This window comes from Folsomia candida, unplaced genomic scaffold (genome assembly GCF_002217175.1).
Source record: "Folsomia candida strain VU population unplaced genomic scaffold, ASM221717v1 Fcan01_Sc006, whole genome shotgun sequence".
NCBI classification, from domain to species: Eukaryota; Metazoa; Arthropoda; class Collembola; order Entomobryomorpha; family Isotomidae; genus Folsomia; species Folsomia candida.
Window position 1 is genome coordinate 576,501 of NW_019091198.1, and position 70,048 is coordinate 646,548.

General features: G+C 38.4%; 7 protein-coding genes across 14 annotated transcripts; 4 read left to right on the top strand and 3 right to left on the bottom strand.

Annotated features, from left to right (window-relative positions):
- Window positions 1-868: 868 nt before the first annotated feature.
- LOC110851202 lies at window positions 869-20,645 on the top strand. 2 transcript variants are annotated; one of them, XM_022098881.2, is made up of 9 exons: window positions 871-1,778; window positions 11,174-11,388; window positions 11,872-12,137; window positions 12,384-12,636; window positions 12,727-13,038; window positions 13,710-14,447; window positions 14,572-15,286; window positions 17,317-17,598; window positions 19,346-20,645. In XM_022098881.2, the coding sequence occupies exons 1-9, from the start codon at window positions 1,502-1,504 to the stop codon at window positions 20,311-20,313; spliced, it is 4,026 nt and encodes a 1,341-aa protein (XP_021954573.1). In that variant the 5' UTR covers window positions 871-1,501; the 3' UTR covers window positions 20,314-20,645. The 2 variants fall into 2 exon arrangements, with proteins under 2 accessions (XP_035708705.1, XP_021954573.1); XM_035852812.1 differs by lacking the exon at window positions 17,317-17,598 and having other exon boundaries at window positions 869-1,778.
- On the bottom strand, window positions 15,300-17,328 carry LOC118436021. The gene is made up of 4 exons (XM_035852813.1): window positions 16,601-17,328; window positions 16,116-16,467; window positions 15,800-16,044; window positions 15,300-15,730 (listed from the first exon to the last, which is right to left on the bottom strand). Exons 1-4 carry the CDS (start codon window positions 16,940-16,942, stop codon window positions 15,485-15,487), a joined length of 1,185 nt encoding a protein of 394 aa, XP_035708706.1. The 5' UTR covers window positions 16,943-17,328; the 3' UTR covers window positions 15,300-15,484.
- A 1,135-nt stretch (window positions 20,646-21,780) lies between the features above and the next one.
- LOC110851371 (ileal sodium/bile acid cotransporter) lies at window positions 21,781-28,150 on the top strand. Of its 6 annotated transcripts, none has more exons than XM_022099117.2 (8): window positions 21,781-22,233; window positions 25,440-25,631; window positions 25,713-26,162; window positions 26,240-26,411; window positions 26,491-26,753; window positions 26,811-26,942; window positions 27,040-27,289; window positions 27,798-28,150. In XM_022099117.2, exons 2-8 carry the CDS (start codon window positions 25,455-25,457, stop codon window positions 27,869-27,871), a joined length of 1,518 nt encoding a protein of 505 aa, XP_021954809.1. In that variant the 5' UTR covers window positions 21,781-22,233; window positions 25,440-25,454; the 3' UTR covers window positions 27,872-28,150. The 6 variants fall into 6 exon arrangements, with proteins under 6 accessions (XP_021954809.1, XP_035708854.1, XP_035708853.1 ...); XM_035852961.1 differs by having other exon boundaries at window positions 25,443-25,631; XM_035852960.1 differs by lacking the exon at window positions 21,781-22,233 and adding an exon at window positions 23,295-23,834.
- Window positions 28,151-28,337: 187 nt separating this feature from the next.
- Window positions 28,338-33,288, bottom strand: LOC110850872 (RNA helicase Mov10l1-like). The gene is made up of 11 exons (XM_035852958.1): window positions 33,146-33,288; window positions 32,651-33,068; window positions 32,195-32,530; window positions 31,412-32,093; window positions 31,119-31,311; window positions 30,717-31,015; window positions 30,311-30,590; window positions 30,169-30,235; window positions 29,740-30,085; window positions 29,133-29,645; window positions 28,338-29,033 (listed from the first exon to the last, which is right to left on the bottom strand). Exons 3-11 carry the CDS (start codon window positions 32,218-32,220, stop codon window positions 28,569-28,571), a joined length of 2,871 nt encoding a protein of 956 aa, XP_035708851.1. The 5' UTR covers window positions 32,221-32,530; window positions 32,651-33,068; window positions 33,146-33,288; the 3' UTR covers window positions 28,338-28,568.
- Window positions 33,289-34,239: 951 nt separating this feature from the next.
- Window positions 34,240-36,424, top strand: LOC110850992 (glycerol-3-phosphate phosphatase). 2 transcript variants are annotated; one of them, XM_022098613.2, is made up of 9 exons: window positions 34,240-34,441; window positions 34,604-34,743; window positions 34,840-34,859; window positions 34,986-35,126; window positions 35,203-35,340; window positions 35,419-35,584; window positions 35,654-35,707; window positions 35,795-35,936; window positions 36,012-36,424. In XM_022098613.2, the coding sequence occupies exons 1-9, from the start codon at window positions 34,287-34,289 to the stop codon at window positions 36,226-36,228; spliced, it is 1,173 nt and encodes a 390-aa protein (XP_021954305.1). In that variant the 5' UTR covers window positions 34,240-34,286; the 3' UTR covers window positions 36,229-36,424. The 2 variants fall into 2 exon arrangements, with proteins under 2 accessions (XP_021954305.1, XP_021954306.1); XM_022098614.2 differs by having other exon boundaries at window positions 34,306-34,524.
- A 7-nt stretch (window positions 36,425-36,431) lies between these two features.
- On the bottom strand, window positions 36,432-39,319 carry LOC110850994 (WD repeat domain phosphoinositide-interacting protein 4). Its single transcript, XM_022098615.2, has 9 exons — window positions 38,856-39,319; window positions 38,705-38,779; window positions 38,538-38,641; window positions 38,194-38,454; window positions 38,056-38,126; window positions 37,819-37,937; window positions 37,603-37,723; window positions 37,397-37,515; window positions 36,432-37,306 (listed from the first exon to the last, which is right to left on the bottom strand). Exons 1-9 carry the CDS (start codon window positions 38,911-38,913, stop codon window positions 37,197-37,199), a joined length of 1,038 nt encoding a protein of 345 aa, XP_021954307.1. The 5' UTR covers window positions 38,914-39,319; the 3' UTR covers window positions 36,432-37,196.
- A 580-nt stretch (window positions 39,320-39,899) lies between these two features.
- On the top strand, window positions 39,900-44,216 carry LOC110850873 (probable insulin-like peptide 7). Its single transcript, XM_022098469.2, has 5 exons — window positions 39,900-40,374; window positions 40,819-40,960; window positions 42,794-42,991; window positions 43,077-43,161; window positions 43,335-44,216. The coding sequence occupies exons 2-5, from the start codon at window positions 40,821-40,823 to the stop codon at window positions 43,374-43,376; spliced, it is 465 nt and encodes a 154-aa protein (XP_021954161.1). The 5' UTR covers window positions 39,900-40,374; window positions 40,819-40,820; the 3' UTR covers window positions 43,377-44,216.
- Window positions 44,217-70,048: the final 25,832 nt, after the last annotated feature.

The window sequence follows — 70,048 nt, forward strand, 5'->3', positions numbered from 1 at the left end:
CTTGACATATCGGGTGAAGGACTCGGAAAAAGGGCAACGAAACAGATCCTGGTTGGGTGGGATGACTACATGTTTTGTTCCCATTTCTACGCTCCGAGAACAAGTAAGCTCTTGTGCAATTTGCAAACGTCGGACTCGTAATCATGTCATGAATAACGCTCATTTTGTAAATCCCTGGAAGTCTCTCACCGTTTGAAATTGTGTCATGAAGAAAGAAAATTGGGCGGTTTTAAAACCTCTTAATTTTCAGGAGTAGTAGTAAAACACGCGCAATGATCCCAATTGGAGAAAATGGTTTATTTTACAGAGAACGGACTGACATGAGCGAGGGAAAACGGCATCGCACACAGTATTTTACAAGATGCGACGAAATTGTTCCCATGTCTTTCCGCTTCCCTCTTCTGGGGGGAGAAGAGGGTCATAGAACGACCATCAGCTAGAAGAAGAACCAGCCACTCCTGCCTGACGTGCTGTTGTTGGTTTCCAATGAGTCGTCGTCCTTCGTTCAAACATAGGGACGTTAAACCGTATAAGCCATACATAAATGAGTAAAAGAGTACTTGGTTTTGCCTGCATTAAAGGAATTGTATTTTGAAAAGGCACCACCATTACGTGCATCCACTACCCCATATTACCACTGCCACCACTATATTCCCATCACACTTAAAACTCACCCTCCTCATCATAGGGATGCAATCCCCTAAAAGCACAGAATTGTAGCATAAAAGCCTCCGTAGCACAGAACAACTCTCTTCTCTATCTATTTGATATTTAACGACGTTCTTCTGTTACGTTGGTTTGGTTCGATGATGTTAAGCATGGTGGTAAGTGGTGGTGGTGGAGAAAAACACCCTAAATAAGCCGATCCATCCACGATACCATGATGTTGGGAAGACAGTTCGTTACGAGAATTGAGAAGGGAAGGACGAGATAATATTGCTTCTTCCGTCCCTCTCAACGAAATTCTGTGTAGATACCTCGTCCTCAGTTTCCTGTATTTGCGAGCACATCCTGAAATTATTGAATATTACCTGTCGCTACTTTTACTCATACTGGTCAGTAAATTTGTGGAGTGGATTTCTACTTTCGAGCAAATTTTCTGGGAAATTTAGTACTCTTCTGTGTTCAAGAATGGGAAATACTTGATAGCGTGGATTGAAGGACTTGCTGTGCGGTATCGAAGCGCAAGAGGAGTGAAAAGCCTTTCTTCTCCTTTTCTGTTGTGGGAAACACCACAATGTGGACGATGAAGTAAGGAAAGTCTCTACCAATTACCGCATCGCTTCATCTCGCACGTTTAATCAAGCGTTGAATTCATTTGCTGTGGGTTTCATAGCGGATGCAAAAGGGAAAAAAAGGAGTAAAATGTGTTGATTTTCCACCAAACTTGAACCATATTCCAATCTCATCTTGGTGGTTTGAATAAGTAGAGCAAGTTGGATTTTTGCGTGGTAGAGAATATTTTCGAGATTGATGAACAATATCGAAATCGTGATTCGTAATGCCGTTGGTTCATCGAATTATCGCTCCTGTCAACGTGAGCGATGGCAAATTGGAACTCAAGGGGAAGTATGAATGCGAATTCGTTGCGGTCAACAATTCCACGTTGGTGAATGTTTTGCGACAACTGGCCGCATTGGTGGAGCATGCGAGCGACATATTTTCGGAAACGGCAACCCTCACGGATCAGGTTGGGAGGAGGATTCGATCCGTGAAACTGAGGTTGGATGAATTGGAGGCAAAAACGGAACTCTTTGACCCAAAATTGGTCCCTGTTCGTAAGTAGAAAAAAACATTTTATTTTACACTGAAATAAATGGATTGGGCAAATAATGTGCACTCGTAAGATGATTAGTGCATATGTGTTCATACTCACACAATTGAGAAATATGACGATTATCCTGGCAAATCCGTGGTAAATGAATAGTTAAGAGAAAATCGGTTAATCGAATTAGCTGGGTTAAGAGGGGTTATTTCTTGCTCTGCATACGCATTAGATTTTTATGCACAGCACTTTAGCTTAGTTTTTCGTAGGGGGCATGTTAAACCAAGATTATACTAAGTAATTGTATTGTAGAAGACTTATGTATGTCGAGCAGAGTAGAAAACGCGTCTTCTCAGCCTTATTTCCAAACTAAGAAAGAATTAAAGCCATTAAATTTGACAAGAAGGCAAAAACAAGCAAAAACTCAAGTATGCAAGCATGGAGAGAAGTAGCAATTTTGTCCGTAAATAAACTCTGTACATACTCCTGTTAATGGCTCGTCGTCTGATATGAGGAAACAATGCAGTCGAGTTTTTTTGAACATGTTGTTGAGACAGCTCACAAGAAGTCGAGGACTCCTGAGTTGAATTGTTCCTTAATAAATTGTTCATTTCTCGATTTTTTCCCATTTTCTGAAATGGTTGCAATGGGGTGTGCAAGTAATCTCATTGGCACACACTCGGTGCATAGGTACATACGTATGTAGGTACATCAAGGTCCGTGTATGTAGTTGAAGAGGAAATTTTTCAGGAGTTGATTTCCACTTCTTCATGGCTGTCAGTATAATTGGATTTTGCCACATTATAATATCACATGTCTTCGTCTGAAAGGTAAGAGTAGTATCAAGCAGTCGTAAAGTAAAGCGACTTCTACGACGATACGACGACTGATTGGTGTAGTCGGCAAAAGTTGAAAATGCACGCGACAAATTTAACTCACAATTTCTTGTTTATGTACGAAATTTCATTAAATTACAAACTCATGCACGTGGATAATTGGCCACAATTCAAAAACTGGCTTCTTCCAAGAAAAACGTTTTTAGGAAAGACGAGATAAAAGCATTTTGACTGAATTGCATTTGACTCATCATCATCACATCATGCTTCCTTGCGCATCTGGGCAGAACCTCATTCAGACCAGACTGTTTTAAGTCTTTTCAGACTGCGAATTTAGTTTTGCGTCTCAATTTGAATATTTTTTTTTGCTTCGGTGAAACACGACATCAAGTTGACTAGTTTGCAATACAAACTCTCAAACTCATTCCTTTCATAAATTTGATTCAATTACCAATTTGCAATAGACTTGTTCATTAATCATTCCGCATAAGTTAATGGATAACCAAGCAAATAGAGACAAATTTAGCCAGCGGGTCTATATCAGCAAATTTCCTATCATGCTGGCTGCTGCTGCTGGTCAAAATCTCGACTCAAGTAGTCAAGCAGTGGTTTAATCTAATCCTCTCACTCTTGACTTGACTTTTGTAAAGAGCTTTTCAGACAATGATGATAACGTGTAACGCGAATAATGTGTAATAACCGTGCAAAGTAAGTTCTTTCTGTTGGATGGGAGCAAAAATGTAAAAAGGATGCAGAAGGGGGTTCCGTCTAGCCAAGTAGGTGAAGAATTGTTAAGCTGGTAGTTCGTGTATGAAAAATTTTACTAGGTTTAGGTTTAGGTAGACAGAGCATTTTGGTTTTCCATATGGATACCTTTCGCCTTGCACTACCCCGTGAACCTGATAATTATAGTCTATCAGCATGAACTAAAGGTAGGTATTTTTGCACAGTAATGATCTGCCCATATCCTAAAACTATCCTAAAACCCTGCAATTTTAGCCCTAATACTGTAACACTACACAGTTACCTATACTTTTTTTTATTGCACTCCTCCTCTGCGTGAGCTATTCCCATTTTGTTTCTGCAGATAGAAAATAATAATGTGTGCAAATTCTGTCGCGATTCTTAAGTACAGAGTTTATTTTGTTACGCATTTTAAACTTTTATTCTCTAACAGTTACCTCACCTTCACAAAGTTAATCTGTTGTGCTAGGTGGGGGTGGAACAGATCTGGCTGACAGATTGCAGGTGGTATTATAAAGCGGCCGTTGATTGTTTTACTCGCAAAGTCAATGATTTACCCAAGGGCGTAGCAACAAAACCGTCTGCGAGAGGCTGCACGCTACAAATAAATATTTTGGATTTTGAGAAACATTAGAGCTGGATTGTTCACCTATTTTTTGCAGTAAGGTCATCATAGCACATAAGACGACGTTACATCGAGAATTTATATGTATAATAACGAGCAAGTTAGTGAAGCCAAAATTGAGCATGTGTAATTCTATCTTCTTTTGTATATAGAAAATGATTGGCTCCTGCCCTGGGAAAAATTAGCCTTTTAAGGATATGCAATTAGTATCTCTCCCAGGCAGGGAAGGAAGGAGTAAAATAACACATGCACACAAAGACAATGGTCGGCATGTAAAGCAAAGTGATGGGCGAAAAGAAAATGAACCGCACATAAAAAGGAATAAAAAAAACTATGTGAGGTTTACCTTGAAAGCACTTTTGAAATAAATTTGCTCTGTGGTTTGGGTTTTCTTTCATATCAACAGCTGGCCAAGGGAGGAAATGATGTCGTTCGTGATAATCAAATGAGGTTTGTCAATAGATTTTCAAAGATTTGCACATGCTCATGTCCTTCCTTCGCTATGAAGTTTTGAGACATGGTGAGACAGAAGGTTAATGAATTTGTAAAGAAGTTTTGATTAAGATTCTGATTAATATATAATAAAGCTTTGCCATACATTTCGCCAAAGAATGTGAGAAAGTTGGTAAAAATTGTGAATGGGACAAGCGAATGAAGAAAACATTCGTAATGAATAAAGAATTAGCATATAAAAAAAAGTGTTTTCTAATGCGTGTCTATTTTTATGCTTTTATCCTAATGGTTTTGTTAATTGACATTCACCAAGACCCAAAAAAGAGAATGATAATGGGGAACTTTTTTCCACTCCGTTCGTGATCCACTCTCCGCCACTAAATACCAAATTCTCTTATTATTACTTATTTGATTTTGGTTAACAAAATCAAATGTTTACCAAATTGATTTATTCGTTGATTCATGCATCCTGCCAAGTTCTGAAATGAGTGGGTCTTATCAAATACCTTGTTCACTTCACTATTTACTTATCATCAACATCAGCAGAATAAGGAATGTACATCCATTGATTCGTGGCTTTGAAATCATGACATGTTCCGTGTGTCCTTGTTGTTATATTAAATGTTGAATTCGTGATTCAGGAGAAGTTTATGGTCGTGTTGTCAGCCACTACTGACTGATGAACAGTGTTGCTTGCACGTACATTTGCCCAACCCAGGACAGGAAGGAGAGAAGAAAGTCCACTTATCCGATTAAATTACATGCCCACAAAGTAGTCAAAGGAAATGCGTAGAGTGCCAAGACTTGCACACATACACACTTATCGTTAACTCCTGTACATGTACAATGGCATTATCGATGTAAAGGAAATGCAGATAGACGGAGATAGAGATTCAAACAGATATTTTGAACGGATACCGATATAAATAATATCAACGACGTGTTATCTGGTCAATCAATCAATAAATTATATTTTATTGGTGTTCATAAAATTGGTATAACGACCATAAGTACATATTTGGACACAGACGGACGAATGCATCATGCACATCGTCACTTGAATGTTCATAGTTCAAACGTGAAATATTCTAATTGTGTTTTTACACAAATTTTCAAATCAATCAAGTCGAGTCAACCTCCGTCCTCCTTGCATTTGTTGGATTATTGCTGTTGAAAGGATTTTTATGATGGACGGACGGACGGGGATGTGATCCAAGTCAAGTTTCATGACAGACCAAAGACCAAAGACACGATATCATGATATGCAAATTATACACACTCACAATGATCCAGCTCGTTGGAATTGTTTCATTCACTTAGCATATTCATTTTCATAACGTCTCTATTACAAAGAAGAGAAGCAAGCAGATGGGCATTCGGAGAGAAAGAAAGGTCTCTCTGTCATGCCAATAAACTAGACTCGAACCAGCCAACAATGAGCCAGTGCTCACTATTGTTTCTTCCAAAAGATGGACGAGCAAGCAAACAGTCGTCCAACAAGCCAAAAGTAATGAAACGAAACCCTTTGTCTCTGAATTATTTAAGGGTCGGTTTTTCCCCACATTTCGAATCAACTTATTGGAATAATCAGCTGCATCATCATAATCATCATCATTACATCATCTGTTGTTATTCTGCTACATAGTCGTTGCATGATATGGCATCAGGCAAATAGAAACAGAGTCGACTATTTAGTTGGTTTTCGTGCTAGAGATGAATTGAACTTGGTTGGATACTTTTATTGGCTCTCTTTGTCTTCATTTACTTTTTTGACCAGTTAGGTTTTTGACAAGAAGAATCGGAAATGCATGCAGTTGAGTTAAACACATTTGCAATGCCTCACCAACAACAACATCAGCCAGCTACGTATACTTTTCTGAATTGAATGATTATTCCATGGAATTCTCACATCATTTATTCCAATCATTTCGCTAGCATGATGCAATAAATCAGAAATAATGTTAGTTTGTATGTTCAATTTACTCCTGCATGGGTTTGCGTGACGTGAGTGGTGTGTTGCAACGTTCGTTACGTGAATTTGATGATAATTTTAGAAAATCAAACAGAATCAGAGGATGATAAAGACTAGAGAAGAGTCGTGTTGTGGAGAGATAAAGACAATAAAATGCAGACTTTCCTCTTACAGTATTGATTTGATCACGTGATATTTATTACTTTGGCATGATACGAAAAATATCCAGAATTTTGTTGTCTGCTGACATTGACTTAGAGTGTCATTATCGTAAAAATGGGAAATAAAATCATGTCATGGTTTCCGATTGGATTTGGAGTGGGAAGCGAATTATAGATCGATGAGTATGAATCCCCACATGGAAACCCGTATGACCGATGGCAGCGTTTTTTGGTGGTGTGGTGCTCGAGAAGAATAAGGGTCCACTGCTGCTGCTGCATACGAGTGCATACATATGTATGGACTTTCATTCATTCATAATAAATAAATGAACAATGACACGAAATAATGCAGAGATCAGCTCTTCTTCTGGTGTCATATGTGGAGTAAAAAGGGAGAGCAAACCAACCAACAATAAAATGCCCGTGTCTCTTATGTATTCCCATAGTCGCAAGTCACGTTTCATTTCCGAGCTGATTGTGTTGTGTTGGTTTGTCCCGTATAATTTTGTAATAATAACAAATGTCTCAAATATCATCATCCCTCCTCTTCTCCTTTTGGCAGGCAAAACAGAATGTGAAAGCATGACGAAAGATTTTAAAAAGTGCCAGATTTCCATCTCATCAGATTTGAGTTGTTAACCACCACCCTTCATTAGAAGGAATTGATCTTGAACGGCATGATACCGTATCGGAAGAGCATCCAGATCCACGCTACGTTGCAGTTACATCGCATTACATACCAAGATCCTCAGATTCCAACGACGAACTTGCTAACTTTAGATGGAAACAATGTAAATTATTCCATGTTTTATGAGGGTGTGCCCAAACAATTGTTTGGTTGGTGGCTTCATATCGTACATTTTACCCTCACACTTGCTGTGCTTGCTTTTGTTTCGACACGTCAATTTCAACTGGATGCGATACTTTGTTTGTGGAAAGGAATTCAAAAAAGTGTCACAAACACGGAAAAAGTGTAAATCCATTAAAGGAAACCATAAATTCTGACACGACTTGAGCTTTCATTTTCAGTTAGACTCGTTTATCAGCCTCGACTGAGCTAAATACTTATTGAGCGTTAGTAAATAAAATACTTATAAATAAGCTCATCATCATCTCCTGTAAGTGTTATGAAAAGGAACACATTAACATTGATGAAATTAAGTGTAAGCAGCAAACTTGTCGTTATTTAATGTATGTATACAATAAATTAAATGAAAGAGAAACTCGAAACGACTTGGAGAGTCTGGAATCCGGTTAAAGACGATGCTGGATGCGGAATCTGGATTGAGTTTCCAGTTTTTGTTCAGTGATTATAAAACCACAAGGACCTAGATTTCTTTGAACTACTTTTTTTGGCAGGATGGATACAATTTGTAGAGAAAGGGCTGCACTGGATTTTCTGTGTGTCCAGCTTCAAGGTCCAGTCTCCAGTGTATCAAGGGAGCAACATTTATGTAGATTTAAATCGTGGTTAGATTATCCCTTGGAAAAAACCAAGTGCACCAACTTACTAACCACTAACCAGACACCTTCTTCTCTCGCGTTCTCCATCTTCTCCTCAAACAAAGAGACCTGCATTCGAATGCATTTTAGAGATTAAATACGATGATAAAGCTTCTCAAACCCGGATGGACATGTGCACGTATTTATTGTGTAAGTAGAGTAAAAATGTTTTAAAAGCTCGCATGGGTTCAAAGATTCATCGTAAATACTTCTATATTTTGGAAGAGAACAATTTAAAAGCGGAAATATTGACACATGCAACTCATTCGTAATAAAGTATAAAAGACGTCATAAATAGTTACACAAAGTGCAGGCAGCAGAGAATAGGACTCTAAATATCCTGCTCTTCTATGGGTAATGAAGACGTATTTATATGGGGATGGGGAACTAAAAAAAAATGGGGACAGATTGTGCCGACTGAAATGCCCACATTTGTTCATCATCCTATATTTAAAACCAATGGGACATTTACCACATCTGACGTGCTTTGCAACTCGTGCCGTACTGCTGTCCTTCATAACTTCGGTTTCGGATAACATGCACGAGACGGTGAGAAAATAACCCGTGTGGCATCATATCCGCTCTTCACATCTGTGAACCTGTATCCAACATTTAATCCCATTTTGGAATGAAAACTCATCCCGACGTTGACACAACTCTTCTTCGCATGCAGATCTCTAAACACAATATGTCAAAAACTGAAACTGTTATAAACAACCTGTGAGATGATGGATTGAATAAGTTTTTCACGGTAAATGCCATCGCTCGGTGAGAGATTATGATTCATTATGTGTAAGCTGTTTATCCTGACCGATTTCAAAAGTTGAAGAAATACTACGTCCATAATCTATCCAAAGGAAGCCAGAATCATGCATGACAAAATGGGCATTTATGGAAAGAATACCATAACCGTACCGAGCATACTTTCATCATCCCACTGTTGGGAAATCACCACCATGGAATTTTCAAAGAAGGACAATTTTTCAATGGGAAGAAAGAGAGAATAAAAAGCATGAACTGGACGTTTTTCTCGTGGTGATAGTATTGTAAATGACCAAAAGACACATCCTGGACATTCAACAGTGATAATAGTACAACAACATTCCTGTTCTTTCCCTTTGAATATATTTTCCTCCTTCCTCTCGATGGTGGGTAATTGTGACTTGGGCATTATTCAACAATTTTAAAACATGTTGAGAGTAAACTTTGTGTAACCTGAAAGAGACGACGTATAGGCAAGATGATCTTTCAGCTCAGGAGATGCAGAACATGGGGTAAAAAGCCATTTCCTCCCTCTTGTCTCGTTACTGAACTGCGTGTTATAAGTTTGACCGATGTGTGTGCATATTTGTAAATGCTTGGTTAAGTAAAGTGGAAATACTTCTTGTCTATACAAACCTTGTGAGTAATTCCCACTAGCTTTACGTTTCGTGTAAGTGTGTTATTGTTGTCGGGAGTCGGGAGCAGTTTTATTTTTGAGTTACTTTTAGTGGGTGGCGATGGAGATCTTTGGTTGGAATCATGTCTCCTCGGCTTAAATATTTTGCTTATTTTCTTACACACTTCTTCGGGGTGGTTTGGTTTAATAAACCAGCTTTATGTGGAGGGTGACTCTCTATGAGGACGGGTTTTTTAAGAAGATTTCAACATTTTTGTACCTACAGAAATTATTAAAATTTGTGTGTACAGTAAACGGCGAGATTTTACATAAGTTGAACTTTATCTTTTTCATGATTATCTTTGTGTGGTCATTTATTCTCCTGGACAATTTCTCTCCAAGTGCTGCACACTGTTTGACCAGCATGTTCATGATAACATAGGAGCTTCTCTTTCTCAGATAATTTTAATGAATCGTTGAAATTCATGTAGCATCCCGACCCACACTACGCATTAAGATTTCTAGATACGACGATATACATACTGCGTTCCTTGCGCTGCTACCAACCAGGGTGGAGCAAAGATTAAAATGAATGTTCATTATTCTTTTATTTAATAAATAAACTGACCAAACAATATGAAACGAAGGGGAGGAAGAAGAAAAAGAAGAGGAAGAAGAAAAAGAAGAGGAAGAAATTTAATAATGCAACAATAACCGTGGGTCAAAGAAGATCCTGAAGCAAAGCGAAGTAAGATTTATGGTTTAAGTTAAGCCAGACTGACTCCAGCCTCACTCTCGGCAAATTAAAAAAATTGAAGAATTTATGAAGTATTTGTTCATCACAAATAAAACAAGGTAGACCCAGACCACTAAAGTAAAAGAAGAAAGAAAAGACCACGACGTGTACATAACCTCTCAAGTTTTTAAGTAGTTAAAGTACGAATAAGTTGACTTTGACTCATCATAATAATCATATTCGTTCACATTATATTGTCGTTGTACTGACATTGTTAAAGACTTAATGGTCTCGGAGAGATATCCTTTTCACTGAGCTGTTGTTGTAGCTGATTACAATTTACAACTTATTATTATTCTGTATGTCTCTCATTTTATTATGGTCTCAATTTTTCAATGTCTTTCATCCTGCTTCTCTGGAGTTGCGAAGGAAGTCGTTTGCATTTATTACCCTTTGACAAATTGGCGTATTGGTTCTTAGTTGAATAATGGGTCGTATTTTATTACTTGTGGATTTAGAGGTGATGAGGAGTTGCTCAAGTTTCATATTCTTCCAGAGACGTTTACGACCCTTTGACATTTATCCTTTTCGAGCCGGATTTTATTTAAGGTTTTCGTCCTCACTCCTTTTCGTTGTGGTAGTGGTGACACTGGCAAAAATAAGTAATCAATTGGTGAAGCTGTTAAAGTCCTGCCTGGAAATAAAATTGAAATTTATAGCGAATGAAATTGAACTCTTCGTACGTAGCGATGGGTTGCTTATACACCATTATATTTACGAGTCATTAATATTTCAGTGGTGAGATGATCATGTTGTGACAAATGGAAGGGAGGAAAAGAGCTGAGACACTGTTCTTAATGGAACCCAGAGGTCCAATATCGCTAGCACAAATATAATCATTTGCACACACATCTCATAATTCATGACATGACCACATTTGTACTATTGTGTATTGACATGATGTGCATATATTAATAGCTGTTTTGTCTTTTTCTTCCAGCGGAAGGAAGTCTCGACGATGTCTCGGTTTGTGAAAAATATGCGACACGGCTTGTTTTCGACACGAAACTGTTCTGTGCAACGAGTCGTCCACGGTTCATGGGGGTGTTGTTCGATAAGGCTGGAAACCACTGCCCCACATTCCCTCCCAGGTCACCCATCACCACGATCGAGAGGAATTATAACAAGCTCAACATTTCCAACGGGGAGCGAAGGGTGAGTTAAGATCAGAAACTTCTCAATTTTTCACTTCGCCAGCCTTGCTATTTTAATTCACCATGCACAGAGCCAAATGGTTCTTAGTCCATTAAGAAGAACAAGAATTTCTCCTTATCATTATCACCACAATTTATCTTTGTGACAAGGTCTGTTCCCCTCCTCCTCGGTTGAGATTCTCAACCTGAGACGGGAGAATACTCCCATCGTCCTTATCACTAGTTTCTTAATGAATTTTTTCTTTCTTAAATAATGAATAACTGCTAGTGGAGAAAATCATACAAAAAAATTGGCTCTGTGGCCTCAATCCCGTCTTTATTCGTTTTAACCGTATGGAAGAAGACCACTCCCCCAGGTCTGGGAGTTGAAACTACGCCGTCACGATATGCACCACGATCCCTTAACGTGTTTCTTCGTTAAAAAATTATCAGCTAATAAAATTATAACAATAATTAAGGAATAAAATTATTGTTCTCTTTTCAGCCTGCAAGTTTTGCAGCTTTGAGGGACTGGAAATTGGACGATTATTTGGACGAGAAGATTGCCACGTTGGATAAGAAGAAACAGTCGGCACACGAGCTGAGCCGCGCCTTGGCATCCCCTTTTCCAAGCCAGTTGGTCCAAGTGGACGTCACAGGTCAAGGTTTTGATCGGATGAGGAAGAGTAGGAGATCGTTGGTCATTCATACCAAGAGGATCAGGAGGTCGAAGAGAAGAAATACCATTTGTGGCTCCATGCCGAACAAAGAGTAAGTGTTTTTATTTGTTTGAATAATAACTTTACTTCCTTTTTTGGGCATGAGTAATAATCCTTGTTGGGTATCAAGTGAGGTGGGTGGTGGCTCAAATTTTGACCAACATTCCTCTTTTAGGAGTGTGTTTTATGGCGTGATTTATTGATGTGCACAAATCTATGAGTAGAGATGAGACTAGTTTTCATAACGGTAAAAATGAATTATTATGAATCTCATGACGGAAGTTTTGTACTCACTCAGGTGCGGAATCCAGACTAGTTTCTCTTCCGTTAACTCCCCCCTGGAAGAGGGAGCCGTGGTTAAAAAGTATGGGATCGATTCTGGTCACTGGAGCAGTTGTACAACCAGTTCGGCCCAAGAGGGTGCAAATGGGCCGAGAAGTACGGCTTCTGCACCTTCTCCTTGGGATCCGACTGCCTCAATTTCCACATCCTCCGACTTCCTTTTTGATGATGAGGACCGTTGCCTTACGCCGCAGTTGGAGCATTTTACGGTACTTAAACAGTAGTATATTTACATATCATAGCTCACTAAAATTCATAATGAGATGTAATGGGGATAATTAACTCAATGCTCTTATTAGGATGGCCTCGTCTCTGATTCGGACTCTGTCGACACTGACGGCTACTTCACCTCATTTCGAAGTGACTGTGGGTTCCCCAAGTCGAAAAAGTCGTCTCCAGGAGAAGCCTGCGAGGATATCAAGGAAGGGGAGGAAGGCGTTGAAGATGAGAAACAGCAACATAACGAGAGTGACTATGATCTGTTTGGAAAAGGGTCGACTTCCACAACAGCCAGCTCTTGTGGAACCGTTGTTCTTCGAAACAAACCAAATCCTCCGAGTAGGACAAGGACGAGCTCCACGGCGGTTGCAGACATGGTTTCATCACAAAAAGTAAGTTGCGTTGTTTATTGTTTGTTTTTTTAGGTAAACTTGAGAATTTTTAAAAAAGACTTTCAAAATGACATAGTCGAGGATTATAAAATGAAGCGTTATTGCACTAAATGTTCCTATGCAACTTTACTAAGTAGCAAATGTTTTCGTCGGTTTTGTTAAAGATGAGGAAAGAAGGTATAAAAGTCTGACTATACAAACAACAAGAATGAAAATGATATTAAAATACACACAGTTTATTTAAACAGAAGTAAAAAGAGCGAACTAGTTGAATGGCGCCACGGTGGGGATTCAGATTGGATAGATTTGAAATTGACGAGGAATGACATTATGTAATGACGAGGCAACAAAGGAGTAAAATTGGATTTCATTTTCGTTGTTCGTTGTTTCGTTGTTTCGTTGTTGTCAGTTTCGTTGAAGTTGACGCGATAAGCATTGTTACATATTTTGCATCTACTGCTGAGAGACTAAGATGAAAATGAAAGTTATAAAAAACACAGCCAGCATTTCTTCTATGTTCAAGATGAATTGCAAAAATTGGCCTCTTTAATTCCAACTGTTTGAGTTTTACTGATCTTAAGAGTCTTCATAGTTGAGCTGCTATATTGTCTTATTCACCATCTCTCGCAATACGAGTTCTAATAAAATGTGTGTTCCTCCTCTTTCTGCAGGACGACACAGATTTGGAGGCACGAGTAAAGCGGAAGTCCCTCATCGAATGCGTCCCTTCCCTCGTCGTAGTGACGCCGTCTCCCACTCTCAGCGGTTCCGATAGTCCGCCTCCACTTAAAGATCCTACCTTTTCGAATGAATGCTCAGAGGAAGACTCGGATCGTGACAGTGGACGCATTACCCCAAAAGCGGAAGACTTTAGTACAACGAACGACAGTGAATGTGGCACTTTGAGCGACACGGACTCTGAAATCCGAAGTGAACTCCGACCATCGAGTACGGCCAGTAGCACGGGAAGTGGAAATTCAACCATGACCCTGACCTCCGCAGCAGCCATGGTGGTAACCGCTACTGCTTCTATTCTTCCTCAGCCGGATGTTATCCCCGATGTTCAAATTATTCGGACGAAGGGTGCTCCGAAACTGGATGTGAGTCGGGAGTATTTTTCCTTGGACACTGTTCTCTTGAACTCTTCTGTCGAAGAAGAGCGTCGAGTTCTGGCACAGAATGGCGACATCATGACGAAACAGCACAGTCCAGCAGCAGAAACAAGTAGTAATCCATCTCCTTCGGGCTCTCTGCAGAGGGTACAATCTCCCCCAGGCTCCGCTACATCTGGCAAAATTAGAGGTGCTAGAGTGGTTTTGGATGCAAATGGGGAAATCATATTTGCTTCGGAAACTCTGAGAAGGAAGAAACGACCGAAAGTGTCCTTCGACCCGGGTTCTGCAGTTAAGGTTAGCCCATTTAATATATAAAAACACCATTTTAATAACTCAGGACAGAAGGATATGTTAATTTTTAAATCTCATTTGTAGTTTTGAATAAAAATCTAATCTGGTTTTGTCTTAATTTGTCTAGACGATGGACTACGACAACTTTGCCACTACGTATGGACGGATTCGTGAATCAGTGTATGACCGCATTGTCAAAAAGGATGTTGATGGGAAAGAGAATGAAAAATTGTACGAGTGCATAGAGGAAATCCGAAAGCAGAATTTGAGACATCCATATCTTCATCTCCAGGAGGAAAAGTCGATTGCAGAAATACACACAGAGTCCATGAATCTGAAAAATAACAACAATTTGGAGGAGATCGGAGCGGAGAGTAATGGACGTTGCTCATCCACCTCGTCCAATTGTTCATCCGTTGCCAGCAGTCGATACGCTTCACGGCCACCACTCAGCCCTCCGAAAGATGACAATGATGAGATTACTAAAGCAAAAAATAATATTCTCCTTTTGGAAACAGATCTCGACTCTGCAATCCCTCCTTCGATGCCAGATCTAAAAAATCTTCCCAAAATCAAGGATCGCCTTAAACGAAATGAGAGCTACCGAATGGCGAACACGGACGAGGAAGCGGCCGCAAATGCAAGGCGACCTTCTCCAACAAATTCTAACAACGCCAACAACGCCAGCTCCAGACCTGCCCTGCTCTCCCTGAGCAGCCCTCACTTGAGGATGACCATGAACAACAAACTCAACCGGAGAATGTCCTTCGCTTCGAGTAAGGACAATTCACCTCATGGGAATTTACACTTGAATAAGAAACGCGATATTCTTGAAGATCCTGGTAAGGCTGCATTTTTTTTATTAATTAACTAGAATATTTATTTGAAAACCCAGATCGTACATATAAATTTACAGGAACCATTGAAATAAATACTATAAGACAGGAACACATATCTAACTTTACACTTCAGTTCATAAAAACATTACCAATAAGAAATCATGGTAGAAAACATTTTCATAAAATCATAAAAAGGCTAACTTATTTCTTGGATGGAGTTTTCTCAACAAAATCACTTGGGGTACAAATATATCCTATATTGAAGCGGCCTTCCGGGTCATTTGTTCCTTCTTCCTGATAAATCAATAAGGGACTGGATCCGTCCTCCTTCCACCCCTTAGCAAATTGCTTGGCTTGATTCCGTAGGTCAACGTCAAGCTTGAAATTAGTGCATCCATTGATCATCCACAAAGATTTTGTTTTTTCCTCCCGTTCGGCCAGGTAGTGCTACAAATTAGAAAAATATAGCAATATTGGCATGCACATGCAAAAATAGTAAGGGAATATGAGACTTACAATCACATATTCTTCCAAGTCCTTTCTCTCCTTTTCGGACGGCATAACGAGAACAGCTACTTGAAATGCACGAACGTCTTTGGTTTGTATTTCCTCTTGCAGATTAGAAACGTATTTGCCGTCCTTTGGTTTTGAAAAATGCAATGGTCGTGCCTCAAGTCTTAATGAATAGTACTCTCCTACATAGGTTCCGTGTGGGGGAGAGTGGTCTCTCATATACTCCCAGACTTGATGAAGTGACATTCCTTAAAATCAAAAATGTTTTAAGAAATCATAAAGTTTTGCACGAAGAATGAAAATCTTTACAATATCTCACCGTCAATGAGCGACGATTCCAATGTTATCACCAAGTAGACTTGATGAGATCCATGTTCCTGTCTACGTTTCTTTGTTTGCTGAACATGACGATTTGTTCTTTCGGGGGTCGAAATACTCGCTTCAATAGCTGTAGCAATGGCGACAAACTTGTTTCCTCTTTTAATTTTCAATCCATACTCCCATTTAAATGAATTAGAATGCAGCGGAGGTGGAACAGGTCCCGCTTTTCGTGGTCGGATTTTTGAATCCGCATTCTCCTGATCCAGAATTTGTTCAAATTCTCCCTTGTCGTCAAACTCTTCTTTACTAAGGGTAGCCAAATACTTGTAAAAGTCAAGTCGACTAGCATTCTAAAAAATTACAAAATGAAATGACAACTCACAAGGGTTTTTGTGGAAGCAACATGAGATAAAATATAAAATGCAATACGTAATATATATACATCCATATGCAATACATCACATGCATTTCTGTATTTCATACCGTTTGTTCCTTTTTCTCCTCTTCTTTATCACTTATCGCATGGTTACTTTCACTTTTACTATGATTCTCCCCAATGTCCATACCAATTCTCGAATCTTCATTCTCGCTATCCCCCACAACAATCACCTCTTCTTGTTCAGTGATATCCACTGCAATCGCTTCAGTATTGTTGGATGATAAGGGAGTTGTAGAAGGCGGAAGATTCACACTCGGAACACGGCACACACCTCTTTGCACATGATCGAAAAGTTCTGTTACACTTTGGGTGCTAAATCCGCAGTGATATCCACAAAAGTGCTGAATTTTTTCATAATTGGCCTTTTTTGGGTTACGCCCAGCCATATTTACAAATTATTTGAATAAAAAAACAAATTCAAAAACCGAATTAAAAGTAAATGTAAACACGAGGAGGAAACGAAACGACCTCGAGTGAAAATGGAGCGAGCGAAAGGACGGACGGAGAAAGAGAGCAGCGAGGTGACCGAGGAGGCAATGACCCACTGTCTCTTTCCAACGTCTCACATTGCTCACTCACAATAAATAAGCAATTATAAATTGAGAATATTGTTTTTAATAAGATTTCATTGTTTTCCATTGTGATTTCATCCTGAGAAAGATATGACCGCTTCTACGGAGGATTACTACCCACATTAGATTTCGCATTTTTATTTTATGTTCAACGATGATATTGAATACATTGACTTTCTTTTTGCCAGAAAATGACAGACCTTCCTTTTTTGGACTACCCAGCAACATTGAAAAATCATGGCAGAAGAATATCAGTGCACAAAAATCGACAAGGCCAATGTGCCTTGAAGAAGATCCCATTTTCATTCAACACATTCTAAACATGACGACTGTCAATGCAAACGGGGGAGGGAAAAATCTGGGCAATAATAACTCGAATAATTCTACGCCAGGGTCAGCTTACAGTAGTCGCATCACTTTATCCAAACTCGCCTTGTCTCCTGAAGACAGACCAACTTTCTTGCGCAGAGGTAAACTATTCTATACTGATATCTGGTAATGTTGTGTAAAATAATTAATCCTCTTCCTCCACTCGTTTTCATAAACTGCCAACTCCTACTAACCCACAAAACAACAACAATTAACTATTAATGTCCAAAGAGTTTCGTTGAACATTGAAATCGAAATTTATAAACCGAAACTCGTGTAGCAACATAACTTGCAATATTTAGCAGCACATAACCAAATCCTAATATTTAAAAGTTATGCATGTTTCTTTGAATGAATGAATTTCTATGTAGATAATTTAACTAATAACTGCATGTTTTCGTACCATTAAACGCTAAATAATATGATGCAAGCACTCGACGGCTTTTGCTTTTACATACATAATTCTTTATCTTCTATTTCACTGCTGATTCTGATTATTTTGATTTATTCCAATTCATTTACTTTGCATTTACATTCATTACGCTTGCTGTCTATTATCTTCTCGTGGTGATCCGAAAGTAAAAAATTATCCTTACGCATAAGCGAGTCTTTGTGCAACAGGAAGAATAAGGCGATGAAGCCATGTGGTTTTAGACCACACCGCACTTTGTGCAAGCCGATAACTGATCATTAGGGAACCACGTTAGCACAATCATTCCATTTTTGGAGATTTTTAGGGCCCCACCCGCATCTGAGTGCGGCTTAAGACCAGCTTCAGATTTATTTTTATGTCACATTGATGAGACGGCGTTATTTGACGAGTCCTTTTGAAGTTGTAGTTGAAGAAGATTTTTTTTGACAATTTATTAGCCTAGACAATTGCTTGAAGACGATTCAAATTGTGATTACAGGTAGAGATAGCTTTAAACTTGCATTAAATGAACAATTACAATCATAAAGATTTTTAACAATATGGACAAAATTTGTGTACATGACGAAATGATTCTAGTCTTCCATCCAACTTGATAGCAATATTTGTACAATTTTATTTACATATGTATACAGATTAAAATCTTCGTCTTTCCTAAGTTTCTGTACATCCTCCTCTTGTGAAGCTCTGTTATTTGTGTAATTGTGTAAAAATCATTAATTTAATTCTTATTATCTGCCTATTTGTTCGTGTAGTGTTTTTTTTGTTGTGGAGAGAGATTAAAACAGTGGAATTAAACATGCAACTGGTTTTATACATTTAAAAAAGTTAATTTGCTTTTGTAAAATTTAACTGTGCCGCAAGCGAAAATTATTTATATGTAAATACACAAAGCATTTTGTTTGCATCTTGATGAATGTCGACTAATACTGAATGTAAGTAGTTTACACCTGCGTATGCATTTGCTTTTTTTTGTGGAAGTGGGAATGCATTTGATATTTAACTTAATTGACACGACTGACAATTAATTGCTGATATTACATGGACAGTTGTTTGCACCCGTATGCAGATCTTTTTTGCAATGCCTGGCTCATTTACTCGACACCACCCGTGGACACATTTTTTTTCAATTTTTTAAAATGTTTGACAGCAAAATAATGTTAGTGATTTATGTGGCACACTACAAATCAGATTGCAACAAATGAAGCTGATTTGCCACTTATTTTTTACTTTTGTCTTTCCAAATTATTGTGAGTAATGGTTGTTCTTGTGTGTAGAAGAATTTTTCATTGTGTTTAATCGAATATTTCTGATAGCGTTTCCTAAGTTCACATCAACACTTGTTCCAACAAATTAAATGTCTAGAAACTATTCTAAACCATCATTTCATATTCGTATTCTCCCGTCTTGATTTATAGAAAAGGATGATGTTTCTCACACTACGAATGGCGATGGCGAACCTGTATGGACCGCAGACTCTCCACCCACGATGGACGAGATTTCAAAGGAAATCTACCGTTTCCGGAAAAAATTTAATATTCAATCCAACGCCACGAGTCGAAATTTGTTGCCTTCTCAGTTGAAACCTCCTTCCAATCTGGACCGTAATGGAAATCTGTATGGGAGTTTGAGACGAGGAACGCTTTCTCCGCCGACAACGTCAACGCCACCATTTCACGCATCACCACTGCTTGACGGAAACGGTAACTTTGCGCGAAAGACGACGAGCCCGTCTGCATCCACGATTCCACTAGGTTTTCCCAAACTTCAAGTACAATTTAGTTCTCCGATATCAAGCTCTACGCCAATTAAACCAAGTGCCAACTATACCACCACGAATACCAGTAGCAAACATGATCACAAAACTTACTCTAGAAGTCCAGTAATTTCTACTCCTACTTCTGCCAGGGTCCGAACCAGTACAAGTACTCCATTATTTCCACGACCCATGAGTTCTCTCAGTATTAGCAGTTACAATAGCAGTATTTATTCTGACAGCAGTTTCATTAGGGATCCTGCCACTAGTTCTAGAAGTAGTTGTAGAGGTTACGGCCAGCAGCCACCCCCACCGCCCATCCGTAACTTTTCTAGCTCAGGAAGAAAGATTTTCCCATACACTCCCGCCGGTGCCTTGAACTCTAGTGCTCCCACTACGACTAGTGATTACTTGTATTTTAACCGTAATGGGTGGGGTGGAGGTGGGGCTGCTCAGTATCGAAGAAACTCCATGTCGTTGGCTGAACCTAGTCCAGGAGCTCTGAATTTGGGACCAAGGACTTCCTTGAGCGATTTCAAGAAATTGTTACAGGCAGCAAAGCCCAAGAAAAATTCAATTTCTGCGATGGAAGCTCTCAAGCCCAAGATTGGAGTAGAGACCACTTTGTAGTTTTTTTCTAATCGGAAGTTTTGTTTAATTTTATCATTATTTGAAAATTGTGATTCGAGATAAGGTTCTTATAACGATGTGCGAAGAGTAAAAAAAAAACAATAATTGAGTTACCTTAAAAATTACCTTAAAAATATTTGTCAAGATCTAGTTCGACTATGTATAACTATTTACATACTTGTCATTGACCACTAAGAAATAATCCTATATTTAGCAAGATTAAGAACGACAACGCTTCATTTACTGGAGAGAGTAATAAAATGTAATTTTAGCTTTAATACAAAAAAAGATGTTACCCTTTCTAAATAATATAATAAAACATTACTACTGAATTTTTGCATTGTATGGAAAGAGCTTCGATCAAGAATCCTATAAACAGCTCTATTTTATGGCATGTTCATTTTGGTAGGTTTCATCAATATTATTGCATACAAGGTTTTTGTAATATAGAGTCGATATATCATGAAAACACGGAGGGTCGAAGTTTATCGTGATTTCAGACTGGATTGCATGATCAGAAATATAACAAGAATTTCAGGATTCTTAACTCACGTTCAGAAACCCTACGCATTTTACGCACAATTTCAGAAATAGATTGTGGGACTACTCAATATTCTACTTTCCGGCTTGTTCACACGAAATATGGTCACATCAATGATCGTAAATTCCCATGAAAACGTTTTCTCCCACTGTTAGGATCAGTTAACATGTAATCCGAGTGCGTAAAAAATATATAGTTTCACCAGTCATTTTAATTCTGACATGAGGAAAGACTCTACCGGTCAATTGGTAGTAATATATCACCGAAATTCTATCATGTGGTTATGACTAACTACAAAAATCGATATGCGTCAAGTCCATGCAGCGACAACCATGCAGATAACAAGAATAAAATACTATTCCGACAACTGATTTGGACATCGATATCTTTAATCATTCGCAAACACACAATTCCATTAATGCGTCCCGTCCGATGGTAGTAAATAAATTGGAGAACATAATGACGAAATAGATGTGCAGAATTACTGTGTTATTGTGGGAGAGCAATAATCAGGCAGAGCGAGTTGTTACCTGCAACAACAGTAAGCGAGGAGGTTGATAGATAATGAAAATAGAACTAATGGACGACGACGAGCATTACATTATACGATAATAATATTATTATATTCCGATTGCAAATTAACTTTTGCTGCTAAAAGTCGAGATGATGAAAGGCGTTCTCTTCACCCACTACTCCACAATACGGTTGTGATACTACCTAACCAACTACCACTTTTATTTAGCAAGAGGTACGTACATACTTATGCACTTCTTCAGTCTCATGCACAAAAATTACGACCGCATTAAAGAGTGAATGGATAGTGAAGTTGGTAATTCACTCAGTGTACGTACGTATGTGTCATTACTATGCAAAATCTCGATCCTTTCGTTATTTAGACAAAATGTAATACGAAACCGCATACAGTTGTCAGTGAGTCATTAGGTTTGCAGTGGCGATAAGGTGCGCTCATGACGGGCAAATAATTGTTTTGCTTACTCAATTTAATACGTCTTCAGTTTCGGAGCAGTTCATGAAGAACAATTAAAAACTGTGGAGCTCAGATCAGGTTTCATGGATATTTGTTAACAACTTGCAGAAAATTCTTGTTTTTTTTTGCGAGAAAAATATTCGAGGACGAATTTACTTGGAAGTTGAATTGGATCCAGTTCCACACTATCGGACGGCATCTTTGTACCACTGCACTTTTGACTCTTCTCACGTCATTGCGAATTCTGTGAAACTCGGTGCAAATAACTTTTGTTGGGTGTGAATGCAAACAATTTAATTTCCACCAGTCAGTACTAACTTTGCAACTCTGGAGTACTTATAATCTAACATTTATTTCTTGAACCAGAAGATTCTAATTCCTCGTGTAACAGGTAAATTTAGCTATTTCGATTTTTATTATTACAGCATTACATTAGGAAACCGGTCGACACATGGACATCGAATTACGCAACGAATATTCCGTAATAACTTCAATTTTCCTTAATCCAAGTTGAAAATTGGCAACAGGCATTTTTATTCTGGACGATTGTTTCACGTACCAATACGCTGTTACTTTACTTACTTACGTTGTATTGTTGTCATATACTTGGTTTGCATGCAATTATTGCCAAGTTAATTCACACCTTTTAGCACGCAACACTTTCAACAATAGGGACACAGATAAACGGTGCAAGTAAGAATATAATGTGTGGTCCTTTATCTCATGGGATGCAATGTGCTTGAGCATTTATTTCGTCATAATGTTTCATTTAAAACAGGGCTGTTAGTTAAATAATGTGACAATGAAACCTGAATACAATGGAATGAAGTACCGCTAGCGGTGTACAGAGTACAGACTCGATGTACTTGTGTTTAAATGCAAGCTGCATAGATGCACTTTTTACGAACGAATATGTTCTGACAATGAGAGCGCAAACCATGTTCAGCCCAGATTATTTTTTGACCATGTTAGTTTGAAAGAGCAAGTCTTTAGAAACAACATTTGGCTCGGCACTTGCGCAGATGCGCAAAATTCAGCACATAACGGGTGCCACAAGTTCGCAAAAACGCATGATTCTTCATGCACGGTAGAGCGCGAGCCGATAAATCGTTCGTTTTTGCGAACTTTTACGCCCATAACGTGCTGAATTTTGCGCATCTGCGCAAGTGCCGAGCCAAATGTTGTTTCTAAAGACTTCCTCTTGCAAACTAACATGGTCAAAAAATAATCCCGGATGAACATGGTTTGCGCCTCCATTGTGAGTTATGTTTAAGCATTATCAACTCTGGTTGAGTCGAAAGCATCATTTTAGAATACAATGAGATTGAATATTATGCAAACATTTTGGGATGATGAGCGATTTCCCTTTTTCCTTTACGACTACGAGTCTCACCTGAAGTATGTAAGTAGGTGCACAAGGGGAAAATTGTGAGTGGAAAATATTCAGTGGTGACGATCTAACGAAATGACACTAATATTTTTTGAGACCTATAACCAGGCAATCTTGGCTGCAAGACCAAGTTGTTTCCCGTGTGTACTACATATTTGGGATTAAAAATATGTACCCCCTGATATCAGTAGATTTGCATAATCTGGGTGGTACACATTTTTCATGATTGAATAATTGAAGATATGTGTGGTTTTTTCCTCTAAATACTTTGTTGGAAATGAATTCATTCACATGTAAATTTGTTAAATATCTGTTTGTCGGGTCATTAATTCAATACTTTTTGTGCTGTGGAGAGATGTAATCGGTGTAAAGTGGTCGATGGTGACACTGTTTGAAAGAGCATCGTGACCTACGGACTTCGAGAGGGCGTAAGGAGCCCATTACACAAGCTTGGGTTTAATTTGAACAGAGTTAAATTGAATTGAAACATTAAAAGTTACACAATAAAACTCTCCAGATTCTGTTTTTCATAAACTAGCTTTATAGAAATGTTAAAGTTATAATAATAAATAACACGAAAATAAACCAACAGTGAACAATAAGTAAGTAGTGAGAGGAACAAATTATGCTCAATTGTTAAATTACCAGGGCGAATAATGCCACCATTGTTCATTTTAATAATAAAAAGTATATTGCAAGTTTTAGAGAGAGAGAGAGCGAAACTTATTGATCTTCTCGTCACTTACTTGTGTAACAACTTCACTTCGAATAAGCTCAATTTCAGACTCAATAGACCGTGACGAAGGACTAAATCAAAACCAAGTTCTCTTTCATTTCACTTTGGCAAAAAATGGAGGTAGTGAAATTTATACCTTGATTTCAAAGTGTTTTATCAACTCATCGGAAGCGTCGTATCGTAGTAAATACACATCCCTGAAATTCAGCGAAAATTTTTTCATCCAATTTAATTATTGTTCCGACTTAATGGCCTGTATTATTTATCATTTTGTTGTAAATATTTATCAAATGATTAATGTAATCATTCCTGGTACGCATATAACTTGGGGTCACAATAATATACGTACCTAATACATTGTTGAACTTCCTGCTTGCATTTTTATTATTTTAAAAGTTCCAACGCAGCCATTGTTCTGAGTAGATCCGTACTCGTTTTCGAATCTTAACCTACCTTGATTTTTTCCTATTAGACTTTTTCTACTTTTTTGTCTGATTTTTTTTGCAAATCGCAAATCACGTGCAATCGCAAATCACGTGCAGTGTTCAAAGCAAGTTAAGAGGTTTGAGGTACATCAGGCAAAAATGCAGGTAAAAACTTGGACATCAGTCAGTGAGTCACTACGTATTTAACGTATGCAGTAATATTATTGTCAACTAAATTATTGGGCAGATATGACGAGAAGGCGTCCTTGAATATATTGGGTGGTACGTAGTGTGGTTAAAAGTGTGCTGGCTATAATAATACCCGAGGCAAAATTGCAAATTGAATTAATCTGGGCAATTTATGCATAAGAAAGAGCAACATTTGATCACAAGTTTATTTGCCAATAACAAATATTGACCGTCTGCAAACCTATCAAGAAACACCCAGGACTTTTTGTCATGAAAATTCTAGCCTGTAACGCAAAACTATATGACCGTCAAAGTCAAAGCCCCATTATAGTTGAAGTAAAAGTGTTGGCAGCCTTGGTTTTGGGACTATTAAAATATACAAAAATGCACTAAAGAACATTGAAATAATCAGAATTTACATCATCATCAATCACTACTGTACTGCTACGGCTCTTTTGTGCGTTTTAATTTTTGGTGCAGTCAATGTCAGCCAAGCTACAGCAAAGAGATTTAATGGTTACTTGGTCATAATCAAGTGAATTGAATTGGGGGTCGCATTTGCATTCGCGATAGTTAGCTTTTCGTTGAGGGACTGACTTGGTGTGCTATCAACGTGCTTATTTGGGGCATAATATTTCTGTCGCAGTAAACAAAGCGGTGGCTGAGATTATTGGCCTGTATAATAAACAACAGATCAAGTCAGTACGGCTAAAGGTTGACACACAGACACACTGACAAGCAATACTTGGATCGACTGCAACTTAACTTAAGACTTTTAGTAAATATTTGTCAAAAATAAATTGAGCAAGTGTATAGAGTTTTTTTAAAAAATTAACAAATTTACTACTTGATTTTAGAAGCTCCTTGGAAAAATGTGTCCCCTTTGGCCGTTCCACATCTTCCTTCTCTACCTGGCCATATTGGGCCCACTCTTATTTGCGTCTTTTGGCGTAATCGGTGCCGCAGCACAATCCATGTCCTCCTGCAATGTCTCATTTGAACCGGAACGTGTCAACCAGGTGAAAATGGGGGACAGCCAGGTTGTCGATGTAAGTTCAAAGATAAAATAAAATTTATGTGTTCTACACATTTCAAAAATATTGATGTATTTCTTAATTGGTTTTACACAGTTCAAATTCAACAAGACTGAAGTAATAGAACAAGCCAAACTTCTAGGATTTGATCCCGTCACAGAGTTTGAGTTTCTCGTCAGTGATTCCTACATCGCCTACGTAACCCCGGTGAAAGTACCGCTTGACAATTCTGTGCCAATTGGTGACGGAAGTGGACTGGATCGCGTGTCTTTCAATGTGACTGGAAACTTCCTCGGATACACGGAAGTCTGTGCGACCTCACGGATTTCAAAAAATGCGTCCGAAGTATTTCAATGCATGCCGGTCTCGGTTGTACGCGAGTCCGGAGTTCTCGATAAAGCTTTCACGTACAGTGTGGCCGCACTTGTGACAGTAATTTACGTCAACATGGGAGCAGCTCTGGACATGCGAACAATTAAGGAAACGATTAAGAAGCCCTGGGGACCTGCTATTGGGTTCATGAGTCAGTTTATTATCATGCCTTTGGTAAGTTTGGTCTAAATTGTTGGAAATTGTCTAGATTTTTTATCAGGAGTGGTAAATTAATTAACAATTTCTCTCAGCTATCCTTTGGAATTGCGAAACTTTTCATCTCACTGGCAGCTTTACAGCTTGGGTTGTTCATAACGGGATGTTCTCCAGGTGGGGGTGCGTCAAACATTTGGACGTTGACGTTAGGTGGAAACTTGGACCTTTCCATCACAATGACGACGATATCTACATTCTCTGCTTTCGGTGAGTGATTAGTTATTTTTATATTACAAATCTTTCCCATAAATTTAAAACCAATTACATGTTTCCATAATTTCTGCAGTGATGATGCCCCTGTGGATGCTAACTCTGGGATCTACAATTTTTAAAGATGCCAACTTGACCGTCCCTTACTCCAAAATAGCCACATTTGCCGGTTGCCTCGTGATTCCTTTGGCGATTGGAGTTGGCATTCAGTACAAGTGGCCGAATGTAGCTAAATTCCTTGTCAAGATCTTGAAACCCTTCGCTGTTTTTCTCATCGTGTTTATTATCATCTTTGCCGTGTACACGAATCTTTACTTGTTTCAATTGTTCACATGGCAGGTACAGTTTTCTCAGTCCTTATACATATCGTCAATGAAATTGCCTACTTATTTGCAGATTCTCATGGCAGGGATGTTGCTTCCTTGGCTCGGCTACATTTTGGGGGGTGGGACCGCTTGGCTTCTAAAACAAGAGTGGCGTGACGTGATCGCGATTGGAATTGAGACAGGGGTTCAGAACACGGGCCTGGTAATTTGGTCTATTGATAACTCGAAATTTGACTAGTTTTATATCAAAATTATCAAATCAGGCATTCACCATCCATCCGTCTCTATTTTATTCCTAGGCCATTTTCGCCCTCAGGTTTTCACTTCCTCAGCCGGAAGCCGATTTGACAACTGCACTTCCCGTCGCCGTGGCCATGATGACTCCAGTCCTCCCCGCCGTGTTGATGCTGTACCAAAAATATAGTGGGGTTCAGTACACCGGGATGAAGAAGGAGGAACACAAGGATCCCGTCCAAATGGGTGGTGGTTCAGATTTGACTGTTCTCGCCACTTCCAATTCTGCCAATGGCTCATCTCAAACGCCACAGAGTAAAGCACTTCTCTTCAATAATAAATTCTGAGTTTTTTTGCACCCTGCCTGTTGTGGGGTTATGCCCTCTATAACAATGACGGCAAGCTTGTGTGATGGGGAGCCTTAGCTTGAGTTTTATTCACATTGTTTTCTTCAAATCACTAATACAATACAATAAATGTGCTTTGTAAATGCAGTGTTGATTTGTTTTTGATTTGCCACCGGACCTGATCCTGTGTGGTACAAAAAAATGTATAAACATGGATGGTCAGGTATGAAAAGGAATGGTTGTAATTCCAATCCAGGTGGGCAAACATTTTTTTTTTGCATTTTACTTTTGCCTCATACAACTATATTTTCCGCATCATATTGCCATGCATATTTTTTGAAACGATTAAAACTTCTTGCTTATGTAAAACAGCATACACCAAATGGAAATTGATGACTTGTGGATATTACAGAAATTCTAAATCGCTCTAATTGTAAAAACTTAACTATTACTTTCGACTTGTTACCCTTGAACAGGCAAACAGTACGGAAGCTGTGGAATCTCGAACGATGGTGTGGACGGTGTCGAAGAGATGACAACTTCTACATAAGCGAAGAGCAGTTGCTGCACTTGCATCTCTCATTTGAGACTAAATTAATAAACAGTATGATAAATTTCGGTATTTTTTGCTATTAAAAATCATTACATTACTACAGATACACCATCAAAATCGTGCAAATAATACCATTGACTTATAGTTTTTATGTATAAATATGATGATTAATTAGAATAAACAGGAAATGTAACTAACTCTGAGTGAATTTAAACGAGACTAACATCCGTCGTGAGTAGTATTGATCATGCAAAAATAAATATGCATGATGAATAACAGCCGCTCGAAAATGACTGATCAAATTTACTTTCAAAATCCATTTTATCATATGCATTAAACGACCAAACCTTGATTACTTTAAACCTGTCTAATATTTCATTATTATTTTTAGATTTTAGATTTTAGAGAATATTTAGCATAATAATAAATGAACTTTACGTCATGAAAGAAAGGGGGGCCCAGAAACAATAGATTTTGTAGTAATAAAACTTGTGTAGACTTTATTCAGCTTTTCAACACAAAGGAAACAATTTGCACAGTCCACTATCCTATGAGGAACATACTAGATACACATATATGTTCGCTATAACTATAAATTTATCCTACTTTTTATATAAAAATGTGCTGATGAAATTAAGAAGAATATACATAAATTCTGCATAAAAAGATGTATTCCAAAAATAAACTCTATCCTTTAGAAATTATCATCATCATCCAATCCGCTTGGGTTGTATGTCAAAGTTGCCATGTCAGGAGGAAGGGTAGGGACATCTCTGTTGGCCTCCTGATTTTTAAAATCGTAATACAGCTTGTTCATAACTTCGTCTAATTCAATTGGCAAGTTGCAACCTTTGTAGGCTTGCAATTCTATGCAATAACGGAGAAGGTTTTTCCAGTGCTTGTCTTTGCAAAGGACGTGAGGATTTCCAACGACGATCATCAAAGATTTTGCCCGTGTAATTGCGACGTTGAATCGTTTTTCATTATAAATGAACCCAAGTTGGTGGACACACGAGTTTATTTTATCTTCGTATAAGGAGCGTACGGTGGATATGATAACCACTTGTCGTTCACCACCTTGGAACTCTTCAACAGAACCCACCTTTGGAATCTCGTCTTCAAGCAGCCCGATTTTCATAGCAAGACGCAACTTCTCCGTCTGGAATATTATCAAGGAATGTTAATTAATGACACATACTTGTTTTTTTAGGCTAATCATAGGTGTGTGCATACATCCCACAAGCATTTATGTACTAACCTGCTTTCGATACGGCGTAATAATTCCGATATCATCATTCTCGACTCCACAAGACTTCAGGGTTCGGACATAATTTACAACCTGCATAATTTCAGCAGCGTTGAACCAACTAGGAGAGTCGCGCTCACGAACGCTGGTCCCTTGAACTCCGTGGAAGACAAGAGGGACCCCTTGGGAAAGTAAGATCTTCTGAGAAATTGTGTGATTTTGGGTTAGCATGTAAGCTTCTTCCTGTGAGGCACATGCTACTAAATCATCATCGTAGAATAGATGAGACGGAAGCTTGAGCAAGGACTCGTGAGCACGATAATTTTTGACCAGTTTAGTCAAAACTAAGGTGTTATATCCACAATTTTCTTGTCCGAATTTTTCTGGATTCCGCCCATAAATGTTTTTCATTCCTTTCTTGCCGATCATCAAACGCTCAAGATAGGAAAGATTCAACTCCAGATTTTTAGCAATGTCGCTCATAAGAACGGGCCCCAGTTGTTTAGGATCCCCCGCAATAATCAACTAAATAAATATTTAAGAAGATTCACGATAAATAAGTAACCCAAACATGACTCTGGACATTATCATATGAGTATTATTGAGTATTGCTTATTACCTGCCCTTCTCGATCGATAGCAAGGTTCACTGCAGCGATCATAGTCTCAGGCTCGGTGCAGTACCCAGCCTCGTCAATAAACACATGCGTAAAATGGCCAGGTGTCAATTTGAGACTGAAAAATTGGCCCACCGTGGCGCATGTTGACACAATTAAGCGACTTATAGCAACATGATCCAGTAGTTCACCATCAGTGCAATATTCCTTAATGGGATCCGGTATGCAATGTTCTTGTCTGAGGAATCCATTAAACCGGATAATTTCTCCCGGATAGTATTGTCCACTTCGAACCAAGCACTCTGCTATGATGTCCGCTGCGTGGTTGGTGGGAGCAGTGACCAAAATCCTAACAGAAAAAATTAAACCTTCATTTTGGTGGGTAGGTACTCGTATAAGCAAGCTCTAATTAATTAAGTTGCATTTCTATACCTGCTGTTTGGATCCAACTTATTTACTTGCATTATAGCTTCAACCACAGTTACTGTTTTTCCAGTTCCTGAATGCATAAACAAACATTTTTATATTATTTATAAATTCAGGATCAATAAACAGAATTTTACTTAAGCCAAACCTGGAGGTCCAAAAATAATATATGGAAGTGGTCGGGCCTGTCCTCTTAAAACACGTCGCACAGCATTTTTCTGCTCTTCATTCAAATTTTTGTTGAACCAGTTTAGCTTGACATCATTGAGAAAATTTGTGGTAGGAACGTCGCTGACAAAAGTGGTTCGGAGACTTTTCTCTCTTCTGCTGCCATTACCCATGGCGTTTTTTGGTGGCCTTTTGCCGAATGTGGTATTCGGCGTGGAACGTTTTGGAAATAATTTAAGTGCAGGAACAACTGAATCCTCCTGATAAATCAATACATAATAATTATTGCATTATTGTTGTTATGTTTTATGTTATTAGTATTAAATGCGGCCTGAAGATATCTATGTAGGTATGTACATATGAAATATAAACTTTTACAAACTTACAGTTGTAGACTCGGCTACTTCATCAGTGGATGTTTCGATGGATGAATCATTATCCTCAAAAAATGGAATCCGTGGGTTTTTAATTTCCGTTTCTAAAAATCCAAACGGAAACAAAAATGCTTCTCCTAGGATTTCATGAGCCAATTCGACCGCATAATGTTGTCTTTTGTAGGTCATTCTTCCCTGGCAGAATCTAACTTGGAGAAGTCCCCCGTCATAAGTCTGGTTGAAAACTTCGCTAAATCCGACAGACACCTCAATCCCGTGAATCTTTTTGATAAATCCTTGATATTTGACAGCTGAAACATGTATAAAATAGTGAATATACACTGTTTCAGGTGTCTCTTACTTCCTGTGCATAATACAGGACAACGCAATTAACGAAATTTCAAACATATGTACCTTTGGGGTCCTCAGGATCAAATGCCTCAATTGGGTCGCCAATAAGTACAGCAGGTTGTATGTCTTCAATATGAGGGGCAACAAACGTGTAATAATCCGAAGCTCTCTTGAATCTGACCCCTCCCAAATCATACTGGCGCCTTAGGACATCGTTGTCAACTTCTTCAAACCACAGGCTGACTTGGAATTTGGTCTATGTAAAATACAAATACAATTAAATTTTCATGAAATCTGAATATAAAACTATAGCATGGAGGTTTAACTTTAATTTAGGCTTAAACGTTGGCATTTACCTGATAATTGTTGATATCTAAAGCTCTTAAGACTCCGGCATAGTGTTTCTTAATAATTTCTTCAGATTGATCTCTGTAGGCGTTCCATATTTCGTTTGGTACGGAATACCTTGGTATTCTGGAGGAAACAAAGAATGGGGCACGAACAGGTGCATTTCCACGAATTCGAGTCCGATGGTTATCGTTCATTAGTGTTCTGATTTGCTCCACTCCACGGATTCTACTGAATCTTTGTACATAGTTTTCATGTTCCGGCTTCTTGACCTTGTTGAGAAGCTCCTCGTCAGCCGTTAATCCCGTAATGATGAAGTCACGAGCAATTTTGAACTCAATAAAGTCAAATATGCCCATTTCTTTTGTTCTACCCATTTGAAGTGGAGTACAATTGACCATAAAAGTGTACATCTCCTCCGGTGCAAGAACTCTGATAACGTCACGGTCCCGTTGAGGTAACTCCAAATCAAACTTACAAATTGCATTGTCGTGTGGAAATTCAATCGATTGAAGCGTAATACTTCGGTTCGACATATTCTGCACGGACACAGATTTTTGAACACAAGTTCCAATGATGGCCGCCTGAAACTTGACACGAGCCTCTGGTGTGATCTTGATTCCACCTCGGTTATCGTATAAATCACGGTAGCGAATGTCAACATTTTCGTGTTCCTCGTCGTCATCTCTGCTGAATAAGGGGAAGAAATCCATATATTAATTTTAAACCGTTCTTCATAATAATATTTCCTTATAGGAGAGAAGATACATACGTATTCACTGTCTACTTACTTGTCGTTATCGGTCAAATGCTGCATAAAATTGGACAAAGACACTTCTACAGCTCGCCATCGAAATTCTCCATATTTCAATTTTTGGGTCGATTCGACAGCAACGCATCGTACAATTGTGTTGAGAGGAATTTGACGGCCACCCTTTATTGCTTCAAGGGTGACGTAGATGTAGTCTTCCACGCAAAATTCGTTGCCTCGTTTAGTTATTTTTCCTACAATTGTTTTCTGTTGGCTTGGCCGAATACTAATAATCTTGCCCAAGGTTTCATCACCGGATAATCCTTGTGCCTCAGCTGCCTCATAAAGTTGTTCAAAGTGGATTTGCAGCCAGTCGCTTGAAAAATACAATATTATAATTATTAATTACGAGATTATAAATAAATAATCATAACCAAATTCTAGAGTTAAAATGGAATAGAAATGACGGAGGAAAAATGTAAATTAGTACGCATACCAGATTTTATTTGATATTTTGGAAGTAGATCCTTCAATTTTGGTAACCGTTGGACTTTATTGTTCCCCCATTCCGCGTCAATCCAATCGTACCCAACACTTACAACTTTCATAATCTGGATCTTATGACGACATGTTTCCTTCGCTTGTTCCTCCTTCTTCGAGACATGAACTTTCATGGACGTGACAATCCATGTTGGAGTTGCCTTGCTGCGAAATGCTTCGAAGTCCACTTTGGAACGGAGTTGGAAATTGTGATTAGGAGGGCAAAATGTTCCAATGTCGAAACAGTAAGTCCGATCTATGACCCCTTTTGGCATGGATTCGTCCAGGCGTGTAATAAATCCTGTAGACCGGATACTTTCTAGGCCTTCGTCGGTTTCCTCGTTGTCAGTATTTACCGTTGCAAGTTGGGACGTCTATGAAATTAAAATTGAGTAATTGTTAGCATATTTGCATATTGATAAGTATATAAAACTCGAGGAGGGAGACTAACCTGTGATGAAGAACTAGTCGCAGTCGTCGCCTCATCTTCGTCCTCTGGAAATTTGGACCTCTTAAAAGGCCAAGATCGGAGAGCGTTGACCACGTAATGGAGCATTGTTGAAAATTACTCTGAAACCCTCCTGAAATCCAACTTTCACTAATGAAAAAGATGTAATAAATATCTTAAAGTGAGTACATAATCAAATTTTAGGATAAATATAAATCAAACTCCCTGATTTAATATTTACCAGCTATGTGTTCACTTCAATTTTTCAGCTCAAGTGAAAATAAATTCTGGAGAAATTGGACAAATTACCTTTTTTACTTGCCGGAAGAAGAGAAATGTCTGGATCCAACGCACGAATATGAAATTTACTAATATTCTGTCGGAAAACTTATTATATTTTCAAAAAAGTTCGCCTTTACTTTTCGTGTGACCGTTCTGGTCAACTCCTCAACTTGAAATGAAGACTCAGTCTCTGACGAGCTGCATTTTATGTACGCGTTCAACTGCTTCGCGTCCACGCACGCCGAAACTCTTGCTTGGCGTGCATTCTTCCGACGGAACAATGGAAGATAAGAATTTCATGTTTCCCATGCTTCTATTAATAAATGGTTTGACACGAAAGCCACGCAAAACAAAGAAATGCAATTTTTTATTTCAAAACCTTAAAGAAATACCCAAATATCGCCGGCTGTTACGGCGTAAACGAATCACTTATCGGATGACGACAAATTTCATCCGACCAAATTAAGATGACTGTTTGACCGTCAATTAACGAGGATCATCTCGTCCCCCAGTTTATACTCTCATGATGGCATAATAATTTTATCATTCCGTATCAATCTCCTTGATAAGTATATTATCCATATTTATGCTAATTATGTCTGAATACAAATGTTTACGATGCAATTAGTGAGATTAAATGTGAGACACCTTAAAAAATAAGATCACATTAATTACTGTCTTAATACAAAAGATGACGAGTTGAGAATCTCAACTTGAGAATCTCAAGTCAATCTCAATCTCAACTCATGAGAGTCAAAGTTGATCGACCTTTGCTTTCTCCAGATCGAGATTTTTCACTGGGGGAGACCAGCTGCAGCGAAATTTGATTATTGCTCAATTCCAATCCAAATCGGCTGATCGAATGAAGAATTTTTTTTGCTCCTCTAAATTACCAATTTTATCGTCGGTCTTTCTACGGAAATTATGTGATAAGCACACAATTGTTTTGCAACAAGGAGCCCCGTTGTCCAAGTTCCACACGGGCACTTCATCATTTCTTACGGCTCGAAGCAAGCCGTGAGTTTTCTTCTGTATCATCGCCATTCATCGCGTGATTGCTTGTATAACTTAAGCATTTTTCTAACAAAATATAGTACAATGTGCGGAAAACTGGATTTATTATATTATTCTAATATATACTCTTATTTTCTGGAAAATAATTAAATTTTTATGGCTTAGGTCTGTCGCCAACAAGATGAAGCCTACTCTGGAATCGCTGGAAACCATTCGCCGTGGGGCAGGGATTCCGATGCAGGAGGTTATTGGATTGTTTCCTTTCTTCATGCAAAACTTGGATGCTGTCATGTTCGATTGTGATGGTGAGTCTAAAGATTATAGTTTATTAATTTGTACGGAAAGGAGAGTGACAGTCAGTTTGGAGTTGCTTAATTAATCTTTTTCGACCTCATCTACAGGTGTCCTTTGGATGGGAAACGTAAGAAATACTTCTTGAAAACTAATCTAATTCTTTTTGTCATCTAACTCTCTTCTTAATGTCATTTCTACTCATTTTTTTCCTGATGATCTGTGTGTAAATTACAACATTTTTCCATGTTCATAGAATCCAATTTCTGGAGCACAAGACCTTGTCAAAAAATTGAGAACTATAGGGAAGAAGGTATTTTTCCTTACCAACAATTCAACCAAGACAAGAGAGGAGTTTCTGGAAAAGTTTAACAGTCTTGGATTTGAAGCTACGTTGGTAAGCCCACTCATTTTTTGAATTGCTGATAAGAATAAACAAATAGTGCTTTGCAAGAGTTTTCTTGGGATTGCAGGATGAAATTGTAGGGACATCCTACCTGACAGCGCTTTACTTGAAGGAGCAGAATTTTAAAGGAAAAGTGTATGTGATTGGTACTACTGGGATCACTCGAGAGCTAGAGAACGTGGGCATCGAGTCACTGCCAATCGGAGTATGATTAACCATTGTTTAAGCTCCCATTACTAATACCGGAATTAGTGTGACTAATTTCTACATTGCTACATTTTAGCCGGATCCTATGCCAGCAGATATGCATACGTGGGTGTCTTCCTTGATTCCAATTCCATATTTGGACCCAGAGGTTAAGGCTGTGGTTGTCGGATTTGATCATCACCTGAGTTTCACAAAAATGATCAAGGCAGCCAGTTATTTAAGGAATCCTAATTGTCTTTTCGGTGAGATTTTCAGATAGCCTATGGTCAATTTTAAGAACAATATTTAACTTTATTTATTGTATTTTCTAGTGGCTACGAACACCGATGAACGTTTTCCATCGGGACCGGAGATTGTCATGCCAGGTAACAACTAATGCCATTTTGAAGTTCAATTAACAACAAAAGTTTACTTAACAAAAAAGTTATCCTTCATTTTCATTATTTTAATAGGTACTGGGTCAATCGTCAACGCCGTCAAAACTGCGGCAGAACGAGAACCTTATGTAATGGGGAAACCATCTCCAATGCCTTTTGAATTTGTAAAACGTACTCATGACTTGGATCCTAAAAAAGTTCTTATGATTGGTGACAGGTCTGTTCTTGTGTATCATATTTATATGTCAGCCGTGCTAATGTAATAATATCAATTTAAAACATTTTTTCATAGATCCAACACAGACATCTTGTTCGGTAAAGACTGCGGCTTGTGGACACTACTCGTTTTCAGTGGTGTAACAACTTATCGAGAAATAGAAACATGGAAAGTGTCGGGCAACGCTTATGAAAAGAAGTTAATTCCGGATTTTTGCTTGAATGGGGTTGAAAACTTGTTGGCACTGATAAACAAGCATGGAGAAGTGGTGCATAATGCCAACGATAATTAACAATCTTGGATGATCTAGTCCTTTCCAAAAATGCTGACAAACGTAAATTAACTAAATGGATGTGCATTCTATGTAACTACGTAGAAGAATAATAAGCTTTAAACAGAAACTCGAGATTTTCATATAATGTTTGTAACTTATGCTTGAATAAAATGTGAAATATAAAACGAAAAATAAAAGGCTGCTGTAAACATGATCAAATATTTTGTTTATCAATGAAATTATTTATTCGAACAAACTGATATCAAAAGTACAAACTTCCGATAAATGCGTAATATTGCAGAAGATAATCTAAACAATCCTTATCCGTCACTACGAAAATTTGTAATTAATTTATACTAGAGTTGCGATATTTGTAAAATAATAATGTGTATCTTGAACCAAGATTATTACTAACATCGTATATATCATATCATCACGACAAACTTTTCATTATTTAGTTTATACTAGAATGTACTTTGAAATTTGCACAGATAATGACTATTAATGTCGACTGCTTGCGGCGATGCAGGTTTACCAACATTATATATCTAATTATAATTCCATATTCATATTTAAAAATAAAACTAGTTCCGTTTTCGTCCAAAATACATCCCAAATAATATAAATTTCGATCGCATGTTCCGTAACATTTGGCCATATAATTAATGAACTAAAATAGTTTACAAAACTTAATAAATAGAACCAACAATAACTAGTCAAATTTTTCGAAAGCAGTCAAAGTCTTTAACATAACGTAAGGTCAATTAGAACTACAAATAAGATTGAATGATAACCACGCAATATAATAAAAGTATTAGTTGTAAATGCTAGCGATAAAACAAGTCTTTAACTGACCGTAATCAGTAACAGCGATTGGTAAGCACATAATTTCAAACGTCACACAACTATATAATAAGGATTTGTGTATATGAGTAGTCGACAAGGATCTCATCAGAAGTACAAGAAGTCGTCATCCGTTGAGTTAGTTAAAATTCATCATCGCCACACACTTCGAGAAAGACATCGTAAGATAGTCGACTGCATTGACCATCCATGTTGAAAACATATTTATGAAACGTACCATCCATGCATACCGCTGTAAATCATACAAATTAAAGGAAATGTCAAAATACTCCATATACATTGCATTTATTATCTATTAAAGGAATGCGAAACTTGAACGAACCTATGACGGAACTGTTGGATGTAAATGCACAAATACAGGCACATTCTGGTGGCACAGTAAAATTAGCTAATGCCCATTGCGACTCTACATACGTTCCCAGGAACCCAATTTTAGAAAATCTGTAAATTAAATCCAATCAAAGCTTTCAATTCATAAACATTTTTACTTAACAAAGTATACAAGCAAAATTTTCTTTGCCAACTCACGTTGAACGTCGATTTAGATGCGAATCTTTCAGGGCAAATATATGAATAGTTCCTTTATCACTGGAACAACACAAAAAGTCCGAATCTAGACTAAAATTTATGCAGTAAACCGTGGCAGGGTCTAGAATGAACAACATATCATATATTACATATTACTAATAATTGTTTTGATAGTACGGTGCTGACATGTTAAATAAGTAAATTTATTTATCTTACCCGACCCACGGCGAAGTTCATTTAATAGAGTTTTCTTGGTAGTATCAAAAACCCTGATGAGCGTTCCTTTATCAGATGCGGTAGCTACCAGCGAGCCCGTTTGATTAATTGCGATACAGCTTTAAAAATAAAAACATTTTTTATTAATACAAGTGAGTGAGTAATTCATACTAATCATTATTTTGACTTATAGAGGACTTCATTTTAATTAGTATTGTATAATATATTCAGCCTAACCCGAGTTCTCCTTGATGTGCGTTAATTGTTGCAGGACTGCTGGATACGGTAGCTTCGGTTGTATCCAAATTCTTAACATATTAAATAATATTTTCTTTAAGTGGTTAAATTAATTTTGCAATTCATTTCATATCTTACCATTAATTGCAGCGATCCCATCTTAGACCCAGGAAACACTAGTAGATTGAGCCTTCCTGGGGAAAGTTCACAAAGACCCAACGGATTATTTCTCGTCTCGATTGTAAATAACTTTTGCGGATTCGTGGGGAATGAGAAGATATGAATGCGATTCTTCAACACGGCCACGAGCCGATCTCTTCGACATCGCACAGATAAGACAGGCTGTGTAAAAGTGAACTCGAGCACAGTCTTTTTCTTTGAGTCGTCGTAAATGAGGGCCTAGAAAAATGGATCGGATCAAAGTTAATACCTGATTTAAAACGAGTGCTTTAACATAAATGTACAACATAACTGCTATTTACCGAGTTGTCCGCGTATTTAGGACGGCTACCTCCACTCACGATGGCAAAGAGGTTTGTTCTATAGACCATCTCACTAAACCCAACACCCCCAATGCTCTGTTCATCTGAAGATACAATTGCAATTACTGACCAAAATTCAACGACTAATAATGAGATGTATGACTCACCATAATGCACTTTTTCTACTAAAGGTTCGACATGATAAATCCTTAACCCATTCTCCATGCAGCACATAAAACAACCTTTTAATCAAAAAGTAAAAAAGAGGGTAAATATCATACCTTAATCAATCCAATCATGAATTAAGCTCTAACTTACTCTTATCCTGATTGAATCTTAAATTGATGATTTTCTTATCATACGAGGTGGAGCCCATCGCTTATCAATTCTTGTGTCGTGTCGTGGCAGTGGCGTCAAATCACACTCCGTTTCGAACCTCGGTCATCCTTCACATACAAAAACTATGGTCGTCGACGTAGCCTCAACAAAATTTAACATTCGTTCATTCCTCTGACCAATTTGAACTTTATTATGGTTTAGTTTATGTATCCGTTACGACGACAGACAAAGAAACTACGATTTTTTTACTGTCGTCGTCGGACCCTCGTCGAAAGTAGTAAAAGAATGAGCAAATATTCTGACCGACTCTGACCGACTTTAATTTACTAAACTAATTAGGTTTAGTTAAAAATTAAGTTACACTAATAATAATGAATAAAGCTGCTTGTTCTCTCTTGTTCCTTTCTTGTTCCTTTCTGTAATAAACTGCGTTTCGTTTGGTGTTTTTGTCTGATCAGGTGTTGTGATGGCTCAGAAAACAAGGCATGTGCCCGAATAAGCGTGCTGGATCGCCATCTTGAAAAATGGTGGAGAAGTGCAGTTCACTCTTCGCCAGATAGATGACCGATCGTTGGAAACAAAGGTTCGTGGAATTAACGCTTAGAAATTCAGAAATTTTGGTGACCAAATGATGACCAAGTCTCACCCACAAAAAAACGGATGAACCGAGCTACTAAAACATTTAATATGTGCGGACAAGGAAAAAGCGGTCTCAAGAGATTATTAAATAACTTTATCGTCGGTGTGTGGGTTAAGCTTTATTATTATTGTGTGGAGGGTGACAGCGGCGTTGACGTGTCGGAAGTCACTATGTCGTCTATACACAAAATCGTCACGTTATTAATTGCGACACGACGGTGGTTTGTGGTTGTTGTTATGTCGGCAGAGAGAATAAAATGTTATTTGAAGGGCCCCTTGAGACCGATTATTTGCTAATGGCAGGAAACCGTGATACCTTTATTTACTGTGTAAGATGAGATGGTGGGTGTAAAGTCGTAGGAAGAAAAAAAGTGATTGAAAGCAAGTCAATGAAAACTTTCTCCAACAATAATTTTTTTGCGCATGGTTTGCTTGTTTTTGGCGTCGTCACAATGATGTAAAGAAACCTTTATCCTTCATGTTGCCAAGAATTCTGACCTGATGGGAGACGCTGGCAGATTTTTAGTCAAACGCTGGAACGACTTCTAGGTCGACAGACGACTGAGGGCAGGGCAGGGAAAGCACAGCAATTTGCAGAGAAAGTAAGGTGAAGTGAACTGAGGTGATAAGAAAGTCCTCTTGATTGAGAGGAACAAGGTGTGGTAGATAAGTGCCAGTTGGTGGGAGTGGTTTCGAAAATTAGTGGTTTTTAGTTAGTTCAAGTTATTATGATAAGATAAATCGAATAAGTTCTGGAGGATAAGCAATTCACTTTTACTCAGCAGTCTCACTTTTCTCCTCTTTGACATAAAAACTCAGGTGGTGTCCATTCCAGAAAAGAGATCTGGAATATTTTGAGGTATGTAATTTATACATAGGACGTTGGATAAAGTTGGATTATTGTTTGTCAAGATTTTTTCATGATAAGATTTAAGAAAAAGAGATTCGTGATAAAACTGTACAATCCGGGAATTTTTCTGTAATCCCAAAGTCATACATTGAACAAAAAGAAGGCCAAGGTAAATAATACATGGGGACTGAAAATAAGGTTGTCAGATTCTTATTGTGTTCCTCAAGTCCGTTACTTGTATTTCATCTTTTTAAAAACATGACATTGTTCCCGTGCTGTTGTATGTTGTTTGGTTTTGAAGATTTCATTCCGTGAGTAAATATGAGATACATATTAAAAAGGACTTGATTCCGAGCAAAGAATTTTACAAGATTGGATACTGATTTCTTGGAAATAATATTTGTCTTGAGCATAATGTAGTAATTACTTGTGAAATAGTCCCTTTTGTTGCAGGAATGTCCAAGCCGTTTCCGTCAAAGATTTTCTGTATGCCTACTTTAACACTAACATCGCTTGCCCTTCTCTCCCTCGTCGTGCTGTCCTGGGGACACTCTATGGAACGTGAGACGGAGTTGCAGAAAATTTTCCAGTTAAGGTAAAACCCATTGTTATTTTTTCATTAGTTCGTATTGTATGGCTTCTGGACAGCTTTTTAAAAAAAAGAGAGACCAAAAACGAGCCATCGTCAAGTTAAAGGGTTCTCACACGATGGAAAGTATCGCATGTCATGTCATGCCAGGCTAAAATAACAAAGTTTTCGGCCAGTCATTGTAATCATTTTACATTTTGGACTGATTTGGGAACAAATCTAGCGTCATCATTTCCGTTCTCGATTGATTAACTCGTTCATCTGGGTTTGTGCAAAGCTATATTAGGTTTCAAGAGTGAAATACGGATGTATGTGCACATATTATTTATAAGTAATTAATTAACTCGTGATGAGTCTAAATGGAGTGAAAATGTCGTGAAAGAAATCTATCTTGTAAAGTTTTCACACACTGCGATTATATTGAATGAATTTGGTATCACAGTTCCATAAATAATGGGAATAATGGTGAATGAAGTATTTTCATGTATCACGGAGTCCACTAAATGCAGATATTCACAGAGAATCCTTCGAGAAGGGATGAATGAGTTGGTCATTGAATGGAATTAAATTAAGTGACTTTTCTCAAATCTTTTTCTTGACCACCTACACACAGAAACCGTAACAAGTACTTTTGTCCAGGAAAAGTACAGTTCCCATCCAGTTTTGGATGAGTAGTTCATTTTTCCGTGACTTTCATTGTCCCCCATTCTTTACCAAAATGTCCAGAGGTAGTTCTTGTTTGCGTTGCATGCGCTGGACAATTCAACTGTTCAGTTCTTCTGGAACTGGGGGTAAGGAATAAGTACAATGTACATGGTCAGTTTTGTCCCTCCACTATCAAAATCCTAGTCAACCTTAAAAAATGAACATTTTTAAGGTAGTTCTACATTCAATGCCGCGTATTTACTCCTCCTCCCACACTAGTTTCTTGTCCCATTAGATTACAACCAGCACAAAATTCATTCATTTCCACTTGTTAAAATGTTTCGGCATTATTATTGTGAGATTTTTTTAGTTATGGAACTTCTACTGTGTTCCGTTGTGCTTGTTGGATTCGGTTTTAAATGATGCAGAATTTACCCATTGAAGTTATTTGACCCTTAATTTCTCTCTTTAAATTGCATTTCATTATTGCATCTTGTTGTGTAAAGTAAAGCGTTTTGTCCTCTCCTGACTCCATTCACATTCATTCACAAAAATCTCAAACTTTTTGACTTTGCTGTTGCCTTTCCTTCTTGGAGTGAATGGATTCACAATGGTATCCCGTCCACCTCCAGAAAATCGGTTCAGATTTATGGCACTGCTCTTTCACAAGAAAAGGGAAAATGTTTCATGGAACAGAGTGAATTTTTAAGATTTTTACAAAATGTACAAAACCACCTCAGGTAGAACAGTAACAAACAACGAGTTGTGAATAAGAATCATTCATTCCACTACAAATCTTGCACCAACATCTTGGACCAGACAGCTTGGAACTGCATTTCAGAATGTTCATAACGAATTCAGTACGAGTTACCAAAAAGTGGGAAGGACAAGGCATACAAAAGTCAAGTGACGAGTTCAATCAGTCAGAAGAGGACAATAAAACGGGTCTTCTTCTTGCTGGAATTTATTTTAAATGTTGAGACTCTGATGTGGCTAATGATTACTGGGAACATGGAAAGTTGAGAAGGAACAAGTCATTCAATCATTCATGATCATGTCTGTCTTTAACTATAAAAATAACCCTTCCCTATCGTCCTTTCTCCATGTACAAAATGTCAACTGGTGTGGATATGATCGTGTCCAAATTATAAATGTTGTTTAGCAGTTTTTAGTTGTTCTTTGTCCCCTTTCTAGGAACGAAGATGAATGGAAAACAGCCTGGCACTCGGAGAAACATTCACGTTGCCGAGATCAACTCTTGATTCATATGGATTGGGCCTGTCAAAAAGATATTTATCGTTTGGACAAAAAGTTCGAGGCCCCGGAAGGAATTTTCATCGGGAAACCTGTGGCCAACACGGTCATCAAGGCGTGGAGTGGATACATCGTGAGGTGGGTGGATGCGGGGGTGGAAAAGGTCAAACGTACACCAGAAGTATAAGTTATAAGTCGCGATTTTTTGGCATTGTGATTTTAGGAGAAAACGTGAAAACAAGTCGATCACTGACGAATGCTGTAACACGTCTGGCTGCACTTGGGAAGAGTATGCAGAATATTGTCCGGTAATGACTTTATAAAGAGTAAAATTTTTATTATTTTTATGTTTGCACCAAAAAACCGACAAGATGACGTAGAAACTAAATTTGCCCATCAGATTTAATTAAGAAATTTAATTTTAACTTGATGAAAGCTGACTAATAGCAAAAAATAATCAAGAGCTCAATGATAATTTCAGGCTCACAGGAGGGTGCGGATTTCTCGGTCACGAACTAAGTAGATTGAATCTTGGGGAGAGTGAATACTTACTTGATGACTGGAAACACTGGAATGGCATATGAAAAAGGTGACCGTTTTAACATCTCTAGAACAGCAAGTTGAATTGCCCAAAAATGAATCGTATCGTTTCTCAATTTTATTTTTTTTCTACATTTTATTAGACTTTGAATGAATGTAAATGGGTTTTTTGAAATTCTGGTAAATATTATTTTGTAGTTGTACTCATAAATATACGTAGTGATTGCAAAGTCATAGTAAATTGCATATATGTAAACAATACATATGATCTCCATATAATATATACTACAGCTTTGTTCGTGAATCTCGCACTACTTTAAACTGGATAAGATGAGAAATTCTCGAACCGTATTTTACTTTCAGCACAAAACAGTCTATTTAAGCCACAAATAATTATATTACACTAACGATATGTATGGTGTATAGGTTAATTATACGTATAGTGCACTAGTTAATAATACTTACTGAATTTACTGGATCTAGTTTACATAAATATGCTGTATACTTATAAATCTAGGCTGTGAGTAGAAGAATCATGCTAATTTCAGATAGTTACTTACATATAAAACTAATTATTTGTTAGGACTGCTAAAATTTCTGACTCCATTTCATGAAAATGTTTCATAGTCAAGATCTCTGTGTTAAAACATTATGTAAATGATTTGTATCCATGAAATTATTATTATCGTGACCCAGCATTTGTATCATTTAGAAAATGATTCTTATAAATTTCTAGTTTGCAACGTATTGAACTCCCGCAGGATTGTTTAACCCTCATAATTTTTAAATGTAAATGTATATAGGGATAAATGCTGCAAATGTATCTGTTGTTTGTAATAATTTCAACGTCTCATTCCCATTTGTTGACATTTATTTGTGCATCGCACCCACTACTACAAACAAAATCCCCTTTTTCACAATTTCTACCAATCCTGGCGAGACATGATAATAATATTGAAGGGTGCAAAGCAGGTAAATCTCGGAAGTAGTTGTTTGCTCTGTGACGACGAAGGAAAGCTTGTTGAATGCAATGAAGCGAGGCGGATGTGGCAGATGTTGTTGGTGAAGAAGAAGAAGAAGAGATGTTTCATCATCAACCCAAATACGATACTTCTTGAGTCAGTGATTATAAAATTTACGGGCCATTATCATCCAGAGGTTCCTTAGCGTCTGGGCCACTTTACAACTTTCCAGTCCTACCACCACGGGCCGATGATGACCAGGGCAGGAGGGACTCCTATTGTCTCCCTTCGTACCCACTCACCCACACTTGCAAACACAATGAGGCATAAGAGAGGATGAAGGAAGGTGCCTTCTAGTAAATACGTAGAACCCTCCTGTCTAAGCTCTTCCTCTCCTTCGTCTTATACCTGAGCAGAGTAAGATCTTAAGGTCAAAGCAACTAACCTCACCTCAGATTTGGCGGGATGAACAGGACCAAGACCAAGAATAAGGGATGCTTCCTTAAGGCTTGAAGCAGAGGAGGATTTCGACACTGGGTTCATAGACAATTCATAGACAATCGTCATCAAATTGGGGCAATGTGTCGATCGGAAATTATCATGTGCAAGACTCGTCTTTCTCTGGAGAAAGTAGGAAATGCTCATCAATTCATGCTACTGAAAATGCATATTGTGCATGTTTGTTGAACTTGACGACAAAATGTTTGCATGCATCGAAATAAGGCACCTTCACCTGCCCAGCAGCAGCGGCCTGAGGATGAGGACAATAAGCAACCAGACCCTTAATTCATTCTACCCAAAGACGTAGAAATAGATACGTCGTACGTACATATAAGGCAAGGTAAGAAAAAGGAAGTGCGTGGATTGAGGAGCATCTGCTTTTCTCTTTCTTGGGCCATTGTGGTGATTACTTTTATTAGCTGTTCTCCAGGCCCACTACTGCTCCCGCACCTTTTGCTTTGGTTTGCCAAAGCCAAGGCACCACCACGAAACCATGGTACATACGCATTGACTCATTCGTCTAGGAAGAGCAGACCCTTGCTCATACATTTTGAGGCCTTATTTGGTACCTTGGAAAACATTATCTACGAAACGGTTAGGTAGGACAGATTGAGCTTAGGAAAAGAGAGGACGACGGGTTCCACGCAACTCGTCTACTCCCGATGGGATCAGGGAGCCAAGATGCTGCATGGCGTAGGAGGGTCTCAGCCAAGAACGAGATCTCTGCATCGATCAGTAGCGTTCCCTTTTCAGAGGATGGAGAAGAAAAGGTTTCAGTTAATTCGAGAAGTTCTCTTTAAGTTTTTTCTCCTTTCCTGGAGTGATGGGACACTGTGTAGTCGTATCGTAGTAAGTGTAGTAATGACTGATGAGACCAAGATGAAGGGACGCATAAGAAAACATAGTGTAATACCCACACCAACCACCACCACCTGTCCTTTCCGTCCGTGCCACGCCAACCCATCAAGGTCTCAGAAATCTTGGCCAGCTGCAAATCAAGGACATAATGTTTTTCTTTTCAATCTGCTCCCGTTCGGTCAGGAATAGCATAAGGAAGCTCCAGAAGGAGGAAGAGGACGATGGAGCGAAAAAACGATGTACTTCTTTCTTTCTTTCTTTGCCGCTTTAAATCTCCATCGGGAAATATACATCGAAATTTTGAAAAATTTTGTATTTAAAAAAAGAAGATGAGTTTTAGTAGCTGAGATAGCGTTGCGCGTAACACGGAAGCGGTGATTACAATTACGTCGAGTGCAATGTCATGGCGGATAATGATACCCGTACCGATGACGATGATTATGAGATGTCACATCTCCTTGTCCGTATCATAGTAGTTGTTTTATTGCTCGTTGTAAATACATCTCACCACTTGTCTCCGCCTGGATATTGATTGACCCACGAAGAAGGGACCAAGAACTGAAAAAGCATAAGTACATACGATGCAATACTGAAGATAGATGAAGGAAGGAGATAGTTTCCTTACCGGCTGGCTCTTTCTCTTTGTACTTGGTCCATAAAATTTGGAAATGGAAATGAATCCAGTAAGAAATGGATGGATTTGGATAGTGGAGATTGTATGGTATGGAAATTTGGGGTAAGAAAGAAATTGTATCGTGCCATGAAATCTCATCCCTTAGGAAATTTAGGGGCAAAGAAAAGTTATCTGAAGTGGATCGCATTTATTCGATAGCAAGCAAGTCGCTTGGTTGGTTTGAGCTATCATTTTCCCTCATCTGGACACGACAAGTTCTTAAGCTATCTGGCGAACCGAACAAGGTTTCAGGATAAGCAAGCGTCGATTTAGGGCTACCGAATTGTGTTTTGTGTGAGGAGGGTATCCACGATTTAATGAATTATTGATTCTACATATATCCATTACACAAAAATCAAAAAAAGAGTAAGATGCCTTAAGCTCAAGTGGTCGGCTACTCACTCCTGTTAATCAAACTGGTAGGAATAAATCCACTCTAAAAATCTTGCCTCTAGGACAAAAGAACCCATTCTTTCTCCGGCTGTTATCTAATCTAACGATAATTTCCACTTGAACCATGTAAATCTATTCAAAAGTCAGGCAATTTTACAGAAAACTAAACCATTAACTTATCATCAGCTATCCGTGCGTAGTAATCACCCCAAGAAAAAGAGATTCAAGTAAAGAGATCAGTATACGTATTTACCATCATAGGCAAGGATGACCTACCTCAACAGCAATAATGTAGAAAGGGTTGAATTAGAGCAGCATATGGCTTTCTTCGTACACATGCATGCGGTTGGCTCTCGGAGTAAGAAGTGCTCAGCACTATGTACTTCTTATCTTTGTGGTTGTGAAATTGTGTTACGAGCAAATAAAGGAAGTCGCTGAATGTTATTGTAATGAGTTGGGTTAACTCTGACTGAGAGCTGTGTGTAAGTTTACAAAAAGCAGAAATCACAGGCCAAGGTTATCATTATTTCTTACGGATAACATCACGTATGAACAGGTAGTAATGTTCAATAGCTAATGCGTATAAGCGGTGGGGGTTGAGTGTGTGAGCGAGATAAAAAGGCGGCCTATCCCACGGGATGAAAACAAAGGAGAAAGTGGGGGTAAAAAATCAACAGGTACAAGAGCGACAAAAAACAGGGTTTGATTGAGGAACACGGAAACAGGAAGCAGGTTGTGGGTCGTACTTACGCAACCACCCCGCCAGTGGCTAAGGTTCTGCTGCTGCTGCCTGTTCCGGAAGTGTCCTGCATTTCACGTCTCCACACCAGATTCCTTCAGGCTCTGAGCGTATGAGGAGGAACATGTGTGTTACGTATGATGTTTATCACCTCGCTTTCCCACGACCACGACTCTCTCATTATTCAATCCAATCCACCCTTATTAGCGATTGGCGTAGTATGCATGTAGACCATATCAAGTATACGATATCGTGCGAGTTGAGTGGGTTTATCGGCCTGGAATAACAATGAATGAATGAATGAATGAGCAGCGAAAGTGCGTTTGTAGGTCATTGAAATAGTGTGGGAGTTGGAGGGAGGGAGACAAGTTGATATTTGGGTGGGAGGGGATGCATAATATGTAACGGAGCTAATTGATCATGGACATGAAATGATGAGAATGACATTTGCAAAACCGAAATAAATTCGTAGCTACTACGGTATATTTGTTAATTTTTTAAGAAGTCTGACATTGACAACTCTCCTGTTTGGCTTGCTCTGTAATATTGACTAATTGTAAGACTCGAAATTTTCACTTCTTGTAAACTATATACTGTTCTGTTGTAAAGTAATGATGATGATTATCCATCACCTCAGCCCTGCATACTTTCCGTGATGTTCATTCATTCATTTATTCCAGATTGGTAAGAGGAGTGAAGAGTTGTGTCAGATTTTCAGTCGGTTTGCCTGAAAGTTAGTGAATGGGATCACGTCCAGATTTAGATAGTGGTTGGACACCGGAAGCCGTATGTTGTAGGTCGCAGGCAAGGCTACGGCTGGGGCCTGAGAACAGATATAGAGCCCTCATCTCCCGTTTCCTTTCCTCCTACTCCCGCCAACGCAGATAACCTTTGTCCTGCTGAAAGCACAGAAGATGGGTTGACTTTTTATCACGAATTATTATGATGCCTGAGGGGAAGAGCCTTCGATTTGTGCAGGATCACGTCAGCTGGCATCTTCTTAGGAACGGAAGCTACAGACAGGAGCAACCTTTGGTTTTTCATCTTAGTTTCTTGAGACACCATAATGCCAACGAGTCACAAAATTATTATTGTCCATCACGGCCAAGTCTGGATGGGCATAATGCATCTTCTCTTCGTCTGCGAATTGGAGAACCATACTGTTCTCTTTAAATATGTCTCGTCTGCTATGCATCTGTCTGGATGGCTTCGTGGTTTCCCTTTCGACCAGTTTTTAAATCTTCAACGTATGGACAGGGAGACACATCTGTGCAGGACCATCGTATAATTTCTTGGTTTGAACTACATTTGAGAATCCATGAGAACAAGAGGAAAGCCGATTTTAGAGGAACCTTTAAAATAGAGATTTCTTGTACGACTTGTGAGAATTATCTCATTTTTACATGGTGATGATCCCATGAATGAACAGCCTTGTAGTTTTCATAGGTATTGGTCCTTTCTTCCCACAGGTTTCGTTTCACTTCCTCTCAATCCACTACTTCCGCAATCGTTGAGAACCGTGCCGTGTCCCTCTTGATGAAAACAAGAAGAGTCCGAGGAGCATATCAAATTCCCTGTTTTCGCCCTATTCTATGTGGCACTTGAAACGATTTTACAAAGAAATGTACTCATCCAATCCAATTGATGTATTGAAATTGAGGAAAATCTAGATTACTACAACATGCCAGCTCTTGGACGTACAATTTAATTTATTGATAAGTCCATTAGCATAGAACCAAATCATGGGAAAGTTTACGAGCATTGGACCAACCCGAACCCACCCCATTAAAAACTAAGGCAGGTCAGAACTTACAGGAGCAAACCAATACTTACGCATCCAGTAATGAGATTAATTTTAAGGATGAACTGTAACAGGGTATACGGTTTAGGCCCATAATTTGTGCCATACAAAAAACCGTGGTGGTGGTAATAATACAATCTTTCATTTGAAGAGAAAGCTTCAATTTTTTAGGGAAATAATTTTTTCCACGTTTCATAACTCTTCCTCTCGAAATTGGAGTAGTTGTGCTGTAACTCGAAGAAAGAAACAACCTGCTACACAGAACAAAACGAGATTATGATTACCATTATCATGAGAATGGATTTGTAATGAGTTTTGTTCGACCTGTTTACCAAAAAGAGATGAATTATGAGACTCTCTGCGGCGTATTTCAGGTAGCTAAATTTATCTCGGCTACAAATTTACTCCGCCCACATGAAAATTATGAGTCAGTACGGCTGGCCTGACTACTGCTCTACTTATCAGGCCTAATGATCTTCTGTAGTGTATCGATAAATTATTTGTAAATTACTCATAAGGAAACGGTGAAGCCTAGGCAAGAATTAGGGAGAATATGCATCTGCACCAGCTAACTCATGGTCAGCTCATTTACTAAATGTAGATGGTGATGACCAGCCAGTAGCTCCCTGTTTTTAAAAGAGGTCATGAATAAATAAATAAATAAATAAAATCCTAAAATCTTATTATTCATTGTGGTGGGTGTGGTTTTCGTGTAAAATATGTGTCTCTGAAGCAGACAGCCTCTTAAAGTAAGTTATGCCTGGTTCTGTTATAATTATCTTTTAACTTATTAAACTCGAATCTTTCACAAAACATCGAGTCATGGTTTATTTTTTCAAAATTTATTTTTACCATCTTTTTCATCCCTCAATAATTGTATGGGCTCCCTGCCACGGTTTGGTTAGGTTCGGGTAGCTACTGGTTGTTCTTGTGAAAAAAGTGTGTGTATCTTTTGTAAATTGAAAGACAACCTGATGGGAGTTGTTTAATTGTCAGGGTACAAAAGGTAACATCACATGACATCACTCAAGGGTAGGTAGACTTGATGATGAGCAGTCACCCTCAAACTATTGAGGTATATGTGCATCTATGTAGGGTAGATTGGGATGGATGAGTGTGTGCGAGAGTGAAGCAAATCTAGATTGAAATAAAAAATGGGTTGGGAAAAGAAGGAAGGAAAGTTGATGCACAAAACAATATTATCATTAACAATAAGCAGGCAAGAACAGGTAGGTACGGACTTGATTTGATTTGAGCAACTGCTGCTGAATGTGGACACCTTGACTGACACACACACATAAATTGAGAAAAAAGACGCACCCCAACGATAAAATAATAAAGCTTCTGGTCTTGCCTTTTTGTCCGAGAGTGGAACAAAAGGTTTGGAAAAGTATCCCAAGTTGGATCTCTCCACTTTTATGCGTGTGGATAGATGAACATCTATCGTATGATATAGGATATTTAGATGGTTATATTTAGAGAAAGAGATGAAGCACCTGAGTTTCGAAATTTCCATTATCCTTCTTCTTCTCCCTTCACGAATGGAAATGATCTCCGGAGGAAGAAGGGAAGGGAAGAATTAGACGAAGATGATGTGATGCTGATGATGATGAGAAGTCCAAAATTTCCTAAAAGTAATAAAGACAATTTTATGAGGGAGCCATCTGAGCTCACCATGAGATCTACCAAAAACCATTCCATTCCCCAACCCAGCATCGTCTTCTTCTTATCCGGAGAAAATTACTTTGGTTGGAATTAAAGAAATGTATGAGATGCGAGTCTTGAAAGTAATTTCATGTCTGAATTTGATAATTTGTTGTTATAAGAGCATATGCATGTACATTCATGTTGTTGTTATTCTTGGCCGTTGGTAAGTCCTGGAGGTAGGTGCATATAGGCACAGGTACTTTTAGGTAGGCATCATATGTCTTCGTTGTAGGTTCATAAAATAATGGTGGCTCTTGTTCAGCCTGATTGCATGCGTATCACGGTAGCCACTTCATCTTCAGTGCTCATGTCCATCTCTTCCTTTTTATGCACGCATCTCCTGAAAAGACGCTTGATTAGAACATTTCGAGAGGGAGTTGTACCTGGAGGAAGAAGAAATGTTTGTTGTGTAAGCATCGACTAAATTATGGATGGACATGGACGGACAGGACGACAGGCCGCACTTGAAAATAAATTTCTCTCTCTCTCGCAGGGCCATTGTTTTCCTATATGCGTCTCATTTAGTGGTGTATATTTACTTACTGGAGAGAGAGAGAGAGATGAGTAGGTTCAAGAAAGTGGAGAGTATATAACATAGTTGTCGTCGCAGGTAAAATATGCAAATGAATTTTGGAGAGGCATAAATAAATGGGCGTGTGAAGAAGGGTCTCAACAATGATGAGAAGGTGGTTTTGTGTAGTCCGGTAGCTGAAGTGAAACCAATAATCATTTATTTATTGGTGTTTTCTTATTCCGGCCGGCAAACCTACACGCTGCCCCATGGAGATGCGGACTGGATGATAAGATACCAACGGAAAATATATTTTGAGATGCATTCTCTAACTTATGCGTCCTTACCTTTTACGAGAAAACCTAGCGATTTCTTAAAGTTGTTCTCTTTCAAAAACCTAAAATGCCCGTCGAGATAGTCTTTCCCAGGTTTTCTCATCCTTTGGCCAAATTCACCCTCCTGCGATACGTGTGATGGACAATGCACAATTGTGTACATTAGTCTGACCGGACTCTGAGATAATTGTTGTTGGGATCTTTACGAGAAGATGATGATGACCGTCGTGATTGGTGGACAATAGGATGAATTTACGCTAATGGAAATTACTCCCGATTAATATTTGTTCATCACTTCTGCTCCTCTGGTGCTGTATTGTTGAATGGGGAAAAAAAGGAGACGACAGCCAGACACCAACAAGATGAGCAGCATACATACGTAAGCAACAGATGAAGTAAAAGTATCCGGCAATACGGGGCGATGGATGATGGGTAGCTGGACTGGACGCAATTACACCAAAGGGGACAACAGCGTCTTATACGGCACAATGGAGACTAATAATGTCGTGACACACGAAATTAGTTTTTCTCCCCGTTCGTCTGAAGAAAAGTAAATTTCGACGTCGTCTACCTCTCGCATCGACACATTTCCTCTTTCCTCAGAAATATAAATAAATCTGAATGAATTCTTAGCCTGGCCGTTATTGGGTTTCTTGTGTGCGTCTGCTATTTGGCAATTTGTACTGCTTTCCATCAGAGGTAAATCTGGTGTTCTTTTCAGAAAATCATGAGTTACTCTTGTTCAGGAAAGAATGTAAAAGTTGGGTTACTTTTTTACGTAATGATGATGATCATGTATTATGGACCTTCATCTCGCTTTAAAAGCGGCATTTGTATTCCATCTACGCTTGTCATTCATTCACTTTGCGGCAAATTCTGAGATATTATAAACTAAAGTGAGTCAGGATGATAAGTATGGAATACGCATTCAGGGCATCGTTTACATGCTGAGTTACATTCAGGTCTTAATGGGGAATTAGGATTGTGTCCTTTTCACCCTCAACACAGACCGGCACTCACTGTAAAGAATTACATGAGGAAAAATACATAGTTTACTTCAAGACGAGTGACGTAGGGGTTAAGGTTTGGTCACAGTTTCATGTAAAATTTTAGTTAAAAGTTGCCGAATTATTCGAGGAATCAGCCGAGTCACGTCCTTACGTATTCAATAATGCCATGCACAACATTAAGCACACTTTCCTCTGCCTATGTGTGTATGCACCAGTATTCCCTTAATTACATTAGTGACAGCCATTTAATTTTATTAATTACAGAAGAAATAAACCGTCGCAAACGCGCATACGGAAGTAGCTTCAGACGTACTTCACCCCAAACGGTCCCACCACAACTCGGGAACACTTAATTTCACTCTATTTCACCTATAGATTAATTTTTTGTAAAAATCTCATTTTGCCCCGACCACACCCCCTGGCGACGAGGGGGTGTGGAACAACTCGGGAACACTTAATTTCACTCTATTTCATCTATAGATTAATTTTTTATAAAAATCTCATTTTGCCCCAACCACACCCCTGGCGCCTAGGGGGTGTGGCACAACTCCGGAACACATAATTTTACTCTATTTCACCTATAGATTAAATTGCACTAAAAATCTCATTTTGCCCCAACCACACCCCCTGGGGCCGAGGGGGTGTGGCACAATCGGGGAAGCACTTAATTTCACTTAATTTCACTTAATTTCATTTAATTTCACTCAAGTTCACCTAATTTTACCCATAGATTAAATTGCACTAAAAATCTCATTTTGCCCCAACCACACCCCCTGGGGCCGAGGGGGTGTGGCACAATCGGGGAAGCACTTAATTTCACTTAATTTCACTTAATTTCATTTAATTTCACTCAAGTTCACCTAATTTTACCCATAGATTAAATTGCACTAAAAATCTCATTTTGCCCCAACCACACCCCCTGGCGCCGAGGGAGTGTGGTCCGGTTGCCCCCAAAAGTTGATAGGATCCTCCCCCTGGGGTCCTATGTATGATGGCGAAAACCGATTTCGATTATCTCGATCCGTTCTCCTGATATCCTGCTGACAGACAGACGGACAGACAGACAGACAGACAGACAGACAGACAGACAAAGTCTTCACATAAAGTAGCTGAAGCTACTTAATAAGTGCTGGCTGGCTTAATCAAAGGGCGGCTCTGGTAGGGAAATTCGACCGACTGTCCCTTTATAATAATGCGAGAGGGATGGAAGTAAATGTGCAGCAGGAGCGAGTACATAAAATAAAAGACTGTAATTATTATTCTCTGAGATTGAATGAAGATGAAAAGCTCGAATTAAATTTGTGGGTTCATGTTGAAAGACGAGGACTGATTTTTACCGGATTCCTCCACACAGTTGGGCATTCCTTGATTCTTTAGAAGACCTCGTACTTATATAATAAACAGAGAACTTTACTGTCTAGGTTTGAGTGGAAACTGAGCAACTACTTCTGACTCTTAAATGTTGTTACTGTCTGGCTGGGAATGCGAGATTCTGTCTGTTATAAGATTCCGTAATAAAATTATGGAGCATTACTTTGCATTAAAATGAGGCACATTTTTCTTCCTAGTTTTACATGATGATATTATAGAAAATAATAATGAAGATAATGTATTGTACGCGCTTAGACAGACACAGCAGTGGTTCCTTCTTTTGCATGATCCAGAATTTCTTCTTCTATTTGATCAGGGAACAATCGAATATAAGACTTGTTGTAAAACTTTGATTTTTCTGTTAACAAATATTTGAACGAGTCAGCCACTCACGTTTCACTTGTAGTTTGAAACAGGGAATTCAAGAAATGCAAGTTTCCCTGATTCGAAAAAAGTAGACAGATGCGGCAATGCGGAGCCCGAATTAAAATCCAATTTCAGTTATCCCACGATTATGTTGCATTGCATTATTACATTTATTTATGAGAACTCCTTTCCCTTGACCACAACATCCCTCCCCACCATCGCCACCACCAGCAGTAGGCAAAGGGCCATCAGAGGAGATGATGATGATGACGAGGCCTTCTAAACCTGTCCACAGGGACGCATATACATATTCCTCAAACTCGCCATCATTTTACATACAACTCAACTTTTTGTTCCGATGATGTCTTTTACATGCGTACGTATGTACTTGCACTGATGCCGCATTATCTATCAGTGCAAGTAAAAGGATTTACACTCTACGGAAAGTGGACACAAGGAAAAGTCCGACTGTTTTAAGCTGTTCTTTAGTTAAATTCAATCCCGTTGCCGACGAGAACTTAGTCCAGTCGGCCGACCAGATATCTTGACAGAGCAAAACAAAAGGTTCCAATTTTATTTTCCATTTACAAAATGATCTCGGGATTTTGTGATGAAATCTAAATAAGCAAACCACAAGAAGGACTTATCTTCTTGATCCGTCTTCTTGTAGTACCGCAATGTTTTACTATTTAGCTATTCACCACAAAGAAAACATTGTACCATGGCACGACACAAAGTTGTAAGTTGTCGGCCCTTTGGTCGGAAAGGATCAAAGTTTTGTACGTGGAAGAAAGGGAGCAAGTCGGCCGTAGTATTAAGTACATATGTACAACAACAAGAGATTGTACTCTACTTTTAATTCAGAACGTACTAATGCACTTCTCTCTGTCGGGATGGATGGATGGAAGAAGAACAAGAAAAAGTGTAAATTATGGAGATGAGGAAATCAGAAAGGAGTAGGATACATACCGATGTTTGCATATTACATTTTCATCCAACTTCGAGTGCTAATCATATTTTTTTTTTCGAATCGACAAACAAAACTTGCGTAAAAACCTGTTGTGTCGGTCAGTGGGACTTAATTCTTGGGATTTGATGTGTACAAATTTGACAATGAAATAAATATTTTCTCATGAACAACACCACTAACTGATGATGACTAAAAAAGATTATCGGTTTTTAGCCGTTAAATAATTTTCACCGCTGCAACAATGATAGTTTAAGGTTACACTTACAATGACTTCACACAACAATTGACGCGTTGGTTCAATCAGTTCTTAGCTCATTTTTTATTCATCTCTGAAGCTTTTTTAAAGAAATTTATTTAGCTGGTTAGCTGGTGGCACATGCCGTTCCTGCGGACCAAGAGATTTTCACAAATAGCAAACATACATGAATAATCCTGCGAGGAAAGCAATCTATACCAACCAACAACGGCAAACAATAGCTTTGATAGATCTTCCTTTAATCCCAAAGTCCATTGGTTATTTGGACGATTGTTGGTGGACCCCTTTGTTCCCTTATTCTTGGTTCCCGTTAAAAAACAAGTTTTGAGCCAAACCATCCGCACAAAAGAGATACGAAGACAATGTCTTGACTCGATCCGATTTTGTAAGATTCTTCTAAATCAATAAAAAAAACTGCATCCCAACCATTTTCAATTGTCGTACAGAGTAAAAATAAAATTGGTAAAAAACTTGGGTTTCTTTCCCCCAAACAATAAGGCCGAATGTTTAATGGAAAGTTAAAAAACGGATTTTTCTTTTCATTCCACACATCATTTGGTTTGATCCTTCTGCTAAACGGCCAAGAGTGACTTTGCCATTTGTGCACTTTTAAAACTTTTTACCTGGGAGAGAGAAACACTGTCGGAATTATTCACCCGGGTGGGAACGGATTTGTGAAGGATGGGTTGGTCATGGTGCACGAGATGGGAGAAATTCAGCAAATTTGTAGCAGATGGGATAAAAATGAACATGACATGACATCGCATCACTACATATACCAGATGAATGACGGTGGAATAATACGGAGAAAAAAGTCAGGTGAATCCTAGAGTTCAAGGCTCAAGGGCGCAACCCAACCAAGTTCTAATATCATCAGTCTCTCAGAATAACTAATCGTAAGTGGTTGATGTAGAGAGAAAGAGCTTAAAATATAATAATAACGTAGGACCAAGGGATGGTTCGTTGGTCGGTCTTATAGATGCGTGTGTACGTTTCATCATATAGTTACGTACGACTGGCTGGTCGTTTTTTATCCAGGGTCCTCAATCAGCAGAGTCAACAGGTTGAATGCGGCGAGAGGTGAAGGTGAAGGTGCAGAGATGTATCGAACGATAAGGGAAAGAGGATTCCCTGCCGAGCAAATGCTATCTCATGACATTTTCATTCTTACGCAGTATTTTTTGCATGTAAATTTGATGCGACTACATGCACAGTGACCTGATGGTCTGATAATTTATTCGGCTGTATGTTGTACGCATGCATCATTCAGAGTGAAAAGTTTTGGGTTTCGCTGGGTGCGACTACAAGGCTCCAGCTCGAGAAGAGGTAAAGATGAGCCCTTTGTTTCTGGAGATGTATCACGTGGTATTCCAGTCAAGAAAGTTATAAGGAAAAGCTACATGCGGACGCTATGCACATGTCGATGGGCCGAGTGTGATCAATTTTAATATCTCATTAACGATGCAGATGCATATTTTGTCTACCAATTAAAACGTGGACTGCTTTCTCCTCATGAAGCATATCGATTATAAGTACCTAGCACGAGCTGTTGCAGCCTCGAAGTTTGTCTACCTTTTGGTAACATTCAGTTCCCAATGTGTAACATCGAAATCTATTGTGAACTTGGAGACTGGCCCTTGGCAACAAGTGTGCCTGGCAAGGCAAAGTCAAGGCTTGTCTTAATGATACCTTGCAGCCACACGTTCCACTCCAGTCGACCATGTGGATGGAATTGCATGTTGTCTTGCGTTATTAGTGTTCCAGCTTCTGACACAACAATGGCATGTGTGCAAAGCCAGAAGACCCATTTAAAGACAAGTCCTTCCCATTGTTCTTGCCTCACCAACACAAGGAATGGAACAGACCAGAGGCGAGGAGGAGCCGGAAGCAGGCAGCAAAGGGCCGACGAGAGACGGTAAGAAGAAGAAATTAATGAAGGAAACCACCATCTGCACACAGCTCGTGCCATGTGTCCGTCCGACCGTCCGTGATCCTTTGTTCTGTTCCTAGGTGCAGGCCAGCCAAGCCAACAAGATGCTATTTTCACAACAGGTAGATTCAAGGTACCAATGGTGACAAGTGCTCGATTTGGAGGGAGAGAACTGAGAAGCCTTTTTTTAGAGAAAATAGTGCAGTTCATCCGGATTTAAGGCGAAGGTAACGCAAAGTGTGATTTAATAAAGGTCACTTCTTGTTCGTCTTTCGATAAAAATGCATCTTTCTATAAAAATATTTGCATGAATTTGGTATGAAAATTGGAATATTTGACTTGAACCGGAATATTGTTTTGTCAATCGAAACATCGATCTGCAACAAAGTAGCAAATATGGTAATGAAGTAGGTACCTTAAAAACTGTGTACGTCGACCTAGCAGTAATTAAGCATTGAATAGGTGGTCTGACGTCCCAGTTGAAGATGAGCAGGTCATAGACACTGATCATTATCATTATGATTATATGAGTCAGAGAATTAGGCAGGCATGCAGGGAGTGAGTAGCTCCTAGCCGGTCAATAATTGGAATAAAAAAGCGACTTCTTCTCGCAAACTCCTGCTGGCGTGGCCTTACTTATGGTCAATTGTTGTAAAACGCGCAAGGTGCAACAAACAGCCAAAAATTGGACAGCTGGCGAACCTGACAACTGAAAGTGTTAAAAATGCTGCAAGAAGAACTGAGGGTATGGAGAAGAAGTTAAGGTCGAGGGCAGTCACCCAGCATCGCCACCACCGCTGCAGACAAGGTGTTTAAGTAAGAGCATGCATCTAGAAAAACTAAAAAGCAACCTTAAAGATCTCATCTCTCGCTCTTTCTCTCTCTCTCACACAATCGCTTTAACTGGACAATTAGCAGGCGCAGAAGAGAGCAACAGATGGGTTACACCGCGACGTTGATAAAATAAGAATAATGAGAGAGAGACACAAATTGTCACATATCCCGTAAAAATGCAGTCGTCTGGTGCTACCCTGACTTTTAATAAACGAGAGAAGAGCATTGAACTTACGACTTTCAACTTTCTTGGAATAATTAATCCGATAGATTTCATTTAAATTAATCTATTGTCGTATTACGTATGTACATACATCCATCCATTCAACAACATCTTTACCTTTGTTTGACAACACTGGCCGAAAAAGGTTTGAATTGAATGCTTAGAAATTTTTCGTATGTATGTATTTTTCATCGCCCTCTTCGTCCTCCTCTTATCCCAAATTCTCGAGTTGGGAGAGCAGGTCGCCATCAGCTATTAGAAAAATAATGACTGATTATTACAATGGGTGCATAATCACGAAAAAATACAATGTCTTTTGATGTGCATGAAGAGAAGTAGATTGAATTTAACCACTTGAATCACGCACTTACTTGACGTTCTGAACTAATACGCGATAAAAAAATGAAATTCTTCCAGGCTCCGATTCAATCATGTCCACCACGGAATCAAAAAAGGGATGTGGTGCACGCGCTGCGTTAAGTGTATTATTTTCTCCCTGTGTCGGCTGCCAACCAAAAATGTATTCCACGAATGGAGAAGAACAAGATGAAACTTGAGAATCGTACTTGGATCCAGAAATTCTTTATCAATGGTTCCTCCGTTTCGTAGTGGAAGCTGTTGTACAGATTCAGGTAGGAATAAGGATTCAACAAAGCGTTGATGTCAGGTCATAAAAATATTTGCAGGAAGAAGCAAGGAATAAAACAATTCTTACTGGAATGTGGAACAATTTGAGTTGAGTAGAATTTTAAAATGTGGAAATATGAATAGTCGAAATCTCTACGCTGCTCATTTGCATTTACTTGCACGTAACGTGATACTTTGGTCAGTATGCGTGGTAGTAGAGTCGTAAAATAAAACCGTAATGCTGAGAAATTCTTCTTCATAATTGAAAGGAATGTGGGAACTTTTTTAGGAAAAAAAGCTTATAAATTCTTCAAAAAACGGTGTAAAATTTTTACCTTGTCCCATCTTGGGTGGGTAATTATTTAGTTGTATGTCTACCTATGTACACATGTGGGAGTGCAAACTAATTGACATTGACACAGTAAGAGGACTGACATTTTTCCCAAAAACTGACGACATCAAATGGGCAATCGCATCCCAACCAACAAACCCCCGCAGCTTTCTCAACTGTCCTGGAAAACAAAAGGATGAAATAAAACCATAACGCAACCCTTTCTTAATTTCATTTCATACGAGTAAATAAATAGAAAATGAAAATGTGAGAAGGTCAGACGTAGGGAAAAAAATAAGACTAGTTTTCTCTGTTGGGAGTCTCACAATCCCGTCCAGAAGTGTGCTTATCATCAGGTAAGGTGGGTCACCTCGGTGGTAATCAGTCAACTTTCATAATTTATATGAGGGAGTGGAACACAATATTGTGTTACATGAGCTGGCACAAGTTTTTCTTTACGATTATGATGAGAATCGTCACGAGCAGTCAGCATTCCATTTTGTTGTGTTCGCATTGGTGTGGTCAAATCTGTATTCTTTGTGCTGTGAAAATCTCAAAAAGTCTCCTCTCGGACGAGACGAGTTATTTAAGAGCACCTCAGAAATAAAAGACTTGTTGAAAAATGAGGAAGGATGAGAAGTTTTATACTTTTTCGTTTTTGATAAGTGGTCTGGTCTTCAAGGAAAAATTCAGATATCAATCTTGTCGTGTATTTGACTTGTGCTACGCTACTTCACAATAAATATATTTTAAGATAACTGTCTCTCTCTCCCCTTAAAGTTGGTGTAAAAATAAATGGAGAAATATTCATGCCACAACAAATTAGAATTCTTTCCTCTCAACGAAACAGTCACTCATTACAAGTAACACATAAGTATGTACATACCTACATATTTAAGAAGAGGAGAAATATTTATCCAAAGTGAAGTGGAACTAGGACAATATTTTTACATGGCTTTAATATTATAAAAGTCGACACTCATCTCTCTCTCTTGACGTGACAAGCAATGAACTTGCTGGACTAATGATAATAATAATAAATTATTGAAACGGAATATCACCTGGTTAGGTTTGTTACTTAAATACGAAAGAAAGAAGTACATATATTGACTCATCAATAAATAAGTAAATGTAAGGAGCAAGATTAGTCCTGCCCCTGCCTCGTCCTCGTACAATGATTTCTTCTCACATGAAAAATATGCACATACATTCACCACAAATCACCTTGTTTTAGCGAGAAGCAATGACAGGTAGCATACTTGCTCTTAAATTAATAAATATTTGGCTGAATACCTAACTACCAAAGAATTTCACATTTTTTGTCCAAAAGTAAATAAAAACTTTTGACTGATGGTCACCCTTTGCTACTTCATTTTCTTCATCTCAAAAGTTTAACCAAGCTGCTTCTTCTTCTTTGCTCTTTGCGTAATACGTACGTACAAATGTATGACTGTTATTTGTTCTTCTGTGAACACGGAATCGCGCAATGGTCACAGAATCATGAAATTCCAGCAGTAAATAATGATATTATTTAGTTTGAAGAAAACACCTGCAAACTCAGATTTAATTGAGATGGGATGGACAGACCACTCTCAATAATGTATGGACATTTTCTTTATCAATCTAACCAAAACGAGATTTCTTGACATGACATGAAATTCAATTCCACGACCCGCTTGGTAAAAAACATATTCAATTGGAATTGTGGAAGTAGTAATTCCATCAATTTATTGTTACAGATTGTGTGTGGTGGGTTGCGAGGAACGGTCGTGATACGCACTTTGCTCACAGAAATAATAAGTACCTACCAACGCCAAGGAAGAAAAAAAGAGTGGAAACAACAGGGTGTGACTTGAATTCAAATTAATTTGCATTTTGTTGAACCGGACTGAAGCATGAAGAAGTAGCATCAGTCCGATTCGTGTCGTGATGCCACTAAAACAGCAATAATTCAACCGGTTGTAAATTGTTTGAGAAATAAATAAAACTGGACTTCAGGCATGCCAAGTATTTATTCCGGTATACTTGTTAGATAACCGGGATGAATTCTTGTTGTTGTGTTTGTTTCAAAAAATCTATGACCATCGCAAAGTTAAAAATGCTCCTTCATTTAAATAATTTGAAATTGACATCTGCACAAGTTGAACTTTTTCGGTTTCTGAATAAACAAAGTTGGCTTCTTACTTAATTGCGCGACAAGGTGGCAAAGGTTGTTATACGCATTCGAAACAATGCATGATGAGTTCATGACTCCAATTTTATTTTATTTTATTGGATTTCTTGGCACCCAACTGGTTTTCTTGACGTGAAATTCTTCCGACAAAAAGCTAGAAAAAATTTTCCCTTGTTTGGTGTCAAATGCTTAGTTTCGATATTAGTAAATAACTTTTTTGTGTAGATCAGTACGCTGAATGATCTGATACATATACTTTTTGACAGTTAATTAAAAAAGTGATTGTTTCACAAAGAAATTTGTGTATGTAGTTCTCTTGAAATGGTACTTTGAAAAAAAAGTTAAGCTATTACTATTTCCTACACTTCTATCCAGTGCTAGCTAATCAACAATCTGTTACGAGAATGTGAAACATTTTATATCGCAGCAGAAAAATTCATGTCGATTTTTTATATGTATATTTGGTTTAGCCTGAGTTAAATAGCAGGTAGGCAATGATAATCAATAATCTCGATCAGGTCAACTCACTCAATCATGCAATCAACTATGTATTAGCAAATATTGGGTTAGAATTTTCATCTGGAATCCGAATGATTTAATTCGTGTACATGTATGTAGCATAATATTGATTAAAGGATAGAGCAAATGTTTAGTAATTCAATCCTGAGAGAGATCTTGTAAGATGAAGCAGCACATGTCAGCCAAACTAATGGCAACGAATTGAAATAATGGCAACTAATTAGAAATATTGATGAACACGCTATCCCATCACTTACTCGATCCGTCCGTGAGTTTCATCTCCTTGAGAATTATTATTCATTCGTAATTGAAGTAAGATCACCCAATTCTCATTTGACAAGAAAATCTTAACCTGATTGCTCTTCTTCTACTACTTTTTCTCCTTTGTAGTTGCGGTTTAATTCAATTCAATGAAAATAATTTTCAGAGTACTTGATACAATTTTTATGCAAATTTTCTCAACCTTTGACGATGAAAAAGTGTCTGAGATAAGTTTTGATTGTTACGTCGTTGTTCTCACTCGACTTGATATTTAGATAGCAGATGATTTTATTTCATGAGCAGATGTTGTGGTTTTGGATGAAATGCCAATTATTTTCTTTGAACTCACTCCAAAACATTAATACTTACGCATCAATCACGGCAACCATGCAACATCAACTTTTTGTTTTTGACTCTCACAGAATTACGACTCCTTCTTGGAGATGAGCAAACAGGTATAAGTGGACAATAATAAGAAGGAATACGAGGTGGTGTTGATCTGAATAGTTGACCTGTAATTAGTAGGCTTGTTTGCGAGCATTTATGATATTCTTTCATTTCACAAATTTTCACTCACTCACCCCCTCCTTCAATTATTTTACGTCATGTGACTCTTTCTGGGAGGATTAATCAATCTGATAAAATCGATTAAAAATTGAAAGACAGAAATGAAAATTGTTTCAAACAGTTTAAAACGCAGGCTCGTACATGATCTCATTTATGGATATATGCTTATTAATAAGATGCAAAATATTCATACATCGACAGCGAGGTGAGTATCACATCATCTTCGCATATAATACTACGCGATACATTATGATATAATAAGATGGAGATGATGAAGATGACATGTCCACGTCAATGTCATCGCTCAATTAATTGAGCCGTATAAAATGTCTGAACATCCCAAAACTTGTAATTTCATGTCATGCGAGCAATAAATATTTGCCACATGCGCCGCGAGCTCTGCTTTATATTAAATCATGAACTATTCCGCAGCGATATTGTCAAGATATTTATGCGAGTTTGTATTTATGCCGTGGTGGCGTTGCTGGAGGACATTTTCCACATTATTTTAATTATTTTACTCACTACCTGTGGCACTACGCAGGAATCTTTTATTCGTTCCGATCAAGAAAAGGAAGGTGGGTGAACCTCGCAGCGATAGATCAACGCACTGCACTTCACCGCAACAATAATCACTGCCGACATTTCTCCTCCAGCAAAAATTCGTACGTATAACCACGTGTAAAGGAATTGCGGATTTGGATTCTACCAAAATATGCGCATTAGTCACAATGTACAATACTGCAAACGTTACGTATAGTGCATACGTCGTTGTTGGTTATACAGACGTTGATATACTTATAGTACAACTTTATCCCATGGTATATTTGCAGCATACTGCGCATGGTGGTGGATTTAGTAAGAACTTTTTTTTGCATTGTTCTCTCAACCCTTTTCCATTTATTATTGAGCTGGTAATAAGCCACCACCACCTCCACGGCTTGCCAACAAAGGTCATTTCTCCAGTCGAACAAGTATCTTCTCAAAGACGAAAACGTTACGTGTGTACGTATACTCATAAAAAATCTCTCTGGGTCTGATTGTTCCTGAAACTTGCCATTTTTTTCGAAGCATAAAAAGAGTCAATGAGAAAGGTGAGAAAGAATGAAATTTGAGAAAGTCAACGTTCTGAAACACAACTCACCTGCTGGTGTTGTTGTCTTGTTGGCAGTAATTGCTCTGCATAGATGAGTAGTAAATGCCAGCTTTTCTCTTGAACGTCAACTCGCCCCCAAGCAGGTAAGCAATTCCATCCACTCTCTCCTCCGAGAAGAACAAAGTAAGAAGTTGCTTAAGTAGTTCGTATATTCCGCATGCATTGTTATTGGCATGGTAATTATTGTACTGCCAGTCAGGATTCCGCTTGGCTGGAATAACTTAATGGTTTGTTGTTTAGGTATACGAACCGAGAGAGAGAGAGAGATTCGTAAAGATCATTATACTTGAGGCAGAGAGCTGTATCTACAGCAAAACTCCACAGCTTTTACTTTAAAGCAGTATATCGCAGCATCCATCGTCTTTTATGGGCGAGTGCGTTAAACCCGTTTTTTGCTGGGACGACGATGACGACTACCTGTTGCCATGCCGTGATTGTGATTCTACTTAATACATTTCATTCACTGGAGAACATTAACTTGTTCTGTGATTGTAGAGATTTTCAAGGTTACAATGGTATGCCAATAAGAAAGAGCACTTTTCTTCGTGGTTTGTTCTCTCTCCGCTCAGCCAGATCTGCTTCACAACTTTTATACTACATACACATTACACACTAGACTTTTATACGTACGCTGCAGGTTTGGGATACATATACACGAGTCGATTCTTGAATAAGCTAAGCAGCAATGGTATCGACATAAACGGTGTGACGACGGCGAGAGATAATTTCAGTATAATATTGAATAAAGATGGTTTTAAGAACTTCTTGATTATGCAAGTATCAACACCTGCCCAGGAATTAGAACATTTGATTTAATCAATACCTGCCAACCACCTCCCAGTTATCGCGTCAAACCACATGTATCCACATCCAAATCTCCCCATGTTGCCCAATTCAAAATCCACGAGCATCAATTTGTGTGGGTCAAGTTTTGACTAAATTTTACAAAACATGCCAATGCTGCAAAGCAGTCCGAGTAATTATTGCAGTGTTGGAATGACACCAATTATTTCGCCCGAATGGATGGAAGAGTAATTAAAAAATATTTTTCTTAGATCATGTTACGCCGTGGCACTCTTTGTATGAAATATTTGACTTTGATTTTTGTAATGTGCGATTAATTTAAGTAGATGTTTTTTTTCTCTCTTTCATTTTAATTGTTTCAGGTGTTCAATAAAATCTGAGAGAGAAATGCGACCCTAGCCATGAAAGCTTTTAGCGTTTATTTTAATTCCCAACTGAATAGAAACCTCGACTGTAATTAGATCTGTTTTTAAGATCAGGATTGAATATCTTGATCAAGAAAAGAAGTAGCATACAGAAGAAAAAAATATTTGATCAAGTTTCATTTTAGTGCCGTATTTATAAAAATTGACGACGTGATCGGCAAGTCTTGTCGAAAGAGCCACAAGCCAAGTCATCATTTTTATAATAAACAAACAAGAAAAATTTCGCTCGTACGTACCAAACTAGAACGAGTTCAGGTCGACGCCAATCGTGTTAGGACTTGGCAATTTTTGTTATTCCGATCTGCAAATAACAATAAAAAAGTTAATGTTGTCTGATGGGAACATAAGTGTGCGTACATTTATATTACGTTCATTGTGATAAGGAATATGACGCTGTTTTCTCCACAACACCCCGGCCTCAATTTAATCCAGTATTATTATGGGTTCAATGTGTCAGTGTGCACATAACGTGTTTTTTTTATCTTCCTCTCATTTTTAATGAAAGATCATATTATTGGATCATGGAGAGTTGATGCCAATGCATGTAAATTATTTGGGTTGAAAATGGCCATGATTTTTCCATGAGTGAATAAGTTTGTGAGCATTTTACATATATTGTAAATATCTACGTATCTCTGTTATTATATAATCATCCATTCCAAATCACAGCAGAGCACCTAACAGCAAAGCTCTATTTACTTAATAATATATTGAATTTGATGATTCGTAGTTGGTGAACGATTCACTTTTTTATTCGAGGAGATAACCTCGTTTAGAAGTGATAAGTGTGAGTAGTGAAATGAATTGGATTGAGTGCGAGTACATATGTACAAATACATACATAAATTCGAAGAAGTATTATTTTACTTACTTATTTTTGACTTGAACTATTTACTATCTGCCGAAATCACTGAGAGGTTTTCGGGTTGGTGGATGAGGTCAGTGAGGTCAGGTCAAGAAAGAAAATGATTCTTTTGAGGAACCGCAATGATCCGCCAACACGAGGTTTTTTGTTGGGCTATCTTTACACGTACCTAAAAGCACGTAGTTTCTGCAAGTGTTGATGAAGCATCTGTCAATAAGGAAGGATCATTTTGAGTTGTCATTTTTAGAGTGGAAGTTTTTTGCTACAACTTCTACTACTATTTGCAGTTGTGTGTATACGTCTTTTATCTGAATCTCTACTAGACTGCAAGGGCCCACTCACAACTTTGAGAAAATTATTGACATTTTCTCAGTTCCTGTTTAAAATCTGCGAATATTTGCAGAACAGAGGTGTGTTTGTTGCATGACAAATGATCCAAATTTACAAAAAGGTGGTGGAACTGATTAGATTGTTGTTCTCACTTTTTCAATCGAGTCTTATCTAATCGTAATAATACTCAATTTGCATAAAACATGTTTAACATTTGTGGGAAAGTAAACAATAAAAAAGCCCCATGCACCCGGTTCTTCATCAATTCGCGATTCTCGTAAATTTTCGTGGTGATGAAATAACGTTGCATTTGCCTTCTTCTTTTCAGTGAGGGATGCGCCTATGTAGTAATAAAATTACAACAGTGAAACCATTTGTGCATCCAGTTGCAACGAAATTGTGCATCTTTTTCATTGCTCGTAAATAAAGTTAAATAAAATTACGCAAATTTCTAGGGGTCCAATTTAATTTATCCTTCAAGCATGAAAAAGTAGCTCAAGGACTGTTTCATTGCATTTTCATTGCATTTTCATTGCATTTGGTTGCATTCGGCTGCATTTTACGTAACAACGACAACAGCCAAACCCAAAGAAGACGAAGAAGCGCATCGTCATAAACTCGATCCCGAGCTGAAACCTATTTATCTTTTAAAGTTTTACGAGATGCAAACGGACAGCCCATTACCTGTTGCTGCAGCATTATTATGCCTTTTACTCACTCCTCTCAATGTAAACTGATATTTCGAAACCGATATTTCTTTTGAAATTTGAGGATTTTATAGAAAAACTGAAGCAATAAGGACTTGCATTTAATTTCTTGAAGCCATCCATAACTAAGATGCAAAGAAAAGGTTGTATTACACACCAGAGCACAGTGAAATGACTCAAGTTACTCGTGTAATAATAACACAAGAAGAGGCAAGCCAACCAACCCTGTCGTAAATTGTGGAAGCAATAAAGAAATGCTGTGCAGCGTGGCCTGGGTTCGTCAGACAGCGTGGAGCTTCAAATTCCAGACCGTGCATTACACACGATGACGACGATGCCGTGCTCTTTGCTGCGTCGTTGCCCCGTTATTTCCTCTCGTGTAACGTTTCGAAAACTAGATTGTGAAATGCATGGTGCTTATGTATTTATGTAATGTAAGAGAGTATACCAGATGGGAATGAAAGCTTATTGGAAGAATTTTCTAACTAGGATTTTCAAATAAAATTTCGAAATTTTTTTAAAATTATGGACAGGGTTAAACTGTTTTGGTAAGTGCCACTTTGTCTGGCCGAGAGATATTTCCCATTTATTCACAATCCTCCTGACAAAAGTATTGGAAGTGGTGGGCCTGTAGGTTCGTGGGAGACTTGTTAAACACCTCCAGAAAGATTGGAATACTTTCTTGGATTGAAGATACGTTTTATTTTATTTTATTGTACTCCCTCGTGTTCCGTTCAACATTATATTATTTTATCATCTCGGACAATAACAACAACAACAATGATGCAAGCAATATAAGGTACCGAGAGGTATCTCAGATGATATTAATGCACGCACTGCTTGAAAAAAGTATTCTCTAACTGACTACACTTTTTGGAAGGGCTAGACAGACTGGAGCTTTGTGGAAATGGGATCCTTCCAAACATGTTGTGACCAAAAGGAGACCAATAAAATGCGTAATCCGCCTTAAAATTCTGAGATAGAATTGCTTGCACGTTCCCCAAGACAGAAATTGAAACCTTAGTCTTAAAAGGAATTCATCTTCCCAGCAGCCGAGTGGTAGAGGTCCTTTCATCCGATGAATTATTGGACACAGTCGCATCTCAATAAATAAGCAGGCGAGGGTTCAACAAGGGAAGACTTTGAATTCTAGAGATTTACAATCCTCTGCATTACAAGTATCTTGAAGGAATGGGGAGGAATGAGAGTGTGGAGAGAGGAGATTATTTTATTGATAATGCCATGAATGCCCGGGTGGGTGAGAGGTATGGGCCGATTATGCTGCGTCGTCCTGTTAAAGGTCTCACAGTTTTTTAGTACTTGCCGGCCGGCAAGCCAGAAAATTATGGATGGATGGATTGCTCTGTGTCATAAATGAACGGTTATTGTGGTGGTAGATTTTTTTTCCGTTGCATAATTATGAAGCTCATATTTTTCCAACTGTGCTCAGCATTAACTGGTAATTGTAAGGAGTAATTTGAACAAATCTCCACCTTTTTCTAGCACAAGCTCCCAATTAAGCACATCCGACGCCTGGATGGATATATTGCCGAGTGTTTCATAAAACTATTCATGTTTTGTCTCTGCCACAAGTATCTTCATGGCATTTCATTAGAGCTGCACTTGACTGGACGTAATTCAATCAAGCAATGTGAACGCAGAATGTGGCTCGTTACACTTGTTCCTCGTATTTTGAGACCAAGCGTAGCATTTCAGACGAGCCAGACTGCTGGTCGCCGTTGGTTCCTTCTTCTCCCAGAAAATATTTTCGAGTTTGTACGTTCACCAACCAACCAACCTTCACAATGGATAATTTGAAGCCCCGTCGAGCCCCTTATTCCAACCAACAAACGGATCTCTCTAGACAAGTTATGACATCCTAACCAATGTTTTATTTTGTTCGAACCTACAGAATATTTTCTCTGTACATTTTGCACCAGGTCAATATCGTATTGTGATGAAAATTCTTTTGAATTTATTGATACCTGTAGGAAGGATGGAATTGGGATTAGAGTGCAATTGGAGAATGGGACACTGCGACCTTGTTACCCAAAAATGCTAGTCAAGTGAGCAGTCTCATATTTATTGTATGATTTGATTGGGAATGGTAGCAAGCGATTCTGTAAATTAAAATCCTAAGCTAATAAAAGCACATCGATTTCACAAATCAGGAAGGATCACAGGGTAGACACGGATTTCAGGAGATGTATAAATACTTATAGCTTCTCGCATTGTTGGTATGAGATTTTTAGTAACAACTTTTCACGTGTAGTTCACATTTCGCTCACATTTGTCTTAACGTGATGACAATTATTTGTATTGTATATCCAGCTTAACTATATGATATCCAGCTAGCATTAATTTACCAAAGTCTCAAAAGAATCAAATGAAATTCCTCACATTCTGTAAACCTGATGAATAGCCCAACTTGGAGGAACAATGCAAAGTTT

Coding starts and splice junctions, on each gene's coding strand:
- LOC110851202 (XM_022098881.2), top strand. CDS start 1,502: ATGCCGTTGGTTCATCGAATTATCGCTCCTGTCAACGTGAGCGATGGC. Junction 1,779..11,173: donor CCCAAAATTGGTCCCTGTTC/GTAAGTAGAAAA, acceptor TTTTTCTTCCAG/CGGAAGGAAGTCTCGACGAT. Junction 15,287..17,316: donor CGATATTCTTGAAGATCCTG/GTAAGGCTGCAT, acceptor TCTTTTTGCCAG/AAAATGACAGACCTTCCTTT.
- LOC118436021 (XM_035852813.1), bottom strand. CDS start 16,942: ATGGCTGGGCGTAACCCAAAAAAGGCCAATTATGAAAAAATTCAGCAC. Junction 16,045..16,115: donor GGAATCGTCGCTCATTGACG/GTGAGATATTGT, acceptor TTTGATTTTAAG/GAATGTCACTTCATCAAGTC. Junction 15,731..15,799: donor ACTTGGAAGAATATGTGATT/GTAAGTCTCATA, acceptor TCTAATTTGTAG/CACTACCTGGCCGAACGGGA.
- LOC110851371 (XM_022099116.2), top strand. Junction 25,632..25,712: donor GGGACAGCCAGGTTGTCGAT/GTAAGTTCAAAG, acceptor GGTTTTACACAG/TTCAAATTCAACAAGACTGA. Junction 26,412..26,490: donor ATCTACATTCTCTGCTTTCG/GTGAGTGATTAG, acceptor TAATTTCTGCAG/TGATGATGCCCCTGTGGATG.
- LOC110850872 (XM_035852958.1), bottom strand. CDS start 32,220: ATGCAGCATTTGACCGATAACGACAA. Junction 32,094..32,194: donor CATTTGACCGATAACGACAA/GTAAGTAGACAG, acceptor CCCCTTATTCAG/CAGAGATGACGACGAGGAAC. Junction 29,646..29,739: donor CTATCGATCGAGAAGGGCAG/GTAATAAGCAAT, acceptor ATATTTATTTAG/TTGATTATTGCGGGGGATCC.
- LOC110850992 (XM_022098613.2), top strand. CDS start 34,287: ATGAAGAATTTTTTTTGCTCCTCTAAATTACCAATTTTATCGTCGGTC. Junction 34,442..34,603: donor CTTACGGCTCGAAGCAAGCC/GTGAGTTTTCTT, acceptor TTTATGGCTTAG/GTCTGTCGCCAACAAGATGA. Junction 34,744..34,839: donor TGTCATGTTCGATTGTGATG/GTGAGTCTAAAG, acceptor CCTCATCTACAG/GTGTCCTTTGGATGGGAAAC.
- LOC110850994 (XM_022098615.2), bottom strand. CDS start 38,913: ATGGGCTCCACCTCGTATGATAAGAAAATCATCAATTTAAGATTCAAT. Junction 37,938..38,055: donor GCACATCAAGGAGAACTCGG/GTTAGGCTGAAT, acceptor TTATTTTTAAAG/CTGTATCGCAATTAATCAAA. Junction 37,516..37,602: donor CATCTAAATCGACGTTCAAC/GTGAGTTGGCAA, acceptor TTTAATTTACAG/ATTTTCTAAAATTGGGTTCC.
- LOC110850873 (XM_022098469.2), top strand. CDS start 40,821: ATGTCCAAGCCGTTTCCGTCAAAGATTTTCTGTATGCCTACTTTAACA. Junction 42,992..43,076: donor TGGAGTGGATACATCGTGAG/GTGGGTGGATGC, acceptor TTGTGATTTTAG/GAGAAAACGTGAAAACAAGT. Junction 43,162..43,334: donor AGTATGCAGAATATTGTCCG/GTAATGACTTTA, acceptor TGATAATTTCAG/GCTCACAGGAGGGTGCGGAT.